Source organism: Homo sapiens, chromosome Y (assembly GCF_000001405.40).
Source record: "Homo sapiens chromosome Y, GRCh38.p14 Primary Assembly".
Lineage (NCBI taxonomy): Eukaryota > Metazoa > Chordata > Mammalia > Primates > Hominidae > Homo > Homo sapiens.
Window position 1 is genome coordinate 11,700,248 of NC_000024.10, and position 72,089 is coordinate 11,772,336.

At 37.9% G+C, this 72,089-nt stretch overlaps 12 annotated features.

Annotated features, from left to right (window-relative positions):
- Positions 21,259-21,788: an enhancer, noted in NCBI's record as "OCT4-NANOG-H3K27ac-H3K4me1 hESC enhancer chrY:13842212-13842741 (GRCh37/hg19 assembly coordinates)". NCBI's record gives its function as "activates a minimal SCP1, AML or CMV promoter by ChIP-STARR-seq in naive and primed H9 embryonic stem cells {active_cell/tissue: H9 hESC(naive and primed)}" and the evidence as "EXISTENCE:reporter gene assay evidence [ECO:0000049][PMID:30033119]".
- Positions 21,789-22,317: an enhancer, noted in NCBI's record as "OCT4-NANOG-H3K27ac-H3K4me1 hESC enhancer chrY:13842742-13843270 (GRCh37/hg19 assembly coordinates)". NCBI's record gives its function as "activates a minimal SCP1, AML or CMV promoter by ChIP-STARR-seq in naive and primed H9 embryonic stem cells {active_cell/tissue: H9 hESC(naive and primed)}" and the evidence as "EXISTENCE:reporter gene assay evidence [ECO:0000049][PMID:30033119]".
- Positions 22,337-23,305: an enhancer, noted in NCBI's record as "OCT4-NANOG hESC enhancer chrY:13843290-13844258 (GRCh37/hg19 assembly coordinates)". NCBI's record gives its function as "activates a minimal SCP1, AML or CMV promoter by ChIP-STARR-seq in primed H9 embryonic stem cells {active_cell/tissue: H9 hESC(primed)}" and the evidence as "EXISTENCE:reporter gene assay evidence [ECO:0000049][PMID:30033119]".
- Positions 29,720-30,365: an enhancer, noted in NCBI's record as "OCT4-NANOG hESC enhancer chrY:13850673-13851318 (GRCh37/hg19 assembly coordinates)". NCBI's record gives its function as "activates a minimal SCP1, AML or CMV promoter by ChIP-STARR-seq in primed H9 embryonic stem cells {active_cell/tissue: H9 hESC(primed)}" and the evidence as "EXISTENCE:reporter gene assay evidence [ECO:0000049][PMID:30033119]".
- Positions 30,366-31,011: an enhancer, noted in NCBI's record as "OCT4-NANOG-H3K27ac-H3K4me1 hESC enhancer chrY:13851319-13851964 (GRCh37/hg19 assembly coordinates)". NCBI's record gives its function as "activates a minimal SCP1, AML or CMV promoter by ChIP-STARR-seq in primed H9 embryonic stem cells {active_cell/tissue: H9 hESC(primed)}" and the evidence as "EXISTENCE:reporter gene assay evidence [ECO:0000049][PMID:30033119]".
- Positions 31,012-31,656: an enhancer, noted in NCBI's record as "OCT4-NANOG-H3K27ac-H3K4me1 hESC enhancer chrY:13851965-13852609 (GRCh37/hg19 assembly coordinates)". NCBI's record gives its function as "activates a minimal SCP1, AML or CMV promoter by ChIP-STARR-seq in primed H9 embryonic stem cells {active_cell/tissue: H9 hESC(primed)}" and the evidence as "EXISTENCE:reporter gene assay evidence [ECO:0000049][PMID:30033119]".
- Positions 35,089-36,047: an enhancer, noted in NCBI's record as "OCT4-NANOG hESC enhancer chrY:13856042-13857000 (GRCh37/hg19 assembly coordinates)". NCBI's record gives its function as "activates a minimal SCP1, AML or CMV promoter by ChIP-STARR-seq in naive H9 embryonic stem cells {active_cell/tissue: H9 hESC(naive)}" and the evidence as "EXISTENCE:reporter gene assay evidence [ECO:0000049][PMID:30033119]".
- Positions 36,254-36,789: an enhancer, noted in NCBI's record as "OCT4-NANOG hESC enhancer chrY:13857207-13857742 (GRCh37/hg19 assembly coordinates)". NCBI's record gives its function as "activates a minimal SCP1, AML or CMV promoter by ChIP-STARR-seq in naive H9 embryonic stem cells {active_cell/tissue: H9 hESC(naive)}" and the evidence as "EXISTENCE:reporter gene assay evidence [ECO:0000049][PMID:30033119]".
- Positions 36,790-37,325: an enhancer, noted in NCBI's record as "OCT4-NANOG hESC enhancer chrY:13857743-13858278 (GRCh37/hg19 assembly coordinates)". NCBI's record gives its function as "activates a minimal SCP1, AML or CMV promoter by ChIP-STARR-seq in naive H9 embryonic stem cells {active_cell/tissue: H9 hESC(naive)}" and the evidence as "EXISTENCE:reporter gene assay evidence [ECO:0000049][PMID:30033119]".
- Positions 45,410-46,393: an enhancer, noted in NCBI's record as "OCT4-NANOG-H3K27ac hESC enhancer chrY:13866363-13867346 (GRCh37/hg19 assembly coordinates)". NCBI's record gives its function as "activates a minimal SCP1, AML or CMV promoter by ChIP-STARR-seq in naive and primed H9 embryonic stem cells {active_cell/tissue: H9 hESC(naive and primed)}" and the evidence as "EXISTENCE:reporter gene assay evidence [ECO:0000049][PMID:30033119]".
- Positions 46,394-47,377: an enhancer, noted in NCBI's record as "OCT4-NANOG-H3K27ac hESC enhancer chrY:13867347-13868330 (GRCh37/hg19 assembly coordinates)". NCBI's record gives its function as "activates a minimal SCP1, AML or CMV promoter by ChIP-STARR-seq in naive and primed H9 embryonic stem cells {active_cell/tissue: H9 hESC(naive and primed)}" and the evidence as "EXISTENCE:reporter gene assay evidence [ECO:0000049][PMID:30033119]".
- Positions 47,378-48,361: an enhancer, noted in NCBI's record as "OCT4-NANOG-H3K27ac hESC enhancer chrY:13868331-13869314 (GRCh37/hg19 assembly coordinates)". NCBI's record gives its function as "activates a minimal SCP1, AML or CMV promoter by ChIP-STARR-seq in naive and primed H9 embryonic stem cells {active_cell/tissue: H9 hESC(naive and primed)}" and the evidence as "EXISTENCE:reporter gene assay evidence [ECO:0000049][PMID:30033119]".

Consider the following 72,089-nt stretch of genomic DNA (forward strand, 5'->3'; position numbering starts at 1 on the left):
GAATGGAATGAAATGGACTCGAATGGAATGGATTGGAATGGAATGCACTTGAATGGAGTGGACTGGAGAAGAATGGACTCAAATGGAAAACAAACGAATGGAATGGCATGGAATGGAATCGAATGGAATGCAATAGAACGGAATGGAATTGGATGGAATGGAAAGGAATGGAATGGAGTCGAATGGAATATAATCGAAAGGAATGGCAAAGAATGGAAAGGAAAGGAATGGAATGGAATGGAATGGAATGGAATGGAATGGAATGGAATGGAATGGACTCGAACGGAATGGACTAGAAAGGAATAGAATCGAATAGAATGGCAGCGAGTGGAATGGAACGGAATTGAACGGAATGGAAAGGAAGCAAACTTAATGGAATCCAAAGGAATGGACTCAAATAGAATGGACAAGAAGGCAAGGGTCTATACTGGAATTTATTCGAATAGAATGGTATCATATGGAATGCAATAGTATGGAATGGAATTGAATCAAATGGAATAGAATCGGATGGACCGGAATAAAATGTATTGGAATAGAATGGACTCGAATGTAATTGATTACAATTAAATTGATTCGAATGGAATGGAATCGAGTTTAATATAATCAAATGGAATGGGGTGGAATGCAATGGAATAGAATAGAATGGAATGCAATGAAATGGAATAGAATAGAATGCAACGGAAAGGGACAGAGTGGAATCGAGTGGAAACGAATCGAATGGGAAGGAATTGAATGGAATGGAATCGAATGAAATGGACTGGAATGTAATGGAATCAAGTGGAATGGACTCGAACAAAATGGAATCAAATGGATTTGAATCAAAAGGAACGGAATGGAATGGAATGGAATGCAATGGACTCGAATGGAATTGAGTCCAATGAAACGGAATTGAATAGAATGGAATGAAATGGAATGTATTTGAATGGAATCACGAGGAATAGAATGGAATGGAGTGAAATGGAATGATATCGAATGTAATGTAATGGAATGTAATGGAATGGACTCGAATGGAATTGAATGGAAAGGAATGGACCCGAATGAAACTGATTGGTGTGGAATGGAATCGAATGGAATGGAAAGGAAAGGAATGGAATGGAAAGGAATAGGATGGAATGGAATGGATGGAATGGAATGGAATGGAATGGAATGGAGTCGAATGGAATAGAATCAAAAGGTTTGGCCTTCACTGGAATGGAATGGAATTTAATGGAATGGAATGGACTCGAATGGAATGGACTCTAATGGGTTAGAATCGAATGGAATGGCATGGAATGGAAAGGAAATGAATGGAATGGAATGGAAAGGAATGTAAAGGACCCAAATGTAATGGACTCGAATAGAATGGACTCAAATAGAATGGACAGAAAAGGAAAGGTATCGAATATAATTTATTCAAATAGAAAGGAATAGAAAGTAATTCAATATTATGTAATGGAATCGAATGGAATGGAATCGAATGGAATGTACCAGAATGGAATGGACTGGGATAGAACGGACTCAAATGTGATGGATAGAAATGTATTTGATTCAAATGCCTTGCAATCGAATGAAATGAAATCAAATGGAATGGAAGGGAATTAAATGGAATGGAAGATTATAGAAATCAATAGAATGGAAGGTAGTGGAATTGAGTGGAATGGCATCGAATGGAATGTAATCGAATGGAATGGACTGGAAAGGAATGGATTCGAATGGAATGGAATGGAACAAAATGTAATAGAACGGATTGAAGTCGAACGGAAAGGAATGAAATGGAATGGAAAGGAATGGAATGAAATGCACTATAATGGAATGGAGTCGAATGTAATGGAATCGAATGTAATGGAATCAAATGGAATGGAATCTAGTGGAATGAAATTGAACAGAATCGAAAGGAAAATAATGGAATGGAGTACAATGGAAAGATATCGAATGGAATGGAATAGAATGGAATGGACTTGAAAGGAATGGAGGGCAATGGAGTGGAGTTTAGTGGAATGCACTCGAATGGAATGGAAACAAATGGAATCGAATGGAATGGAATGAAATGGAAAGGAATGGAATGGGATGGACAGGAAGAGAATGGAATGGTATCACATGGAACGGAATTGAATGGACTGGAGATGAAATTAATAGAACACAATGGAATGGCATTGAATGGAATGGAATGCAAAGAAATGGAATAGACTCGAATGGAATGGACTCAAAAGGAATAGAATGGAATGGAATGGCATCCATAGGAATGGAATGCAATGGAATGGAATGGAATGGAATGGAATGGAATGGAATGGGATGGGATGGGATGGGATGGGATGGGATGGGATGGGATGGGATGGAATGGAATGGGATGGGGTGGTTTAAAATGTAATGGACACGAATGGATTGGACTCAAATACAATGGACTCGAAAGGAATGGTTTTTAATGGAATTTATTCGAATGGAATGGAATTGAAAGGAAAGCAATAGTATGGAATGGAATCGAATGGAATGCACCGGAATGGAATGAAAGCTATAGAACGGATTCGAATGTAGTGGATTGCAACATAGTTGATTCTAATAAACAGGAATTGAATGGAATAGAATCAAATGGAATGGAATGGAATGGAATGGAATGGAACAGAGTGCAATTGAGTGGAATGAAATCGAATGGAGTGGAAAAGAATCGAATGAAATAATATGGAAAGGACCTTGATGGAATGGACTCGAATGGAATGGAATGGAAAAAAATAGAATCAAACGGATTGGAATCGAGCAGAAAGGAATGGAATGGAATAGACTGGAATAGAACAGACTCGAATGTAATATACTGCAATTTAATTGATTTGAATGGAAAGGAATTGTATGGAATGTATTCAAATGGATTGGAATCGAAAGCAGTGGAATGGAAGAGAGGGGAGTGCAATGGAATGAAACGGAGTAGAACTCAGTGGAATGGAATTGAATGGAATGCAATCGAATGGAATAGAATCAAATGGAATGGAATCGATTGGAAAGGACTGGTGTGGAATGGACTCGAAAGGAATGGAAACAATTGTAATGGAATGGAATGGAATGAAAAGGAATGAAATGGTGTGGAATCAGATGGAACAGAATGGAATGGAATGGATTCGAATGGAATAATATCCATTGGAATGACGTCGAATGGAATGGAATGGAATGGAGAGGAATGGAATGAAATGGTATATACTCGAATTGAATGAACTCCAATGGAATAGAATCGAATGGAATGGCATCGAATTGAATGGAATGGAATGGAATGGACCCAAAAATAGTGGACACAAAAGGAATGGACTCAAATAGAATGTATTCGAATGGAATGGTCTTGAATGGAATTTATTCGAATACAATGGAATCGAAAGGAATTCAGTGGATTGGAATGGAATCGAATGCAATGGAATCGAATGGAATGAATCGGAATGGAATGGAAGGGAATACAATGGAATCGAACATAATGGAGTTCAATGTAATTGATTAGAATGGAATGGTATCGAATGGAATGTAATCAAATGGAATGGAAAGGAATGCAATGGAATGGAAAAGAATGGAATGCAATGGAATAGAATGGAGTCAAATTGAGTGGAATGGAATCATATGGAATTGATTCAAATGGAATGGATTCGTTTGGAATGCACTGGAATGGAATGGATTAGAATGGAATGGACTGGAAAAAATTTGAATCAAAAGGTTTGGAATCGAATGGCACGGAATAAAATGGAATGGAATGGAATGGACACAAACGAAATGGAGTCGAATGGAATGGACTGGATTGGAATTGAATGGAATGGAAACGAGTGGTTTGGAATGGATTGGAATGGAATGGAATGCAGAATGGAATGGAATGGAATGGAATGGAAATTAAAAGAATGGAATGCAATCGGATGGAATGGAAAGGAATGGAATGGAGTCGAATGGAATAGAATAGAATGCAATGTCATCAAATGGAATGGAAAGGAATGGAATGGAATGGAATGGACTCGAATGGAATGGGTTCGAAGGGTATAGAGTCGAATGGAATGGCAATGAATGGAAAGGAGTGGAATGGAATAGAATGGACTCAAATGTAATGGACTCAAATGGAATGGACTCAAGTAGAATGGACTCAAAACAATGGTCTCGAATGGTATTTCTTCGAATGCAATGGAATCGAATGGAATGCAATAGTATGCAATGGAATCTAATGGAATGGAATCGAAGGGAATGGACCGGAATGCAATGAACTGGAATGGAACTGACTCAAATGTAATGGATTGCAAAGTAATTGATTCGAATGGAATGGAATCGAATGACATGGAATGGAAACGAATGGAATGGAAAGGAATGGAATGGAATGGAAAAGAATAGAATGGAATGGAATCAGAAGGAACAAAATGGAATGGAATGAGGTTGAATGGAATAGAAACGAAAGGAATGCCAACAAATGGAATGGACTCAAATGGAATGGACTCGAATGTAATGGAAGAGAATGGAATGTCATTGAATGAAATGGAATAGAACAGAAGGAAATGGACCCAAATGTAATGGACTCGAATGGAATGGACTCAAACAGAATGGACTTGAAAAAAATGGTCTCCAATGAAATTTATTCGTATAGAATGGAACTGAATGGAATGCCATTGTATGGAATGGAATTGAATGGAATGGAACTGAATGGAACGGACCGGAATGGAATGGACTGGAATAGAACGGATTTGAAAGTAATTGTTTGCAATTTAATAGATTCGAATGGAATGAAATCGAAAGGAATGTAATCAAATGGAATGGAATGGAATGCAATGGAAAGGAATAGAATGGAATGCAAGGAAATGGAATAAAATGGAATTCAACGGAAAGAACGCATTGGAATGGGGTGGAATGGAAATGCATTGAATGGAATCGAATGCAATGGAATGGAATGGAATAGAATAGACTGGAATGGAAAGGAAACGAATGGAATGGGCTGGAAGAATATTGAATAGAACTGATTGAAATCGAACCAAAAGGAATGGAATGGAATGGAGTTGAATGGAATGGAGTGGAATGGAATGCAACTGAAAGGAATGGAATTGAATGGAATCAAAAGGATTAGAACAGAATGGAGTGTAATGGAAAAATATCGAATGAAATAGAATGGACTCGATTGGAATGGACTATAATGGAAAGAACTCCAATGGAATGAACTGGAGTGGAATGGACTCGAATGGAATGGAAACGAAAGGAATGGAATGGAATGGAAAGGAATGGAATGGAATGGAATGGAATGGAATGGAATGGAATGGAATGGAATAAAATGGAACGGATTCAGGCGGAACAGAATGGAATGGAATGGAATCGAATGGAATAAAATCGAAGGCAATGGCATCAAATGGATGGAATGGAATAGAATGGAACGGACTTCAATGGAATAGAATCGAATGGAAGGGCATCAAATGGAATGGATTGGAATTGAAAGGAATGTAATGGAATGGACCCAAATGTAATGGACTCGAATAGAATGGATTCAAATAGAATGTACTCGAAAAGAATGATCTCGAATGGAATTTATTCCAAAAGATTGCAATCAAAAGGAATGCAATAGTATGGAATGGAATCGAATGAATTGAATTGAATGGAATGGACAGGAATGGAATGGACTGTAATAGAGTGGACATGAATGTAATGGATTGCAATGTAATTGATTCGAAAGGAATGCAATCAATTGGAATGGAATGGAATGCAATGGAATGGAATAGAATGGAATGGAAGGGAATATAATGAAATGGAATGGAAGGGAATATAATGAAATGCAATGGAATGGAATCGAATGAAATGGAATCCAATGGAATGGAATCGAACGGAATGGACTGAAATGGAAAGGAGTCGAAAATAATGGACTGGAAAAAAATGGAATCAAACGGATTGTAATCGAACGGAGCAGAATGGAATGGCACGGAAGAGAATGGAATCGAACAGAATGGAGTCGAATGGAATGGAATCCAATGGAATGGAATTGAATGGAGTTGAAAGGAATAGAATGGAATGGAGTGTCATGGAAAGGTATCAAATGGAATGGAAGAAATGGAATGGACAGAAATACAATGGACTGGAATGGACTGGACTTAAATGGAATGGGCTGTAGTGGAATGGACTCGAATGAAATGGTAACAAATGGAATGGAATGGAATGGAATGGAAAGTAATAGAATGGAATGGAATCAGATGGAAAGGAATGGAAAGGAATGGACTCGAAGGGAATAGAATAGAATGGAATGGCATCAAATGGAATGGAATGGAATAGAATGGAATGGAATGGACTCGATGGGAATGTAGTCGAATGGAATGGAATCGAATTGATTGGAATTGAATAGAATGGATTTGAATGGAATTGTAAGGAATAAAATGGAATGAAGTGTAATGGAAAGATATCGTATGGGACGGAATAGAATGGATTCCAAAGGAATGGACCGAAATGGAATGGACTCATATGGAATGGACTGCAGTGAAATGGACTCACATGGAATGGAAACAAATGGTATGGAATGGAATGGATTGGAATGGAATGGAATGGAATGGAATGGAATGGAATGGAATGGAATGGAATAGAACAGAATAGAATGGATTGGAATAGAATGGAATGGAGTCAGATGGAATGGAATGGATTGGAATGGAGACGAATTGAAGATAATCCAATGGAATTGCATCAAATGGAATGGAATGGACTCGAATTGAATAATCGAATGGAATAGAATTAACTGCAATGGCATGGCATCAAATGGAAAGGCATGGAATTGATTGGGATGTACCCGAATGAAATGGACTAGAAAGGAATGGACTCAAATAGAATGAAGTCAAAAGGAAGGGTCTCGAATGGAATTTATTCGAATAGACTGGAATTGAATGTAATGCAATAATATGGAATGGAATTGAATGATATGGAATCTAATGGAATGGACCCGAATGGAATGGACTGGAATACAATGGACTCGAATGTAATGGATTGCAATGAAATTGATTCGAATGGAATGGATTCGAAAGGAAAGTAATCAAATGGAATGGAATGGAATGCAATTTAATTGAATAGAATGGAATTCAATGGAATGGAATGGAGTGGAATCGAGTTGAATGGAATTGAATGGAATGGGATTGAATCGTATAGAATCGAATGGAATGGACTGGAATGGAATGGACTCTAATGGAATGGACTGGAACAAAATGGAATTGAACTGAATGGAACAGAATGGAATGAAATGGAATGGAATCGAATGGAATGGAATTGAAAGGAATTGAAAGGAATAGAATAGAAAGGAGTCTAACGAAAAGATATTGAATGGAATGGAAAGGAATGGAATGGTCTGGAATGGAATGGACTGGAGGGGAATGGACGTGAATCGAACGAAAATGAATGGAATGGGAAGAACAGGAAAGGAATGGAATGGAAAGGAATATAATGGAATGCTATTGTACAGAACAGAATGGAATGGAGTCGAATGGAATAGAATCAAAGGGAATGGCAGTGAATGGAATGGAATGAAATGGAATAGAATGTAATTAAATGAAATGGACTAGAATGGAAAGGATTTGAATGGAATCGAATGGAATGGAATCGCTTCAAATGGAACCGAGTGGAATGATATGGAATGGAATGGAAAGGAATAGGATGGAATGCAGTGGAATGGAATAGAGTTGAATGGAATAGAATCCATTGGAATGACATCGAATGGAATGGAATGGACTTGAATGGATGGACTCAAATGGAATAGAAACGAATGTAATGGCATCGAATGGAATGGAATGGAATGGATTGAAATGGAACGGACTTCAATGCAACACAATCGAATGGAATAGATTCGAATGGAATGGCATCGAATGGAATGGATATGAATGTTCTGGAATGGACCCAAAAGTAATTGACTCGAATGGAGTGGATTCAAACAGAATGGATTCGAATGGAATGGCCTCGATTGGAATTTATTCAAATAGAATGGAATCGAATGGAATGCAATACTACGAAATGGAATAGAATGAAATGGAATCGAATGGAATGGACCTGAATAGAATGGAATGGAATAGAACGGGCTCGAATATAATGGATTGCAATGTAACTGATTATAATGGAAAGGAATCGAATGGAAAGTAATCAAAGGGAATGGAAAGGAATGCAATGGAATGGAGTAGAATGGAATGCAATGGAATGGAACGGAATGGAATCGAGTGGAAAGGAATCGAATGGAACGGAATTGAATGGAATGAAATCTGCTGGAAAGAACTGGAATGCAATGGACTCGAATGGAATGAACTGGAACAAATGGAATCGAAGGGATTGGAATCAAACTAAATGGAATGTAATGGAATGGAATGTCCTCGAATGGAATGGAGTCGAATGGAATGCAAATGAGTGGAATCGAAAGCAATAGAATGAAATGGAGTGTAATGGAAAGATATCAAAAGTAATGGAATGAAACGGAATCGAACGGAATGGAGTGGAAAGGAATGGACTCAAATGTAATGAACAGGAGTGCAATGGACTCGAATGGATTGGAAAATAATGGAATGGAATGGAATGGAATGGAATGGAATGGAATGGAATGGAATGAAATGGAAAGGAATAGAATGGAACAGAAATGGATGGAACAGAATGGAAGGGAATGGAGTCGAATGGAATAGAATCGAATGGAATGACATCAAATGGAATGGAATGGGATGGACTAGAAAGGAATGGACTTGTAGGGAATTGAATACAATGGAACGGAATGGAATGGAATGGAAAGGAAGAGAATGGAATGGATTAGAATGGAATGGAATGGACCCAAATGTAATGGACTGGAATGAAATAGATTCAAATAGAATGTCCTCGAAAGTAAAGGTCTCGAATTTTATTCCACTTAAATGGAATCGAATGTAATGCAATAATAGGGTATGGAATTGAATGGAATGGAATTCAATACAATGGACAGAAATGGAATGGACTGCAATACAACAGACTCCAAGGTAATGGAATGATATGTAATTAATTCAAGTGGAATGGATCCAATGGAATGTAATCAAATGGAATTGAATTTCATGCAATGGAAAGGAATAGATTGGAAAGCAATGACATGGAACAGAATGGATTCGAGAGAAATGGAATCGAACGGAATGGAATTGAAAGGAATGGAATCAAATGGAATGGAATGGAATGGAATGGAATGGATTCGAATGAAATGGACTGGAATGAAATAGAATTGAACGGATTGGAATGGAATGGAATGCAATGGAATGGAATCGAATGGAATGGAGTCAAATGGAGTGGAATCGATTGGAATGGAATTGAATGGAATCAAAATGAATAGAATGGAATGGAAGGGAATGGAAAGATATCGAATGAAATGGAATGGAATGGACTCGAAAGGAATGGACTGGAATGGAATGGACTTGAATGGAATTTAATGGAGTGGAATGGCACTCCAATGGATTGGAAACGAATGGAATAGAATGGAAACAATAGAATGAAATGAAATCGGATGTAACGGAATGGAATGGAATAGAGTAGAATGGAATAGATTCAAATAGAATGTCTTTGAATGGAATGGAATGGAATCAAACGGAATGGAATCAAATGGAATGCAAAGGAATGAAATGAGAAGGAATACAATGAAATGGAATGGCATGGAATGGTATGGAATGGAATGGTGTCGAAAGAAATAGAATCGAATGGAATGACATCGTTTCGAAAGGAAAGGAATGGAATGGAATGGAATAGAATGGAATTGACGCAAGTGGAATAGAATAGAATGGAATGGTTTAGAATGGAATGGAATGGAATGGAATGGAAAGGAATGGACCCAAATGTAATGGACCCGAATGGAATGAAATCAAATACAATGCCCTAGAAAGGAATGGTCTCGAATGGAATTTATTTGAATAGAATGGAATCGAATTTAATATAATTTTATGGTATGGAATCGAATGGAATGGAATCGAACGGAATGGATCGGAATGAAATGGAATGAAATAGAACAGACTCGAATGTAATGGTCTGCAATGTAATTTATTCGAATGGAATGGAATCAAATGGAATGTAATCAAATGGAGTTGAACGGAATGCAACAGAATGGAATAGAATGGAATGCAGTATAAAGGAACGGAGTTCAATAGAGTGAAATGGAATCGAATGAAATGGAGTCGAATGGAATGAAATTGAATGGAATGTACAGGAATGGAATGGACTCGAATGGAACGGACTGGAACAAAATGGAATCGAATGGATTGATATAGAACTGTACAGAATGGAATGGAATGGAAGACAATGGATCCGAAAGGAATGGAGTTGAATCGAATGGAACTGAATCTAATGGAATTGAATGCTGTCGAAAGGAATAGAATGGAATGGAGTGTAATGGAAACGTATCGAATGGAATGGAATGGAATGGACTCGAATGGAATGGGCTGGAGTGGATAGGGCTGGAATAGAATGGACCTGAGAGGTATGGACTCGAATAGAATGGAAACAAACGGAATTTAATAGAAAGGAATAGAATGGAATGCAAACGGATGGAACGGAACGGAATGGAATATATCCCAATGGAATAAAATTGAATGGAATTGCATCGAATTTAATGCAATGGAATGGAATGGACTTGAAAGGGATTGACTAGAATGGAATAGATAGACTGGAATGGCACTCAATGGAATGGAATGGAATGGACAAAATGTAATGGACTAGAATGGAATTGACTCAAATAGAATGGACTCGAAAGAATGGTCTGGAATTGAATATATTCAAATGGAATGGAATTGAATATGAAGCAATAGTATGGAATGGAATCGAATGGAATGGAATCAAACGGAATGGACCAGAATGCAATGGATTGCAATAGAATGGACTCGAATGTAATGGATTGCACTGTAATAGATTCAAAGAGAATGGAACCGAATGAAATGCAATCAAAGGTAATAGAATGGAAGGACATGGAATAGAATAGGATGTGACACAATGGAATGGAATAGAATGGAATGCATTGGAATGGAACGGAGAGGAATCGAGCAGAATGGAATCCAACGGAAAGGAATTGAAGGGAATGGAATCGAATGGAATGGACTGGAATGGAATGGACTGAAATGCAAATGACTGGAACAAACTAGAATCGAACGGAATGGAATCAAACGGCATGGAATGGAATGGATTGGAGTGGAATGGAACGGAATGGAAGGAAAGGACTCGACTGAAATGGAACCGAATGGAATGGAATTGAAAAGAATGGAATTGAAGGAATTTAAAAAAAGAGAATAGAATGGAATGGAATGGAAAGAAATCGAATCTAATGGAATGGTCTCGAATGGAATGGACTAGAATGTAATGGACCTGAATGGAAGGGACTGGAGTGGAATGGACACAAATGGAATGGAATGGTATGGAATAGATTGGAATGGAACAGAATGGAATGGAATTGGAAAGAATGAATGGAATGGAATGGAGTCAAATGGAGTAGAATCGAGTGGAATGGCATCGAAAGGAATGGAATAGAAATGATTCAAGTGGAAGGGACTCGAATGCAATGGACTTGAATGGAATAGAATGGAATTGAATGACTTGGAATGGAATGGACTCGAATGGAATGATCATGAATGGAAAAGATTGGAAGGAATGGAATGGAATGGAATGGAATGGAATGGAATGGAATGGAATGGAATGGAATGGAATGGAGTGGAGTGGAGTGGAGTGGAATAGAATGGACCTAAATTTTCTGGAATCGAATGGAATGGACTCAAACAGAATGGACTCGAAAAAATGGTTTCGCTTTGAATTTATTTGTATTGAAGGTAATCGAATGGAAGGTAACAGAATGGAATGGATTTGAATGCAATGAAGTCAAATGGAATGGACTCGAATGGAATTGACAGGAATGGAATGTACTTCAAAGGAATGGACTGGAGTGGATTGGACTCGCATGCAATGGAAACGATTGGAATGGAATGGAATGCAATGGAATGGAATTGAAAGTAATAGAATGTAATGGAATTGGATGAAAAGAAAGGGAAGAGAATGGAATCGAATGCAATATAATCGAATTGAATGGCATCGAATGTTATGAAATCGAAAGGACTCGAATGGCATGGACTCAATTGGAATGGCATCGAATTGAATGGAATGGAATGGAATGGACCCAAATGTAATGGACTTGAAACGAATGGACTGAAATAGAATAGACTCAAAAGCAATGGTCTTGAATGGCATTTATTCGAATAGAACGGATTCGAATGGAATGCAAAAGTATGAAATGGAATCGAGTGGAATCGAAAGGAATTGAATGGAATGGATTAGTATGAACTCGAATGTAATGGATTGCATTGTAATTGATTTGACTGGAATGGAATCACATGGAATGTAATCAAATGGAATGGAATTGAATGCAATAGAATGGAGTAGAATGGAATGCAATGGAATGGAATGGAGTGGAATCGAGTGGAATGGAATCGAATGGAATGAACTGGAATGGAATGGACACTAATGGAATGGACTGGAAGAAAATGGAATCGAATTGATTAGAATCGAACGGAATGGAATGGAATGGATTGGATTGGACTCGAATGCAGTGGAGTCGAATGGAATGGAACTGAAAGGAATGGAATCTAATGGAATGTAATTGAATGGAATGGAAAGGAATAGAATGGAAAAGACTGTAATGGAAAGATATGGAATGGAATGGAATGGAATGGAATGGAATAGAATGGAATGGACTGGAAAGGAATAGACTGGAAAGGAATGGACTGGAGTGGAATGGACTCGAATCAAAAGGAATGGAATGGAAAGGAATAGAACAGAATGGAATTGGATGGAACGGAATGGAATGGAGTGGAGTCGAATGGAATAGAATCCAATGGAATGGCATTGAATGAAATGGAATGCAATTGAATGGAGTTGAATGGACTCGAATGGAATGGACTCAAGTGGAATAGAACAGAAGGGAATGTCATCGAAAGGAATGGAATGGAATGGAATGGAATGCAATGGAATGCAATGGAATGCAATGGAATGGAATGGATTGGAATGGACACAAATGTAATGTACTCGAATGGAATTTACTCAAATAGAAAGGACTTGAAAGGAATGGTGTTGATTGCAGTTTATTCGAATAGAATGTATTTGAATGGAATGCAATAGTATGGAATGGAATGGAATGGAATGGAATGGAATGGAATGAAATGGAAATTACTGGAATGGAATGGAGTGGAATAGAATGGACTCGAATATAATGGTTTACAATGTAACTGTTTTGAACGTATTGGATTCAAAAGTAATGAAATCAAATGGAAAAGAATGGTAGGAAATGTAATGTAATAGAATGGAATGCAATACAATGGAACGGAATGGAATCGAGTGGAATGTAATCAAATGCAATGGAATCGAAAGGAATGTAATCCTATGGAATGGACTGAAATGGAATGGACTCGAATAGACAGGACTGGAAAAAAATATAATCAAACAGATTCGAATCTAACGGAATATAATGGAATGGAATTGAATAGAAGGGACTCAAAAGGAATGGAGTCAAATGGAATGGAACCGAATGTAATGCAATCGAATGAAATTGGATTGAAGGGAATCAAAAGGAATAGAATGCTATGCAGTGTAATGGAAAGATATTGAATAGAATGGAATGGAATGGACTCGAATGTAATGGAGTCGAATGGAATGGAATACAAGTAAATGGAATCGAATGGAATGGAATTGAATAGAATGGAAAGGAATAGAATAGAATAGAGTAGAATGGAAAGATATTGAATGGAAAGGAATGCAATGCAATGGACTCGAATGGAATGGAATGGAGTGGAATGGACCTGAATGGAATGAAACGAATGGAATGGAATGGAATGGAATACAATAGAATAGAGTAGAATGGAATGGAATCAGATGGAATGGAATGGAATGGAATGAACGGGGAGGAATGGCATAGAATCGAATGGAATGGCATTATATGGAAAGGAATAGAATGGAATGGTTTCGAATGGAATGGACTCGAATGGAATAGAATCGAATAGAATGGCATCGAATGGCATGGAATGAAATGGAGCGGAATGGATTATAATGGACCAAAATGTAACGGACTCGAAAGGAATGGACTCCAAAGAAGTGGTCTGAAATGTAATCTATTCGTATGGAATGGAATCGAATGGAATGCAATAGTATGGAATGTAATCGAATGGAATGGAATAGAGTCGAATGGACTGGCATGGAATTTAATGGAATAGAACGGACTCGAATGTTGTGGATTGCAATGTAATTGATTCAAATGGAATGGAATCAAATAGAATGGAATCGAAGGTAATGGACTGGAGTGGGATGGACTCGAAAGGAATGGAATGGAGTGGAATGGAATCGAATGTAATGTATTGGAATGGAATGGAATGGAAAGGAATAGAATGGAATGGAATTGGATGGAATGGAATGGAGTCGAATGGAATAGAATCGAATGGAAAGGAATCAAACGGAAGGGAATGGACTCGAATGGAATAGAATAGAATGGAATCGCATCGAATGGAATGAAATGGAACCCAATGGAATGGAATGGACCCAAATCTGATGGACTGGAATGGAATGGACTCAAATAGAATGGGCTCAAAACCAATGGTCTGAAAGGGTACCTATTCGAATAGAAAGGAGTTGAATGGAATTTAATATTATGCAAAGGAATCGAATTGAATGGAAACGATTGGAATGCACCGGAATGGAATGGAGTGGAATAGAACGGACTCGAATGTAGTGAATTACAAAGTAGTTGACTCCAATGGAATGGAATAGAATAGAATGTAATCGAATGGACTGGAGGGGATGGAATGGACTTAAATAGAACGGAATCAAAGGTAATGTATGGCAGTGTAATTGATTTGAATTGAGTTGATTCAAATGGAACTTAATCAAGTAGAATGGAATGGGATGCAATGGACTGGAATAGAATGGAATGCAAAGGAATTAAACGGAGTGGATTCAAGTGGAATGGAATCGAATGAAATGGAAGCGATTGGAAGGGATTCGAATGGAATGGGCTGGAATGGAATGTACTGGAAAGGAATGGACTAGAACAAAATGGAATCGAATGGATTGGAAACGAACTGAACGAAATGGAATGGAATCGAACGGAATTGAATGGAATGGAGTCTAATGGAATTGAATAGAATGCAATGGAATCAAATGGAATGGAGTTGAATGGAAACCAAAGGAATAGTATGGAATGGAGTGTAATGAAAAGATATCATGAGGAATGGAATGTAATGGACTCGTATGGAATTGGCTGGAATGGAACGGTCTCGAATGGAATGGACAGGAGTAAAATGGACTCCAATGGAATATAAACGAATGAAATGGAATGGAATAGAAAGGAATGGAAAGGAACGGAATGGAAAGGAATAGAATGGAATGGAATCGGACAGAATGTTATGGAATGGAAAGGAGTCAAACGGAATAGAATCGAATGGAATGGCATCAAATGGAATGGAATGGAATGGACTCCAATGGAATGGAAACGAATGGAATACAATCGAATGGAATGGCATTGAAAGGAATAGAATGGAAAGGAATGGCATGGACTAAAATGAAATGGACTCAAATGGAATGGACTCAATAGATAGGACCCGAAAGAAATGGTCTTGAATGGTATTTATTCAAATAGAATTGAATCGAATGTAATGAAATAGTATGGAATGTAATAGAATGTAATGGAATTGAACGGAAAGAACCGGAATGGAATGGAAAGGAATAGAACTGACTCGAATGTAAGGGATTGCAATGTAATTCATTCGAACGGAATGGAATTGAATGGAATGTTAACCAATGGAATGGAATGCAATTGAATGGAATGGAATGGAATGTGATGGAATGGAATGGATTGGAATCGAGTGGAATGGAATCGAATGGAACGGAATCAAATGGAATGGTATCAAACAGAACGGACTGATATTTAATGCACTCGAATGGAATGGACTGGAAAAAAATGGAATCAAACAGTTTGGAATCGAATGGAAAGGAATGGAATGGAAGGACTCAAATGGAAAGGAGTCGAGTGTAATGGAATCAAATGGAATGGAATCAAATGTAATGGAATTGAAGGGAATCGAAAGGTATAGAAAGGAATGGAGTGTAATTGAAAGATAACGAATGGAATGCAGTTAAATGGAATGGAGTGGAATGGAATGGAATGGAATGTACTCAAATCGAATGGACTGGACTGGAAAGGATTCAAATGGAATGGAAACGAATGTAAAGCAATGAATTGGAATGGAATGGAATGGATGAGAAGGGAAAGGAACCGGTAGGAACGGAATGTTATTGAATGGAATCAAAAGGAATAAAATCGAATGGAATGGCATCGAATGCAATGCAATGGAGTGGAATGGACTCTAAAGGAATGGACTCGAACGGAATAGAATAGAATGGAATGGAATTGAATGTAATGTAGTGGAACGGTACGCAATGGAATGGAATGGACCCAAATGTAATGGATTCAAATGAAATGGACCCAAATAGAATGGACTCGAAAGAAATGGCCTTGAATGGAATCTATTCGAATAGAATGTAATCAAATGGAATGCAATAGTATGGAATGGAAACAAATGGAATGGAATCAAATGGAATGGACAAGAATGGAAATAATTGGAATAGAACGGACTCGAATGCAGTGGATTGCAATTTAATTGATTCAAATGGAAAGGAATTGAATGGAATTTAATTAAATGGAATGGAATGGAATGCAATGGAAATGAATAGAATGGAATTCAATGGAATGGAAAGGAGTGGAATGGAATAGAATGGAATGGAATCTAATGGAATGGACTGGAATGGAATGGACTCAAATGGATTGGACTCGAATGAAATAGAATCGAATGAAATGGAGTCAAGTGGAATTTAATAGAATCGAAACGAACTGAATAGATTGGAATGCAGAGAAATGAAAAGATATCAAATTTAATGGAAAGGAAGGAACTCGAATGGAATGGACTGGAATGAAGTGAACTCCAACAGAATGGACTTGAGTGGAATATATTCGAATTGAATGGAAATGAATGGAATGGAATGGAATGCAAAGGAATGGAATGGAAAGGAATAGAAGAGAATGGAATCAGATGGAAGGGAATGGAAGGGAATGGAGTCGAATGGAATAGAACTGAATGGAATGGCATCGAATGGAATGGAATGGAATGGACTCAAATGGAATGGCATCACATGGAATAGACTGGAGTGAAATGGACACGAATGGCATTGACCAGAGTGTAGTGGACTCGAATTGAATGGAAAAGAATGGAATGGAATGGAATGGAATGGAATGGAATGGAATGGAATGGAATGGAATGGAGTGGAATGGAATCAGATGGAATGGAGTGGGATGGAATGGAATCGAATGGCATAGAATCAAATGGAATGGCATCAAATGGAGTGGATTGGAATGGAAAGGACTCGAATGGAATGGAATCAAATGGAATGGCATCAGATGGAATGGACTGGAGTGAAATTGACTCGAAGGGAATGGACTGGAGTGTAGTGGATTCTAATTGAATGGAAAAGAATGGAATGGAATGGAATGGAATGGAATGGAATGGAATGGAATGGATTGGAATGGAATGGAAAGGAATGGAATGGAATGGAATGGAATGGAATGGAATGGAATGGAATAGAATGAAATGGAATCACATGGAACGGAATGGGATGGAATGGAGTTGAGTGGAACAGAAGCGAATGGAATGGCATCAAATGGAATGGATGGGAATGGAATGGATCCGAATGGAGTAGAAAAGAAAGGAATTTCATTGAATGGAATGGACTGGACAGGAATGGAATGGACTCGTATGGAATGTACTGGATTAGAATGGACTCAAATGAGTGGAAAAGAATGGAATGGAATGGAAAGGAATAGAATGGAATGGAATCACATGGAACGGAAATGAATGGAATTGAATGGAGTCAAAAGCAATAGAATCAAATGGAATGGCATCGAATGGAATGGAATGGAATGGAAACTAATGGAATAGAATCGAAAGGAATGGCATCGAATGGAGTGGAATGGAATGGAATGGACTCGAATGGAATGGAATCTAATGGAATAGAATCGAATGGAATGGCAACAAATGGAATGGAATGGAATGGAATGGACTCGAATGGAGTGGAGTCTAATGGAATAGAATCGAATGGAATGGCATCGAATGGAGTGGAATGGAATGGAGTGGAAGGGATCCAAATGTTATGGACACGAATGTAAAGGAGTCAAATATAATGGACTTGAAATGAATGGTCTCGAATGGAATTTATTTGAATAGAATGGAATCAAATGGAATGCAACAGAATGGAATGGAATCAAATGGAATGGACTGGAATGGAATGGACTGGAAAAGAACGGACTCCAATATAATGGATTGCAATGCAATTGATTTCAATCTAATGGAATTGAATGGAATGTAATCAAATGGAATGGAATGGAATGCAATAGAATGTAATAGAATGGGATGCAATGGAATGGAACAGAGTGGAATGGAGTGGAATGGAATCAAGAGGAATGGACTGGGATGGAGTGGAGTCCAATGGAATGGACTGCAACAAAATGGAATTGAAAAGTTTTGAATCGAACGGAATATAATTGAATGGAATATAATTGAATGGAATGGAATGGAATGGACTCGAATGAAATGGAATCAAATGGAATAGAATTGAAAGAAATCGAAACGAATAGAATGGAATGGAGTGTAATGGAAAGATATCGAATGGAAAGGAATGGAATGCATTGGAATGGAATGGATTCGACGGGAATGGACTGGAGTGGAATGGACTCGAATGGAATGTACTGGAGTGGAAAGAAGTCGAATGGAATGCAGTGGAGTGGAATGGTCTCAAATGAAATGGAAACTAATGGAATGGAATGGAATGGAATGGAATGGAATGGAATGGAATGGAATGGAATGGAATGAAATGGAATGGAATGGAATCGGGTGGAACGTAATGGAATAGAATGGAGCCGAATGGAATAGAATCGAATGGAATGGCACCAAACGGAATGGAATAGAATAGAATGCAATGGAATGGACTTGAAAGGAATGGACTCGAATTGAATACAATCAAATGGAATGGCATCGAATGGAATGGAATGGAATGAACCCAAATGTAAGGGATTAGAATTGAATGGACTCAAATAGAATGGACTGGGAAGAAATGGTCTTGAATGGAATCTCTTCGAGTAGAACGGAATCGAATGGAATGCAATAGCATGGAATAGAATCGAATGTGTTGTAATCGATTGGAATGGACCAGATTGGAATGGGCTGGAATAGAACGGACTCGAATGTAATGGATTGAAATGCAATTGATTCGAAAGAAATAGAATCAAATGAAATTCAATCGAATGGAATGGACCGAAATGGAATGGACTTAAACAGAAAGGAGTAGATTGTAATGGATTTCAATATAACTGATTCGAATGGAATGGAAACGAATGGAATGTATTCAAATGGAATGGATTGGAATGCAATGGACTGGAATATCAAGTAATGCAATGGAATGCAACTGAGTGGAATCGAATGGATTAGAATCGAATGGAATGGAAGCGAATTGAATGAAATCGAATGGAATAGACTGGAATGGAAAAGATTCGAATGGAATGGAATAGAACAAAATGGAATCGATCGGATTGGAATCGAACAGAATGGAATGGAATGGACACGAATGGAATGAAGTTGAAAGGAATTGAGAAGAATGTAATAGAATCAAATGGAATGGAAATGAATGGAAACCAAAGGAATAGAATGGACTCGAGTGAAATGGAAATATACCAAATGGAGTGGAATGGAATGCAATGGACTCGAATGGAATAGACTCGAATGTAATGGAGTAGAATGGAACGCAACCGAATGGAAAGGAATGGAATGGAATCAAAAGTAGTAGAATGGAATGAAGGGAAATGGAAACACATCGAATGGAATGGAATGGAATGGAATGGAATGGAATGGAATGGAATGGACTCGAATTTAATGGACACGAATGGAATGGATTTGAAGGGAATGGAACCGAATGTAATGGAATCAAATAGAATGGAATGGAATGGAATCACAAGGATTAGAATGGAATAGAGTGTATTGGAAACATATCGAATAGAATGGAATGGAATGGACTCAAATGGACTGGACCGGAATGGTAAGGACTCGAATAGGATGGAAAGTAGTAGAATGGACTCGAATGTAATGGAAACGAATGGAATGGAATGGAATGGAAAGGAAGAGAATGGAATGGAATCTGATGGAATGGAATGCAAGGGAATGGAGTCGAATGAAATAGAATCGAATGGAATGGCATCAAATGGAATGGAATGCAAGGGAATGGAATGGGATGGACTCGAATGGAATGGACTCGAATGGGATAGAATCGAATGGAATGGCAACGAATGGAATGGAATGGATCAAACGTAATGGAGATGAATGGAATGGACTAAAATAGAATAGACTCGAAAGTAATGATCTCGAATGTAATTAATTCAAATACAATGGAATCAAATGGAATGCAGTAGTATGGAATGGAATCAAACGGAATGGAATTGAATGGAATGGACCGGAATGGAATGGAATGGAATAGAACGGACTCGAATGTAAAGAAATGTAATGTAATTGATTCGAGTGGAATGGAATGGAATGGAATTCAATGGATTGGAATATAACGGAATGCAATGGAATGCAACGCAGTGAAATCGAGTGGAATGGAATCGAATGGATTGGAATCGAATGGAATGCAATCGAATGTAATTAACTGTAATGGAATGGACTCGAATGGAATGGAGTGGAGCAAAATTGAATCGTACGGATTGGAATTCAATACAACAGATTGGAACGGAATGGATTGGACTCTTGGAATGGAGTCGAATGGATTGGAATCCAATGTAATGGAAACCAATGGAATGGAATTGTTTTGAATCAAAATGAATATGATGGAATGGAGGGTAAAGGAATATAGTCGAATGGAATGGAATGGAATGGAATGGAATGGAATAGAATGGAAGGCAATGGAATGGAAAAGAATAGAATGGAATGGAATCAGAACGAACGGAGTGGAATGGAATGGATTTGATTGGAATAGAATCGAATGGAATGGCATCAAATTAAATGGAATGGAATGGAATGGAGTGGAATGGACTCCAATGGAATGGAAACGAAAGGAATGGAATGGAAAGGAATATAATGGAAAGCAATCGGTTGGAACGGAACAGAATGGAATGGAGTCGAGTGGTATAAAATCTAATGGGATCTCATCGAATGCAATGGAATGGAATGGACTCGAATGGAATAGAATCGAATGGAATGGCATCGAATGGAAGGGAATGGAATGGAATAGACGAGAATGGAATAGAAACAAACTTCTTGGACTCGAATGGAAAGGATTCAAATAGAATGGACTCGAAAGGAATGGTCTTGAAAGGCATTTATTTGAATAGAATGGCATCGAATGGAATGCAAGAGTACCGAATGGAATAGAATACAATGGAATCGAATGGAAAGGACCAGAATGGAATGGACTGGAATAGAAAAGACTCGAATGTAAAGTATTGCAATGTAATTGACTCAAAAGGAAGGGAATTGAATAGAATGTAATCAAATGGAATGGAATGGACTGCAGTGGATTGGAATAGAATGGAATTCAATGAAATGGAAGAGAATGGAATGCCATGGAATGCAACAGAGTGGAATTGAGTGGAATGGAATCGAATGGAATGGACTGGAACAAAATGGAAAGGAATGGACCGGAATGGAAAGGAACGGAATGGAATGGAATGGAATGGAATGGAATGGAATGGAATGGAATGGAATGGAATGGAATCAACCCGAGTGGAATGGAATGGAGTGGAATGGAATGGAATGGAATGGAATGGAATGGAATGGAATGGAATGGAATGGAATGGAATCAACCTGAGTGGAATGGAATGGAATGCAATGGAATGGAATGGAATGGAATGGGATAAAATGGAACGGAATGCAGTGGACTTGAATGGAACAGACACGAATGGAATGGACTGGAGAGGATTGGAGACAAATCAAAGGAAAAGAATGCAACGGAATGGTATGTAATAGGAAGGAATGTAATAGGGTGAATCAAAATGGAACGAAATGGAATGGAATGGAGTCAAATGGAATAGAATCAAATGGAATGGCATCGAATGAGTGGAATGGAATGGAATGGATACAAATGTTATGGACTGGAATGGAATGGACTCAAATATAATGGACTCAAAAGGAATGGTCTCGAATGGAATTTATTCGAATTGAATGGAATCGAATGGAATGGAATCCAATGGAATGGACTGTAATGGAGTGGTATCGAATGAATGCACTGCAATAAAATGGAATTGAACAGATAGGAATCGAATTGAACGGAATGGAATGGAATGGACTCGAACAGAATGGAGTCAAATGAAATGTAATCAAGTGGAATGGAATCAAATGGAATGGAAATGAAAGGAATAGACTGGAATGAAGGGTAATGGAAAGATATGGAATAGAATGGAATGGAATGGATTGGACTCGAAAGGAATGGACTGGAAAGTAATGGACTCGAATGGAATGGACTGGAGTGGAATTGAATAGAATGAAATGGTAAAGAACTGAATGGAATGGAATGGAATGGAATGGAATGGAATGGAATGGAATGGAATGGAATGGAATCAGATGTAACGGAATGGAAGGGAATGGAGTTGAATGGAATAGAACCAACAGTAATGGCTTCGAATGGAATTGAATGGAATGGAATCGAATGGAATGAAATCTACTGGAATGGCAACTAATGGAATGAAAAGGAATGGAATAGAAAGGAATGGAATGGAATGGAAAGGAATGGAATGGAATGGAATGGAATGGAATGGAATGGAATGGAATGGAATGGAGTGGAAAGGAATGGAATGGAATGGAATCAGATGTAACGGAATGGAAGGGAATGGAGTTGAATGGAATAGAACCAACAGTAATGACTTCGAATGGAATTGAATGGAATGGAATCGAATGGAATGAAATCTACTGGAATGGCAACTAATGGAATGAAAAGGAATGGAATGGAATGGAATGGAATGGAATGGAATGGAATGGAATGGAATGGAATGGAATGGAATGGAATAGACTGGAATGGAATGGAATGGAAAGGAATGGAATGGAATGGAATGGAATGGAATGGAATGGAATGGAATGGAATGGAATGGAAAGGTATGGAATGGAATAGAAAGGAAAGGAATGGAATGCAATGGAATCAGATGGAACTGAATGGAAGGGAAAGGAGTTGAATGGAATAGAATCAACAGTAATGGCTTCGAATGGAATTGAATGGAATGGAATCGAATGGAATGCAATCTACTGGAATGGCAACGAATGGAATGGAATGGTCCCAAATATAATTGAGTCGAGTGTAATGGACTTTAATGGAATGGACTCTAATGCAATTATATCGAATGAAATTCATTCTAATGGAATGGAATCTAATATAACACAATAGTATTTAATGGAACTGAATGCAACTAAATCGAATGGAATGGACTGGAATGGAATGGACTGGAATGGAAGGGACTCGAATGCAATGGATTTCAATGTAATTGACTCAAACGGAATGGAATCGGATGAGAGGTAATCAAATGGAATGGAAGGCATTTCAATGGAATGGAATAGGTTGGAATGCAATGAAATGGAACAGAGTGGAATCGAGTGGAACGGAATAGAATGGAATGGAATCGAATGGAATGGAATCAAACGGAATGGACAGGAATGGAATGGAATCGAAGGGAATGGATTGGAACAAAATTAAATGCAATAGATTGGAATCCGATGGAACGGAATGTAATGGAAGGGAATTTAATGGACTCGAAAGGAATGTAGGCAAACGGAATGGAATCGAATGGAATGGAATAGAATGGCATGGCATTGAATGGAATCGCAAGGAATAGAATGGAATGGAGTGTAATGGAAAGATACTGAATGGCATGGAATGGTATGGAAAGTAATGGACTAGAATGGAATGGAATGGAAAGGAATGGAATCGAAAGGAATGGACTAAAATTGAGTGGAAAGGAACGAAATTGAATGGAAGGAAATGCAAAGGAATAGAAAGGAATGGAAGGGAATGGAGTTGGATAGAACGGAATGGAATGGAATTGAGTCGAGTGGAATAGAATCAAATGGAATAGATACGAATGGTATGGCATCGAAAGGAATGGAATGGAATGGCCCCAAATGCAATGGACTCGAATGGCTTGGAGTCAAATAGAATGGACTAGAAAGGAATGATCTAGAATGGAATTGACTCGAATAGAATGGAATCGAATGTAATGCAATAGTATGGAATGGAATCAAATGAAATGGAATTGAATGGAATGGACTCGAATGTAATGGATTGTAATGTAATTGAGTTGAATGGAATAGAATCGCATGGATTGTAATAAATTGAATGGAATGGAATGGAATGGAATGCAATGGAATGGAATAGATTGGAATGCAATAGAACGGAATGGAGTGGAATCGAGTTAAATGGAATCGAATGGAATGGAATCGAATGTAATGAACTGGAAGGAAATGGACTCGAATGGAATGGACTGGAAAAAAAAATGGAATTGAACGGGTTGGAATGGAATGGAACGGAATGGAATGGAATGCAATGCTCTCGATTGGAATGGAGTCAAATGGAATGGAATGGAATGGAATGGAATGGAATGGAATGGAATCAAATGGAATAGAATAGAATGGAGTGTAATGGAAAGATATCGAATGGAATGGAATAGACTCGAATGGAATGAACACAAATGGAATGTACTCAAATGGAATGTACTGGAGTGGAATGGACTCGAATGTCATGGAAACAAATGGAGTGCAATGGAAAGAAATGGAATGGAAAGGTATAGAATGGAAGGGAATCAGATGAAATGGAATGGAATGGAATTGATTTTAATGGAATAATGTCGAATGGAATGGCATCAAAAGGAAAGGAAAGGAACAAAACGGAATGGACACAAATGTAATGGACTCGAATGGAATGGACTCAAATATAATGGATTCATTAAATATGGTCTCGAATGGAATTTATTCGAACAGAATGGAATTGAATGATATGGACTGGAATGGAATGTATTGTAATGGAATGGACAGGAGAGGAATGGAATAAAATTGAATGGAAAACAATAGAATGGAATGGAATGGAATGGAAATAAATAAAATGGAATGGAATTGGATGGAACGGAATGGAATGGAATGGAATAGAATCGAATGGAATGGAATCAAAAGGAATGGAATGCAATGGAATTGGATTGAACAGAATGGTGTGGAAAAGAATCGAATGGAATATATTTGAATAAAAGTGAATGGAATGAATGGAATGGAATGGAATGGAATGGAATGGAATGGAATGGAATGGAATGGAATGGACTCGAATGGAATGGATTAAAATGGAATAGAACAGAATGGAATGGCATCGAATGGAATGGAATGAAATGGAATGGAATGGAATGGACCCAAAAGTAATGGAATCGAATATAAATGAATCAAATAGAATGGACTCGAAAGGAATGTTCTCGAATGGAATTTGTTCGAATAGAATGGAATCGAATGGAATGCAATAGTATGGAATGGAATCGAATGGAATGGAATCGAATGGAATGGACCAGAATGGATTCCAATGGAATAGAACGGACTCGAATGTAATGGATTGCAATGCAGTTGATTTGAATGGAATGGAATTGAATGGAATGTAATCAAATGGAATGGAACGATATGCAATTGAATGGAATAGAATGGAAGGCAATGGAATGGAACGGAGTGGAATTGAGTGGAATCAAATCGAATGGAATGGAATGGAAGGGAATGGACCCAAATGTAATAGACTAGAATGGAATGGAGTCAAATGGAATGGAATCGAAAGGAATGTTCTCGAATGGAATTTGTTCGAACAGAATGGAATCGACTGAAATGTAATAGTATGGAATTCAACCGAATGAAATGTAAACGAATGGAATGGACTGGAATAGAACGGACGCCAATGTAATGGATTGCAATGTTATTTATTCGAATGGAATGGATTCGAATGTATTATAGTCTAATGGAATGGAATGGAATGCAATGGAATGGAATAGAATGGAATGGACTGGAATAAAATGCAATAGAACAGATTGGAATCGAAAAGAACGGGATAGAATGGAATGGAATGAACTCGAATTGAATACAGTCGAATGGAATGGAATTGATTGGAATGGAATCATTTGGAAAGGATTTGAATGGAATCAAAAGAATAGAATGGAATGGAGTATAATGGAAAGATATCAAATGGAATGGAATGGAATGGAATGGAATGGACTCAAATGGAATGGAATGGAATGGACTCAAATGGAATGGAATGGAATGGCAAGGACTCGAATGGAATGTACTAGAGAGGAGTGTAATGGAAAAGAATGGCATGGAATGGAATGGAATGGATTAGAATGGAATGGAATCGGATGGAACAGAATGGAATGGAATGGATTGGAATGGAATCGAATGAAATGGACTCAAATGGAAGAGAATCAAATGTAATGGCAACCAGTGGAATGGAATGGAATGGACCCAAATGTAATGGACTCGAATGGAATAGACTCAAATAGCATTGATTCTAAAGGAATGGTCTCCAATGGAATGTATTCGAATAGAATGGAATCGAATAGAATGCAATATTATGGAATGGAATCGAATAGAACGGAATCGAATGGAATGGATTGGAATAGATGGACTCGAACGTAATGGATAGCAATGCTATTGATTTGTAAGGAATGGAATCAAATGGAGTGGTATGCTATTTAATGGAATCGAATGGAATGCAATGGAATGGAATGGAGTGGAATCGAGTTGAATGGAATCGAATGTAAGGGAATTGAATGGATTGGAATGGAATGGCCTGGAACAAAAGGGAATTGAACGGATTGGAGTCGAACTGAACGTAATGGAATTTAATGGAGTGGAATGGAATGGACTCGAATGGAATGGAGTCAAAGGGAATGGAACCGAATGGAATCAAATGGAATGTAAACAAATGGAAAGTAATGGAAGGCAATGGAATGGAATAGAATGGAATGCAATGGAAAGGAACGGAGTGGAATCGAGTGGAATTGAATCGAAAGGAATAGAATTGAATGTAATGGCCAAGAATGGAATGGACTTGGGACAAAATGGAATTCAACGGATTGGAATCAAACAGAACGGAATGAAATGGAATGGAACGGAAAGGACTCGAATAGAATGGAATCAAATGGAAAGCAATTGAATGGTATGGAATCAAATGCAATGGAACTGAGTGGAATAGAATTGAAAGCAATGGAAGGCAATGGAAAGATATCGAATGGAATGTAATGGAATGGACTCGAATACAATGGACTGGAATGGAATGGACTCGAATTGAATTGACTGGAGTGGAATGGACTCAAATGGAATGAAATGGACAGGAATATAATGGAATGGATCGGATGGAAGGGATTGGAATATAATGGAGTCAAATGGAATAGAATCGAATGGAATGGCATGAAATGGAACGGAACGGAATGGAATGGAATGGACTTGAAAGGAATGGATTCTCATGGAATACAGTCGAATGGAATGGCATCGAATGGAATGGATTGTAATTTCTTGAAATGGAATGCACCTAAATGTAGTGGACACAAATGGAATGGACTCAAATAGAATGGATTCGCAAGGAATGGGCTCGAATGGAATTCGTTCGAGTAGAATCAAATCGAAGGCAATGCAATAGTATTGAATGGAATCGAATGGAATTCAATAGAATGGAATGGACAGGAATGGAATGGATTGGAATAGAGTGGATACGAATGTAATTAATTGCAATATAATAGATTCGAATGGAATGCAATAGAATGGATTCTAATCAAATAGAATGGAATATAATGCAATGGAATAGAATAGAATTGAATGCAAAGGAATGTAACAGTGCAGAATCAAGAGGATTGGAATCCTATGGAATAGAATCAATTAGAATGGAATAGAATTGAATGGACTGGAATGGAATGGACTGGAAAAAATGGAATTGAATGGATTGGAATAGAAAGGAACGGAATGGAATGGAATGGAATGGAATGGAATGGAATGGAATGGACTCGAAGGGAACGGATTGCAATCGAGTGGAATGGAATCCAATGGAATAGAATCCAATGGAATGGAATCCAATGGAATGGACTGGAATGGCATAGACTCGAATGGAACGGAAAGGAACAAAATGGAATTGAATGGATTGGAATAGAAAGGAATGGAATGGAATGCAAAGGAATGGAATGGAATGGAGCAGAATGGAATGAAATGGAATGGAATGGAATGGAATGGAATGGAATGGAATGGAATGGAATGGATCCAAATGTAATGGAGTCGAATGGAATGGACTCAAATAGAATGGACTCAAAAGAATTGGTCTCCAATGCAATTTATTTGAATACAACGGAATCGAATTCAATGCAATAGTATGGAAAGGAATCAAATGTAATGGAATCAAATGGAATGGATCTGAATGAAATGGACTGGAATCAAACGGTCATGAATGTAATGGATTGCAAAGTAATTGTTACGAATGGAATGGAACCTTATGTTATGGACTAGAATAGAATAGACTGGAATAGAACGGACTCGAATATAATGGATTGTAATGTAATTGATTCAAAAGTAATGTAATAAAATGGAATGAAATGGAAATCAATGGAATGGAAAAGAATGGAATGAAATGGAATGGAATGGATTGGAATTCAGTGGAATGGAATCGAATGGAATGGAATTGAATGGATTTCACTGGAATGGAATGGACTCGAATAGAATTTACGGGAACAAAAAGGAATCGAACGGATTGGAATCAAATGGAACGGAATAGAATGGAATGGGATGGAATCTAATGGAATGGAGTCGAATAGAATGGAAAGAAATGGAAGGGAATAAAATGGAATCTAATTGAATGGAATCAAAAAGAATAGAATGGAATGGAGTGTGAAGGAGAGATATTGAATGGAATGAAACGTAACAAAATGGAATCGAATTGAATGGAATCAAATGGAATGAAGTCGAATGAAATGGACTGGAAAGGAATGTATTCGAATGGAATGGAATGGAAAAAAATGAAATCGAACGAATTGGTGTCGAACTGAATGGAATGGAAAGGAAAGGGGTGGAATGGAATGGATTCGCATTGAATGGATTCAAATGGAATGGATTCAAATGGAATGGAATTGAATAGAATTGAATTGAAAGAAATAGAGTGGAATGGAGTGGAATGGAAAGATATCAAATGGAAATGGATGGAAGAGAATGGACTCAAATGGAATGGATTGGAATGGAATGGACCATAATGTCATGGACTGGAGTGGAATGGACTCGAATGGAATGGAAACGAAAGGAATGGAATGGAATGGAATGGAATGGAATGGAATGGAATGGAATGGAATGGAATGGAATGGAATGGAATGGAATTGGATGGAATGGTGTTGCACGGAATGGAATCGAATGGAATGCCATCGAATGGAATGGAAAGGAATGGACTCGAATGCAATGGAAATGAATTGAATGGAATGGAATGGAAAGGAATGGAATGGAAAGGAAAGAATAGAATGGAATGGAATGGAATCGGATGGAATGGAATGGAATGGAGTCAAAAGGAATAAAATCGCATGGAATGGCATGGAATGGAATGGAATGGAATGGAATGGAATGGAATAGAAATGACTCAAATGGAATGGACTCGAATGGAATAGAATCAAATGGAATGGACTGGCATGGAATGGACTGAAAAAATAATGGAATTGAATGCAATGGATTGCAAAGTAATTGATTCAAATGGAATGGAATCAAATGGAATGTAATCAACTGGAATGGAATGCAATGCAATGGAATGGAATGGAATGCAATGTAATGGAATTGAATGGAATAGAATTTAATGGAATGGTTTTGAATGGAATGGAGTGGAATGAAATGGAATAGAATGCACACAAATGTAATGGACTCTAATGAAATTGAATCAAATACAATGAACTGGAAAGGAATGGTATCGAATGGAATTTATTTGAATAGAAAGCAATCAAAAGGAAGGCAATAGTATGGAATGGAATAGAATGGAATGGAATGGAATGGAATGTACCTGAATGGAATGGACTGGAATAGAATGGACTCGAATGTAATGGGTTGCAATGTAATTGATTCGAATGGAATGGAATCAAATGGAATGTAAACAAATGGAATTGAATGGAATCCAGTGGAATGGAATAGAATGAAATTCAATGGAATGGAACAGAGAGGAATCGAGTGGAATGGATTCGAATGGAATGGAATCAAATGGAATGGACTTCAATGTAATGCAGACGAATGGAATGGAATCAAATGGAATGCAATCCAATAGAATGGAATTGAATGTAATCAAAAGGAATAGAATGGAATAGAGTGTAATGGAAAGATATCGAATGGAATGTAATGGAATGGAATCAAATGGAATGGACTGGAATGGAATGGACAAGAATGGAATGGACTGGAATGGAATGGACGGAAATGGAATCGAAACGAATGGTGTGGAATGGAACTGAAAGTAATAGAATATAATGGAATCGGATGTAACAGAATGGAATTGAATGGAGTCGAATGGAATACAATATAATGGAATGGCTTTGAATGGAATGGAAAGGAATGGAATGGAAGGGACTCAAATGGAATGGACTCGAATGGATTAGAATAGACTGGAATGGTATTGAATGGAATCGAATGGAATGGAATTGACCCAAATGTAATAGACTTGAAAGGAATGGAATCAAATAGAATGGACTCAAAAGCAATGGTCACAAATGGAATTTATTTGAATAGAATGGAATCGAATGGAATGCAAGAGTTTTTAATGGAAACGAATGGAATATACTGCAATGGAATGCACTGGAATATAAAGGACTAGAATGTAATGGACTGCAATGTATTTGATTCGAAAGGAATGGAATAGAAAGGAATGTAATCAAATGGAATTTAATGGAATGCAATTGAATGGAATAGAGAGGAATGTAATGGAATGGAACAGCATGGAATCGAGTTTAAGGGAATCGAATGGAATGGAATCGAATGGAATGGAATCAAATGGAATGGAATGGAATGGAATGGAATCAATTCGAATGGAATGGAATGGAATGGAATGGAATGGAATGGAATGGAATGGAATGGAATGGAATCAACTGGAATGGAATAGAATGGAATGGAACGGAAAGGACCCAAACGTAATGGACTCGAATGGAATAGACGTAAATATAATTGACTCGAAATGAATGTTCTCCAAAGTAATTTATTCAAATAGTATGGAATCGAATGGAATGCAATAGTATGGAATGGAATCAAATGGAATGGACAGGAATGGAATGGATTGGAATAGAATGGACTCGAAAGTAATGGATTGCAATGGTGTTGAATTGAATGGAATGGAATCAAATGGAATGGTATGCAATTTAATGTAATAGAATGGGATTCAATGGAATGAAGTGGAATCGAGTTGAATGGAATCCAGTAGAAGGGAATCGAATGGATTGGACTGGAATGGAATGGTCTCGAATGAAATGTACTGGAACAAAACGGAATCGAACGGATTGGGGTCGAACTGAATGGAATGGAATTTAATAGAATGGAATGGAATGGACTGGAATAGAATGGAATTACCTGGAATGGAACCGAATGGAATCGAATGGAATGTAATGAAATGGAAAATAGTGAAAGGCAATGGAATGGAAAGGAATAGAATGGAATGCAATGGAATGAAATGGAGTGGAATCGAGTGGAATAGAATCGAATGGAATGGAATCGAATGTATTGGAATCGAATGGAATGGACTTGGGAAAAAATGGAAGCGAACGGATTAGAATCAAACAGAATGGAATGAAATTGAATGGAATGGAAAGGACTCGAATGGAATGGAGTCAAATGTAATGAAAATGAATGGTATGGAATTGATTGCAATGGAATTGAGTGGAATGGATTTGAATGCAATGGAGTTTAATGGAAAGATATCAAATGGAATGAAATGGAATGGACTCTCATTTAATTGACTGGAGTGGAATGGAATCGAATGGAATGGACTGGGGAGGAATGGACTCCAATGGAATGGAAATGAATGGAATGGAATGGACAGGAATATAGTGGAATAGAATCGGATGGAACAGAATGGAATGTAAGGGAGTCGAATGCAATAGAATCGAATACAATGGCATCAAATGGAATGGAATGGAATGGAATGGAATGAAATGGAATGGAATGGAATGGAATGGAATGGAATGGTTTGGACTTGAAAGGAATGCATTCTCATGGAATATATTCGAATGGAATGGCCTCGAACGGAATGGAATGGCATGGAATGGAATGGACCCAAATGTAGTGGAAACAAAAGGAATGGACTCAAATAGAATGGACTCGAAAGGAATGGGCTGGAATGGAATTCATTCGAGTAGAATGGAATCGAAGGGAATGCAATAGTATTGAATGGAATCGAATGGAATGGACCGGAATGGAATGGACTGGAATAGATCGGATAAGAATGTAATGGATTGCAATGTAATAGATTTGAATGGAATGGAAAAGAATGGATTCTAATCAAAAGGAATGGAATATGATGAACTGGAATGGAATAGAGTGGAATGCAATGGAATGGAACAGAGTAGAATCGAGAGGATTGGAATCCAATGGAATGAAATCAAATGGAATGGAATCGAATGGAATGGACTGGAACAAAATGGAATTGAATTGACTGGAATTGAAAGGAACGGAATGGAATGCAATGGAATTTAATGGATTGCACTCGAATGGAATGAAGTGGAATCGAGTGGAATGGAATCCAATGGAATGGAATTGAATGGAATGGACTGGAATGGAATAGACTCGAATGGAATGGAATGGAACAAAATCGAATTGAAAGGATTGGAATTGAAAGGAATGGAATGCAATGGAATGGAATGGACTCCAATCGAATGGAGTCAAATAGAATGGAATCGAATGGAAAGGAATTGAATAGAATGGAATTGAATGGAATCAAAAGGTATAGAATGGAATGGAGCGTAATGGAAAGAGATCGTCTGGATTGGAATGGAATAGAACGGACATGAGAGGAATGGACTGGAATGGAATGGACTCGAATGGAATGCACTGGAGTGGAATGGACACGAATGTAACGGAAACGAATAGAATGTAATTTAATGGAAAGTAACAGAATGGAAACAAATCAGATGGAACGAAATGGAATGGAATGGAGTAGAATGGAATACAATCGATTGGAATGGCTTCGAATGAGATGTAATCTAATGGAATGGACTCGAATGGTGTGTACTCAAATGGAATAGAATGGAATGGAATGACATTGAATGGAATGGAATGGACCCAAATGTAATGGAAATGAATGGAATGGAATAAAATAGAATGGACTCAAAAGAATTGGTCTCCAATGGAATTTATTTGAATAGAATGTAATCGAATGGAATGCAATAGTATGGAATGGAATCGAATGTAATGGAATCAAATGGAATTGACTGGAATGTAATGGACTGGAATAAAACTCACTCGAATTTAATGGATTGCAAAGTAATTGCTACAAATGGAATAGAATCGAATGGAATGGACGAAAATAGAATGGACTGGAATACAACGGACTCGAATCTAATAGATTGTAATGTAAGTGATTCGAATGGAATGGAATAGAATGGAATGTAATCAAATGGAATGAAATGGAATTCAATGGAATGGAACAGAATGGAATGAAATGGAATGGAATGGAGTGCAATTGAGTGGAATGCAATAGAATGGAATGGAATCAAATGGATTTGACTGGAATGGAATGGAGTCGAATGGAGTGGACTGGAACAAAATGGAATCGAAAGGATTGTAAATCAATGGTATGGAATGGAATGGAAAGAATTGGACTCTAACGGAATGGAGTCAAATGGAATGAAATGAAATGGAAGGGAAAAAAATGAAATGGAATTGAATGGAATCGAAAAGAATAGTGGAATGGAGAGCAATGGAAAGATATCGAATGGAATGAAATGGAAAAAAAATGGAATCAAATGGAATGGAATCGAGAGGAATGGATTCGAATGAAATGGACTGGAAAGGGAGGTACTCGAATGGAATGGAATGGAACAAAATGGAATGGAACGAATTGGAGTTGAACTGAATTGAATGGAATGGAAAAGAGTGGAATGTAAGGGATTCGAATTGAATGGATTCGAATGGAATGGAATCAAAAGGAATGGAATCGAATAGAATGGAAATGAATGGAATCAAAAGAAATAGAATGGAATGGAGTGTAATGGAAAGATATCGAAAGGAATCATATAAAACGGAATGGACTCGAATGGAACAGATTGGAATGGAATGGATTCTAATGGCATGGATTGGAGCGGATTGGACTTGAATGGAATGGAAGGGAAAGGAATGGAATGGAATGGCATGAAATGGAATAGAATGGAATGGAATTGGATGGAACGGAATAGAATGGAATAGAGTTGAATTTAATACAATCGAATGGAAAGGCCTCGAATGGAATAGAATGGACTCGAATGCAATGGAAACAAATTGAATGGAATGGAATGGAATTGAAAGGAATGGAATGGAAAGGAAAGAGTAGAATGGAATGGAATGCAAACGGATGGAATGGAATGGAATGGAATGGAATGGAATGGAATGGAATGGAATGGAATGGAATGCAATGGAATGGAATCTAAAGGAAAGAACCGCCTAGAATGGCATGGAATGGAATGCAATGAAATCTAATAGAAATAACTCGAATGGAATAGAATTAAATGGAATGGAATGGAATGGAATGCATTGGAAAAGAATGGAATCAAATTTAATGGATTGAAATGTAATTGATTCGAATAGAATGGAATGTAACCAAAGGGAATGGAATAGAATGTAACCAAATGGAATGGAATGGAATGCAATGGAATGGAATAGAATGAAATGCAATGGAATGGAACGGAGTTGAATAGGGTGAAATGGAATTGAATGGAATGGAATCGAAGGGAAAGAAATTGAATTGAATGGAATGGAATCTAAAGGAAAGAAATTGAATGGAATGGACTGGAATGGAATGGACTCGAATGGAATGGCCTGGAACTAAATAAAATCGAACGGATTGGAATCGAATGGAATGCAATGGAATGGAATGGACTCTATTGGAATGGAGTCAAAAGGAATGGAAACCAATTGAATGGAATTGAATGGGATTAAAAGGGGTAGAATTGAATGGAGTGTAATCAAAGTTATTGATGGAATGGAATGGCATGGAATGGACTCGAATGGAATAGTTTGGAATGTAGTGGACTCAGATGGAATAGACTGAAGTGAAATGAACTCGAATGGAATGGAAACTAGCGGAAGGGAATGGAAGGGAATGGAAAGGAATAGAATGAAATGGAATCAAATGAAATGGAATGGAATGGAATGGAATGGAATGGAATGGAATGGAATGGAATGGAATGGAATGGAATGGAATGGAATGGACTCTAATGGAATGGACCCGAAATGAATAGTATAGAATCGAATGGCATCAAATCGAATGTAATGGAATGGAATGGAAGGGAATGGAATGGACCCTAATGTATTGCACTGGAATGGAGTGGACTCAAATATAATGGACTCAAAAGGAATGGTCTCGAATGGAATTTATTCAAATAGAATGGAATCAAACGGAATGCAATAGTATGGAATGGAATTGAATGCAATGGGATCGAATGTAATGGACTGGAATTAAATGGACTCGAATAAAATGGAATCGAACGGATTGGAATGGAATGGAATGGAATGGAATGCACTCGATTGGAATGGAGTCAAATGGAATGGAATGGAATGGAATGGAATCGAAAGGAATAGAATGGAATGGAGTGTAAGGAATGATATCAAATGGAAAGGAATGGAATAGACTCGAATGGAATGAACTGGAACGGAATGGACTCGAAAGGAATAGACTGGAGTGGAATGGACTCGAATGTCATGTAAGCGAATGGATTGCAATGGAACGGAAAGGTATAGAATGGAATGGAGTCGGATGGAATGGAATGAAATGGAATAGAGTCGAATGGAATGACATCGAATGGAAAGGAAAGGAACGGAATGGAATAGACCCAAATGTAATGGAATCGAATGGAATGGACTCAAATACAGTGGACTCGTTAGGAATGGTCTCGAATTGAATTAATTTGAATAGAATGGAATTGAATGGAATGTACTGGAATGGAATGCACTTGAATGGAAAGGACTGGAGTGGAATGGAATAAAATGGGATGGAAAATAATCGAATGGAATGGAAGGGAAAGGAAATTAATAAAATGGAACGGAATCGGATGGAATGGAAAGGAATGGAATGGAATAGAATCGAATGGAATGGCATCGGAAGGAATGGAATGCAATGGAATCTGATGGAACGGAATGGTGTGAAATACAAACGAATGGAATACCTTTTAATGAAATGGAATGGAATGAATGGAAAGGAATGGAATGGACTAGAATGGAATGGAATGGACTGCAACTGATTTGACTCGAATGGAAAGGAAATGAATGGAATGGAATGGAAGGGAATGGAATGGAATAGAATGGAATGGAATCGGATGGAACGGAATGGATTGGAATGGAGTCGACCGGAATAGAATCGAATGGAATGGAATCAGATGGAATGGAATGGAATGGAATGGAATGGAATGGAATGGAATGGAATGGGCTCGAATGGAATGGACTTGAATGGAGTAGAATCGAATGGAATGGCATCAAATGGATTGGAATGGAATTTCATGGAACCAAATGTATTGGACTCGAATGGAATGCACTCAAATAGAATAGACTCGAAAGGAATGGTCTCGAATGGAATTTATTTGAATCAAATGAAATGCAATAATATGGAATGGAATTGAAAGAACTGGAATGGAATGGAATGGACCAGAATGGATTGGAGTGGAATAGAATGGGCTCGAATGTAATAGAATTTAATGTAAACTAATTGAAAGGAATGGAATCGAATGTAATGTAATCAAATGGAATGGAATGGAATGCAATGGAATGGAATAGAATGGAATGCAATGGAATGGAATGGAGTGGAACCTAGTGGAAAGGAATTGAATGGAATGAAATCAAATGGAACGGAATCGAATGGAATGGATTGGAATGGAATGGAATCGAATGGATTGGACTGGAATAAAATGGAATTGATTGGATTGGAATCAAACGGAATGGAATGGAATGGAATGGAATCGATTTGAATGGAATATAATGGAACAAAACCGAATTGAACTGAATCGAAAGAAAGTAAGTGAATGAAATAGAAATGGATAGAATGGAATGGAGTGTAATGAAAAGATATCGAATAGAAAGGAATGGAATCGGATGGACGCGAATGGAAAAGAATGGATTGGAATGGATTGGAGTTAAATGGACTCGAATGGAATGGAAAGCAGTGCAATGGAATGGAATGAAATGGAATGGGAAGGAATAGAATGGAATGGAATCACATAGAACGGATTGGAATGGAATGGATTCGAATGGAATGGATTCGAATGGAATGGCATCAAATATAATGCAATGGAACGGAATTTAATCGAATGGAATGGACTCAAACGGAATAGAATTGAATAGTATGGCATCAAATGGAATGGAATGGAATGGAATGGAATGGAATGGAATGGAATGGAATGGAATGGAATGGAATGGAATGGAATGGAATGCAAGTGACCCTAATGTAATGGACTTGAACGGAATATACACAAATAGAATGGAGTAGAATGGAATGGTCTCGAATGGAATTTATTCGAATAGAATGGAATTGAATGGAATGCAATAGAATGGAATGGAATCGAATGGAATCGACTGGAATGGAATGGAATGGAATGGAATACAATGGACACGAATGTAATGGATTGCAATGCAATTGATTTGAATGGAATGGAATCCAATGGAATGTAATCAAATGGAATGGAAAGGTATATAGTGGAAGGGAATAGAATGGAATGGAATGGAACGTAGTGGAATCGAGTGGAATGGAATAGAATAAAATGGAATTGAATGGAGTGCAATGGAATGCAAAGAAGGGGAATAGAGTGGAATGGAATCGAATATAATGGAATCTAATGCAATGAAATCAAATGGAATCGACTGGAATGGAATGGACTCGAAACTAATGGACTGTAACAAAATGGAATCGAATGGATTGGACTCGAATGGAACATAATGGAATGGATTGGACTCGAATGGAATGCAGTGGAATGGAATGGACTCGAATGGAACAGAAACGATTATAAAGGAATGGAAGGGAAAGGAAAGGAATAGATTTTAATGGAATAGGATGGAACGGAACGGAACGGAATGCTGTCAAATGGAATAGAATCGAATGGATTGGCATCGATTGGAATGGAATGCAATGGACTCGAATGAAATGGACACTGATGGAATAGAATTGAACAGAATGGCATCCAAAGGAATGGAAAGGAATGGAATGGAGTGGAATGGAATGGAATGACATGGAGTGGAATGGAATGGAATGGAATGGAATGGAATGGAATGGAATGGAATGGAATGGAATGGACACAAAATTAATGGAATAGAATGGAATGGACTCGAAAGGAATGGTCTCGAATGGAATTTATTCAGAAAGAATGGAATAGAAAGCAATGCAATACTATGGAATGGAATCGAATGGAATGGACCAGAATGAAATGGACAGGAATAGAACAGATTCGAATGTAATGGATTGCAATGTAATTGATTCGAGTGACTTGGAATCGAATGGAATGTAATCAAATGGAATGGAAAGGAATGCAATTGAATGGAATAGAATGGAATGCGATGGAATGGAAAGGAATGGAATGGAATCGAGTGGAATGGAATTGAATGGAAGGTTATCGAATGAAATATATTCAAATGGAATGGATTCGAATGGAATAGACTGGAGCAAAATGGAATCGAACGGATTAGAATCGAAAGGAATGGAATGGAATGGAATGGAATGGAGTCGAATGGAATGGAATCGAATGGAATGGAGTCGAATGGAATGGAATGGAATGGAATAGAATGGAATGGAATGGAATGGAATCGAAAGGAATAGAATGGAATGGAGTGTAATAGAAAGATATTGAATGGGATGGAATGGAATGGACTAGAATGGAATGGACTGGAATGGAATGGACTCGAATGGAATGGACTGGAGTGGAATGGACTAGAATGGAACGGAAATGAATGCAATGGAATGGAAAGGAATTAAATGGAATGGAATTCGTTGGAACTTAATGGAATGGAATGGAGTCGAATGGAATAGAATCGAATGGAATGGCATCGAATGGAATTGAATGGAATGGGAAGGACTCGAACAGAATGCACTCGAATGGAATAGAATCTAATGGAATGGCATCAAATGGAATAGAATGGAATGGAATGGAATGGACTCGAATGGATTGGAAAGGAATGGAATGGAATGAAATGGAATTGAAAGGAATAGAATGGAATAGATTTGGATGGAATGGAATGGAATGGAATGGAATGGAATGGAATGGCATCGAAAGGAATGGAATGGCATCGAAAGGAATGGCATCGAATGGAGTGGAATGGAATGGAATCGAATCGAATGGAATGGATTTGAATGGAATAGAATAGAATGGAAAGGGATCGAAACGAATGGAATGGAATGCAATGGAATCGAATAGAATGGAATGGTCCCAAATGTAATGGACTCGAACGGAAAGGACTCAAATAGAATGGATTCGAAAGTAATGGTCTCGAATGGAATTTACTCGAGTAGAATGGAATCGAAAGGAATGCAATAGCATGTAATGGAATCAAACGGATTGGAATGGAATGGAATGGACGGGAATGTAATGGACTGGAATAGAATGGACTCAAATGTAATGGATTGCAATGTGACTGATTTGAATGGAATGGAATCAAATGGAATGTAATCAAATGTAATCAAATTGAATTCAATTGAATGGAAAAGAATGGAATGCAATATAATGGAATGGAGTGGAATTGAATGGAATGGAATGGAATCGAATAGATTGGACTGGAATGGAATGGACTCGAATATAATGGCCTGGAATAAAATGGAAACAAACGGATTGGAATCAATCGGAATGGAATGGAGTGGAATGGAAGAGAATGGATTCGAATGGAATGCAGTCAAAAGGAATGGAAACTAATGGAATGGAATTGAATGGAATCAAAAAGAATAGAATGGAATGGAGTGACTCGGGAATACATCAAATGGAATGGAATGGACTAGAAATGAATGTACTGGAATGGATTCGACTCAAGTGGAATGAATTGGAGTGGAATGGACTCAAACGGAATGGAAACGAATGGAATGGAATGGAAAGGAATAAAATGGAATGGAATGGGATGGAATGGAATGGCATGGAATGGAGTCGAATGATATACAATCGAATGGAATGGCATATAATTGAATGAAATTAAATGGACTCGAATGGAACAGAATAGAATGGAAAGGCATCGGAGGGAATGGAACGGAATGGAATGGAATGGAATTTAATGGAATGGAATGGAAAGAAACAAATGTAATTGACTAAAAAGGAATGGACTCAAATAGAATGGACTCGAAAGAAATGGTCTCAAGTGGAATTTATTCGAATAGAATGGAATCCAATGGAATGCAATAGTATGGAATGCAATAGTATGGAATGGAATCGAATGGAATGTACCAGAATGGATTGGAGTGGAATAGAACAGACTCGAATGTAATGGATTGCAATGTAATTGATTTGAAAGGAATGGAGTCAAAAGGAATGTAATCAAATGGATGCAATGGAATGCAAAGAATCCAATAGAATGGAATGCAATGGAATTCAATGGACTGGAATCGAGTGCAATGGAATTGAATGGAAGGGAATCGAATGGAATGGAACTGAATGAAATGGACTGGATTGGAATGTACTTGAATGGAATTGACTGAAAAATATTTAATTGATCGGACTGAAATCAAATGGAACAGAATGGAATGGAATGGAATGGACACTATTTGAATAGAGTAGAATGGAATGTAACCAAATGGAATGGAATCAAATGGAATGGAATTGAATGGAATCGAAAGGAATAGTATGGAATGAACTCTAATGGAAAGTTATCGAATGGAAAATAATGGAATACAATGGACTCATATGGAATGCACTGGAATGGAATGTACTGGATTGGAATGGACTCAAATGGAATGGAATGGAATGGAATGGAATGGAATGGAATGGAATGGAATGGAATGGAGTGGAATGGAATGGAATAGAATGGAATGGAATCAGATGGAACTTAATGGAATGGAATGGAGTCGAATGGAATAGAATCGAATGGAATAACATCAAATGGAATGGAATAGAATGGAATGGAATGGAATAGAATGGAGTGGAATGGAAAACACTCAAATGGATTGGACTCAAATGGAATAGAATCGAATGGAATGGCTCGAATGGAAGAGAATGGAATGGAATGGAATGGACTTGAATGGAATGGAAGTGAATGCATTAGAATGAAATGGAATGGAAAGGAATAGAATGGAATGGAATCGGATGACACGGAAAGGATTGGAATGGATTCGAATGAAATAGAAATAAATGGAATGGCATCGAATGGAATGGAATGTAATATACTCGAATGGAATGGACTCAAATGGAGTAGAATACAATAGAATGGCATCAAAAGGAAAGGAATGGAATGGAATGAAATAGAATGGAACCAAATGTAATGGAATCAAATGGAATGGACTCAAATAGAATTGACTCGAAAGGTATGGTTTAGAATGGAATTTATTTGAATAGAATGGAATCGAATGGAATGCAACAGTAAAGAATGGTATCAAATGGAATGGAATCAAATGGAATGGACTGGAATGGAACGGACTGAAATAGAACAGACTCGAACATAATGGATGGCAATTTAATTGATTTGAATGGAATGGAATTGAATGGAATGTAACCAAATTGAATGGAATGGAATGCATTTGAATGGAATAGAATGGAATGGATCGGAGTGGAATCGAATGGAATGGAATCGAATGAAACGTAATTGAATGGAATGGAATTGAATCGAATGGACTGGAATGGAATGAACTCGAATGTAATGAACTGGATAAAGTGGAAACGAACGGATTGGAATCGTACAGAATGGAATGGAATGGAATGGAAGAGACTGTTCTCGAATGGAATGGAGTCGAAAGGAATGGAACTGAATGGAATGTAATTGAATGGAATCGAAAAGAATAGAATGGAATGGAACGTTATGGAAAGATATTGAATGGAATGGCATGGACGCGAATGGAATGGACTGGAATGGAGTGAACTCGAATGGAATGGACTGGAATGGATTAGACTCGAATGGAATGGAAACGAATGAAATGGAATGGAAAGGAGTAGAATAGAATGGAATTGGATGGAATGGAATGGAATGGAATAGAGTCAAATGGAATAGAATCGAATGGAATGGCATCGAATGGAATGGAACGGAATGTAACGGACTCGAGTGGAATGGACTCTAATGGAATAGAGTAGAATGAAATGGCATTGAATGGAATGCAAAGGAATGCAATGGATTGCAATGGAATGGACCCAAATGTATAGGAATCCAATGGAATGGACTCAAATATAATGGATTCAAAAGGAATGGTCCCAAATATAATTTATTCAAATAGAATGGAATCAAAAGGAATGCAATAGTATGGTATGGAATCAAATGGAAAGGAATCGAATGGAATTGACCAGAATGGAATGGACTGAAATAGAAAGGACTCGAATGTAATGGATTGAAATGTAATTGATTCGAACTCCTTGGAATCGAATGGAATATAATCAAATGGAATGGAATGGAATGCAATGGGAAGGAATAGAATGGAATGCAATGGAATGGAACTGTGTACAATTGAGTGGAATGCAATCGAATGGAATGGAATCGATGGAATGAACTGGCATGGAAAGAACTCGAAAGGAAAGGACTGAAAAAAATGGAATCGAACAGATTGGAATTGAATGGAACAGAATGGAAAAAATGGAACGGAATGGAATGGAATGGATTCTAATGGAATGCAGTCAAATTGAATGAAATCAAATGGAATGGAATCGTACAGAATGGAATTGAATGGAATCAAAAGGAAAACAATGGAATGGAGTATAACAGAAAGATATTGAATGTAATGGAATGGAATAGAATGGAGTCGAATGGAATGGCACGGAGTGGAATTCACTCGAATGGAATGGACTGGAATGGAATCGAATCCAATGGAATGAACTGGAGAGGAATGAAATCTAATGGAAAGGAAATGAATGGAATGGAATGGAATGGAAAGGAATGGAGTGGAAAGGATTATAATGGAAACGAATCGGATGGAACAGAATCGAATGGAGTCGAATTTAATAGAATCAATTGGAATGACATCGAATATAATGGAATGGAATGGAATGGAATTCATTGGAGTGGAGTTGACTCTAATGTAATGGAAACGAATGGAATGGAATGGAATGGAATGGAAGGGAAAAGAATACAATGGAATGGAATCGGATGGAAGATAATGGAAAGGCGTCAAATTAAATAGAATCAATTGGAATGGCATCGAATGGAATGGAATGGAATGGAATGGAATGGAATGGAATGGAATGGAATTAAATGGACTCGCATGGAATAGAATTGAATGGTATGTCATTGAATGGAATGGAACGGAATGGAATGGAATGGAATGGAATGGAATGGAATGGAATGGAATGGAATGGAATGGAATAGAATGGAATGGAATGGTACCAAAAGTAATGGACTCAAATGGAATGGACTCAAATAGAAAGGACGCGAAAGCAATGGTCTCGAATGGAATATATTCAAATAGAATGGAATTGAACGAAATGCAATAGTGTGGTATGGAATCTAATGGAATGGACAAACATGGAATGGACGGGAATAGAACGGACTCAAATGCCATGGATAGCATGGTAATTGATTCGAATGGAATGGAATTGAATGGAATGGAATCAAATGGAAAGGAATGGAATACAATGGAATGGAATAGAATGGAATGCAATGGAATGGAACGAGGTGAAATTGATTGGAATGGAATCGAAAGGAATGGAATCGAATGGATTGGGATTGATTGGAATAGACAGGAATGGAATGGACTCGAATGTAATTTAATGGAACAAAATGAAATCAAACGGATTGGAACCGAACAAAACGGAATGGAAGGTAATGCAATGTCCTCGAATGGAATGGAGTCGAATGGAAGGGAATCAAATGGAATGGAATTGAATGGAATGGTACTGAATGGAATCGAACGGAATTTAATTTAATGGAGTGTAAAGCAAAGATATCGAATCCAATGGAACAGAATGGAATTGACTTGAATGGAATGGAATGGAAAGGAATGGAAAGGAATGGAATGGAGTCGAATGGAATGGACTGCAGTGCAATGGACTCGAATGGAATGGAAACGAATGGAATGGAATGTAACGGAATGGAATTGAATACAATGGAAACGAATAGATAGAATGGAAAGTAAAGGAAATATATCGAATCTAATAGAAAGGAATGGAATGGACTCGAATGGAAAGGAATGGAATAGAATGGAATCGAATGTCATGGACTGGAGTGGAACGGTCTCGATTGGAATGGAAAATAATGGAATGGAATGGATTGGAATGGAAAGGAATAGAATGGAATGGAATCGTATTGAATGGAATGGAAAGGAATGGAGTCAAATGAAATAGAATCTAATGGAATGCAATCAAATGTAATGGAATGCAATGGATTCTAATGGAATGGACTCAAGTGCAATACAATAGAATCGAATGGCATGGAATGGGATGAAATAGAATGGAATACAATAAAATGGAAAGGAGTGGAACCGAGGGGAATGGAATCGAACAGAATGGAATGGAATGGAATCGAATGGAATGGAATGGAATGGAATGGAATGGAATGGAATGGAATGGAATGGGTTAGAATGCAATGGAATCGGATCGAATGGAATGGAATGGAATGGAGTTGAATGGAATAGATTCGAATGAAATGCCAACGAATGGTATGGAATGGAATGGATTGGACTCAAATGGAATAGAATTGAACTGAGTGGCATCGAATGGAATGGAATGGAATGGAATGGAATGGAATGGAATGGAATGGAATGGAATGGAATGGACCAAAACGTAATGGACTCTAATGCAATGGACTCAAATAGAATGGACACAAAAGGAAGGGTCTCGAATGGAATTTATTGAAAAAGAATGGAATCAAATTGCATGCGATAGTATGGAATGGAATCAAATGGAATGGAATTAATTGGAATGGACCAGAATGGAATGGACTGGAATATAACGGACTCGAATGTAATGGATTGCAGTGTATTTGATTCAAAAGGAATGGAATTGAACGGTATGTAATTAAATGGAAAGAAATGGAATGCAATCGAATGGAATAGAATGGAATGCAATGGAATGGAACCTAGTGTAATCGAGTTGAATGGAATTGAATGGAATGGAATCAAATGGAATGGAGTGGAATTCAATGGACTCGATTGGAATGGACTGGAACAAAATAGAATCGAACGCATTGGAATCGAACTGAATGGAATGGAATGGAAAAGAATGGACGTCAATGCAATGGAGTCGAATGGAATGGAACCGAATGCAATGGAATTGAAGGGAATTGAAAGGAATAGAATAGAATGGAGTGTAATGGAAAGATATCGAATGGAATGGAAAGAAGTGGAATCGACTCAAATGAAATCGTGTGGAACGAAATGGACTCGAATGGAATTGAATGGAACAAAGTGGACTCGAAGGGAATGGACTGGAATGGAATGGATTAGAAAGGAATGGAAACGAACGGAATGGAATGGAATAGAATGGAATGGAATCAGATGGAATGAAATGGAATGAAATGGAGTAGAATGGAATAGAATCGAATGCAATGGCATCGGATAGAATGGAATGGAATGGAATCTAATGTACTTAAATGGAATGGACTCGAATGAAATAGAATAGAATGGAATGGCATCGAATGGAATTTACTGGAAGAGAGATTAATGGAAAGATATTGAATAGAAAGGAATGGAATGAACTCAAATGGAATGGACTGGAATGGAATGGACTCGAATGGAATGGACTGGAATGGAATGGTCTGGAATGGAATGGACTGCAGAGGAATGGTCTCGAATGGAATGGAAACGAATGGAATGGAATTGAATGGAATGGACATTAAAGGAATAAAATGGAAGGTATCAATGGAACATAATGCAATGGAATAGATTTGAATGGAATACTTTCAAAAGGAATGGCATTGAATGGAATGGAATGGAAAGGACTCGAACGGAAAGGACTCGAATGGAATTGAATAGAATGGAATGGCATCGAATGGAATGGAATGGAAGAGAGTGTAATTGAAAGATATCGAATGGAATGGAATGGACTCGAATGGAATGGCCTGGAATGGAATGAACTCGAATGGAATGGACTGGAGTGGGATGGACTCGAATGGAAAGGAAACGAATTGAATAGAATGGAATGGAATGGAAACAATACAATGAAATTGAATCGAATGGAACTGAATGTAATGGAATGGAGTCGAATAGAATAGAATCGAATTGAATGACATCGAATGGAATGGAATGAAATGGAATGGAATGGAATGGAATGGAATGGAATGGAATGGAATGGAATGGAAAGGACTTCAAAGGTGTGGACTCTAATGGAATAGAATATAATGGAATGGCATCGAATGCAAGGGAATGGAATGGAACCCAATGTATTGGACTCGAATGGAATGGACTCCAATAGAATGGATTCGAATGGAGTGGTCTCAAATTGAATTTATTCAAATAGAATGGAATCGAATGGAATTCAATAGAATGGAACGGAATCGAACGGATTTGATTCAAACGGAATGGAATGCAATGGAATGGAGTCGAATGGAATGGAATTGAATTGAATGGAATCGAATAGAATGGAACTCAATGGAATCGAAAGGAATACAATGGAATGGAGTGTAATGGAAAGATATCAAATGGAATTGAATGGACTCGGTGGAATGGACTGGAACAGAACTGACTCGAATGGAATGGAGTGGAGTGGAATGGACTCTAATGTAATGGAAACTAATGGAATGGAATGGAATGGAATGGAATGGAATGGAATGGAATGGAATGGAAAAGAATAGAATGGAATGGAATCGGATGGAACAGAATGGAATGGAGTTGAATTTAATAGAATCAATTGGAATGACATCGAATATAATGGAATGGAATGGAATGGAATGGACTTGACTGGAGTGGAATGGACTCTAATGTAATGGAAACGAATGGAATGGAATGGAATGGAAGGGAAAAGAATAGAATGGAATGGAATCGGATGGAATGGAATGGAATGGAGTCGAATTGAATAGAATCAATAGGAATGGCATCGAATGGAATGGAATGGAATGAAATTAAATGGACACGAATGCAATGGCCTCAAATGGAATAGAATCGAATTGTATGGCATCGAATGGAATGGAATGGAATGGAACGGAACGGAACGGAACGGAATGGAATGGAATGGAATGGAATGGAATGGAATGGAATGGAATGGAATCGACCCAAAAGTAATGGACTCAAATGGAATGGACTCAAATAGAAAGGACTCGAAAGCAATGGTCTCGAATGGAATTTATTCGAATAGAATGGAATCGAATGGAATGCAATAGTATGGAATGGAATGAAATGGAATGGACACGAATGGAATTGACTGGAATAGAACGGACTTGAATGCCATGGATAGCAATGTAATCGATTCGAATTGAATGGAATCAAATGGAATGTAATCAAATGGAATGGAATGGAATGCAATGGAATGGAATAGAATGGAATGCAATGGAATGGAACGGAGTGAAATCGAGTGGAACAGAATTGAATGGAATAGAATCGAATGGATTGGAATTGATTGGAATAGACAGGAATGCAATGGACTTGAATGGAATTTACTGGAACAAAATGGAATCAAACGGATTGGAACTGAACGAAACAGAATGGAATGTAATGGAATGGCCTCGAATGGAATGGAGTTGAATGGAAGGGAATCGATGGAATGGAATCGAATGGAATGGAATGGAATGGAATCGAAAGGAATTGAATTTAATGGAGTGTAAAGCAAATATATCGAATCCAATGGAATGGAATGGAATGGACTCGAATGGAATGGAATGGAATGGACTCGAATGGAATGGAATGGAATGGACTTGAATGGAATGGACTGGAGTGGAATGGACTCGAATGGAATGGAAAAGAATGGAATGGAATGGAATGGAATGGAATGGAATGGAATGGAATGGAATGGAATGGAATGGAAATGAATGGAATGGAATGGAATAGGATGGAACTAAATGGAATGGAATGGAGTCGAATGGAGAGGAGTTGAATGGAATGGCATTGAATGGAGTGGAATGGAATGGACTCAAAAGGAATGAACTCGAATGGAATAGAATAGAATGGAATGGCATCAAATGGAATGGAACAGAAGGGAGTGTAAAGGCAAGATATCGAATGGAATGGAATGGAATGGAATGGAATGGAATGGAATGGAATGGAATTGACTCGAATGGAATGGACTGGAATGGAATGGACTATAATGGAATGGCCCGGAGTGGAATGGACTCGAGTGGAATTGACTGGAATGGAATTGACTTGAATGGTATGGACTGGAGTGGAATGGTCTCGAATGGAATGGAAACAAATGGAACGAAATGGATTGGAATGGAAAGGAAAGGAATCGGAAGGAACAGAATGGAGTGGAATGGAGTCGAAAGAAATAGAATTGAATGGAATGCAATCGAATGGAATGGAATGCAATGGACTCGAATGGAATGGACTCGCATGGAATAGAATTGAATGGAATGGCATGGAATGGAATGGAATAGAATGGAATGCAATAAATGCAAAGGAGTGGAATCAAGTGGAATGGAATGGAATGGAATGGAATGGAATGGAATGGAATGGAATGGAAGGGAATGGACCCAAATGGAATGGATTCGAGTGGAATGTAACCGACGAATGGAATGGAATTGAATGCAATCGAAACGAATAGATAGAATGGAAAGTAATGGAAATATATCGAATCTAATAGAATGGAATGGAATGGACTCGAATGGAATGGACTGGAGTGGAACGGTCTCGAATGGAATGGAATGGATTGGAATGGAAAGGAATAGAATGGAATGGAATCATATGGAATGGAATGGAACAGAATGAGTCAAAACGGAATAGAATCAAGTGGAATGCAATCGAATGGAATGGAATACAATGGACTCGAATGGAATGGATTCTAATGGAATAGAATATAATGGAATGGCATGGAATGGAATGAAATAGCCAGCTCCCTGTGCAGGTGAAAATCCATGTATAACTTTTGACTCCCCAAAAGCTTAGTTACTTATCACCTACTGTTGACTAGAAGCCTGACTCGTAACATAGTCAAGTAATACACATTTTATATGTTATGTGTATTATATACTGTACTCTAACAAAAAGTAAGCTGAAGAAAGGAATATGTTATTAAGAAAATCGGAGGGAAGTGAAAATATATTTACTGGTTATTAAGAGGAAGTGGATCATCATAAAATTCTTCATCTTCATTATCTTCACGTTGAGTAGGCTGAAGAGAAAGAGATAGGGTTGGTCTTGCTGTCTCAGGGATGGCAGAGGCAGAACAAAATCTACGTGCTAGTGGACCCACACAGTTCTAGTCCACGTTGTTCAAGGATCAACTGTAATTACAAGAGTAGACCTTTGAGTTACATGCTCATTTCATCTGTCTGCATCAGCTAGGTTTTGCCGTGGTGACTAACAACCCCAAACCTCAGTGGCTTAAAGCAACAAAGATTTCCCATTCATTTTGCATGGCTCATGCGGGTGGATAAGGGAGCTCTGTTTATCAGAGTCACTCTGGGACTCAGTCTGATGAAGGCTTTATCTTAAAAAGTGTTTTCATGATGGCTGGAAAGTCGTGGACCAATGATTTCCACCGAAACCCATTTGCTAGAACCAATTCCGTGACTATGACTCACTTCAAAGAGACATGAAAAACTATCCTAATGCACTGAAAGGAAAGGGAAGCTGGATAGCAGTGAAGCGGTCATGTCTACCACATTCCACCCCACGGGTCACTACATACTCAATTCTTTTTTCCCCGTGCAGAGCCCACTTGCCCTGTCAAGTCTCTGCTCCAGCACTGCACAGTGGGTAAATGTGTGTTGGTGGTAGGGGAGGGAGTGAGAGCCTATCTTTTCAGCTCATACGTTTCTAGTTCAAGACGAATTACATCTGACCTGACGTAGAAATAAATGTTTATTACCCACTTGTGTTAGTTTCTTAAGGCTGCTGTGACAAATCACCACAAACTGAGTGGCTCCAAACAACAGATATGTATTGTCTCACTGTTCTGGACACCAGACAGCTGAAATCAAAGGTCAGCAGGGCCACATGCTCTCTGAAGCTTAGAGGGAGAATCCTCCTTTCTCCCTCGCTGGCTCTGATGGTTTTCCAGTGAGCCTCAGCATTCCTTGGCTTGCAGCCCCAGCACTTTAATCTCTGCTTTTATTGTCACATGACATTCTTCCCTTGCATCTATCTCTTCTACTCTTCTTATAAGGACACCAGTCATTGGAGTAAGACCACCCGAATTCAGTATGGCCTCATCACAACTTAATTACATCTGCACAGACCTTATTTCCAAACAAGGTCACATTCACAGGCACCAGGGATTAGGATTTCAACATATCTTTTTACGGGACACAATTCAACTGATAACACCTTCCACCTTCCACTCCCTAATATAACCCTTCATATAGGCACTGTTGCCTCTCACCCAGAAATCATGAATTTTGAGCTCTGTGCCATGACCGGACAAGACTTTTGTGTTGATTCCCTTAGGAAGGATATTTATGTATTCTGTATGACTGAAGGAGATTGAGCCAAATATTTGGTGTCTAGAATGGTGGGCTACAGTAGATATTAGAGATCCCCACCAATATTTCCAGTTGTCTTCCATCCAGTCAAACAATAAGAATAGAACTCCCTGCTCCCATGAAACTAGATGTGACTATGAAACTTGCTTTAAGCCAATGTAATGTGAACAGAAGTGATACATTTTATTTCTGGATACTAAAATTTAAGAAGCAAGGTATAATTTTCCACTTTTTCTTTATCTTCCATGTTGGCAAGTAACTTTCCAGATTGTGAAAATTATGTAATAAAAGTCCTTATGTGAAGACAGCATTAAGAATCCTGCCAAACTGACTTGTACTGAATATGTAGCATGAGTAATAAATGAATCCTGATAACAGTAAGACATTGAGTTGTACATGTATACACCCTATAACACAGCAGTTTCATGCATACATCAGAAAGATTCTTTCACATGTTCATTAAGGAAACATGCACAAGTATTTTAGTTAATAATATTATTTGCAGCAATAAATGGCAATCAGCTCAAATGCTCACCAATTGTAGGTTGAAATAAATAAATAACTTTTATATACATGAACTGAACAACATACAGCAATGAAAATGAATGGATTATAAACACAAATATCAATATGGATAATTTTTAAAACATCATATTAAGCAGTTATAGAAAAACTACACACGTTTGATTGAAATTTTATAATTCAGTCTGAATTAATGGACATATTGCATAAGGATATAAAAATCTATAGTAATAACAGTGGAAAACACCAGGGAACAAAATTCAGCTAATTACTACCTCTGGTGGATATGAAGTATAATGCAATTGAAGAATGCACACAGAGAGCTCCTACAGTATGATAATTCATTTTCTAACATTGTTTGCAGGCACATGATATTTGTTTTATTATTGGTCTTCAAACCCCACATATATGCTTTTATGTACTTTTTGCAATCTATACTTCACAACTGTTAAAAATAAAGCAAATCTTAGGTAAAATATGTTTTATATATATATAAATATATATTATATATATTTTTATATATAAATATATATTATATATATTTTTATATATAATATATATTATATATATTTTTATATATAATTATATAATATATATTTAAGTATAAATATATAATAAATATAAATATATTTTTATATAATATATTTTATGTATTTATATATAATATATTCTATATAATATATATTTTATATTATATTCTATATAATATATATTTTATATTATATTCTATATAATATATATTTTATATTATATTATATACTATATATTTTATATTATATTATATAAGATATATTTTATATTATATAATATAATATATATTTAATATTATATTATATAAGATATATTTTATATTATATTATATATAATATATATTTTATATTATGTTATATGTAATATATATTTTATAATATATTATATGTAAGATATATTTTATATTATATATTATATATATTTTTATATTATATTATATATATTATATTATATATATTTTATATATTATATATAAATTTTATATATAATATATAAAGCACATTATAGAATGCCCTTGTAGAAGTTGATCTATAGAAGTTAATTTATACAAGTTAACTTCTAGCAATGTTAATTCGTGGTTAAGAAAGTAATTCCAAGGCTATTTTTTCTGTAAAATGAAGTATAAATTTTTTGCATAAGTAATTATTTTCTCACATCTAACTCTCTGCATCTCTTAGCTTTATTAAAGCAGGGCTGGCCTTTCACTTTTTAAATTTTTGTCCCTTTCCCTTTATGGGATTAAAGAGGAAAAATAGAAAATCACAAATATATGAAGGCCTCTTTTGGGAAAGGGGGATTTTCTTCCCATGCTAGTGAAGCAGCTACTCGATCAGTATATTTCCATTTTGTATCTTTATATGTTTTTACTATTTTAATGGTTTTTCCTTAAAATGTTTACCATAAATACTTCCTTGTAGCAAGATAAAAATTAATATCTAACCACCTTCCACAATGTTTTAGAACTTTTTAACTCTCATATCTTTCTTGTTGAATTTTAATTATCATATCCTCCCCTGCTCGTTTTAAGAATATTGGTTCATTCCATTTTTAAACTCTATAAATTATATTAACAATACTAGTATAAATTTACTTACAGGTTTGACAATTCCTTTGCACCCATACTCCTTGGATCTCATAAAATTCTTCCTCAGATGCTTTGATTTCTTCCTAAAGCATCATTTGGAATTTCCTTTAGTGAGAATCTGTCGGTGGTAAACTCATATTTTTCTATTTTTGAAAATGTTTTCATTTTGCACTAGGTCCTAAAAGAGATTTCCCGGGCGTGTAATTCGAGATTAGTAGTTATTTTCACTTAGCACACTGAAGATATTAATCCATTCTTTTCAAGATTCCATTGTTACTGTGCAGAACACCTCTAGCAATCTATTTCCATCATCTGTCTTGTCTCCCCATCTGCTTTTATGCTCTTCCGTTTGTCTTTGGTGTTTCATTATAAATCATGAGTTTTTCTTTATTTATTCTCCTGTGAGCATATTGTTGTGGAAATTTTTCAGCTATTGACGTTTAAGATTTTGCCCTTCTATCATTCTCCCTATGTCCTCCTTTGATGAGAGGCCTGTTAGATATTCCCACTCTGTCCTCCATAGCTCTTAACCTCTTTTTTTAGACAGTGCCTCCCTCTGTTGCTTAGGCTGGAGTGCACTGACATGATCTCAGCTCACTGCAGCCTCCACCTCCTAGGTTCAAGTGATTCCTGTGCCTCGGCCTCCTGAGGAGTTGGGACTACAGGCACGTGCCACCATGCCTGGCTAATTTGTGTATGTGTGTGTATTTTTAGTAGAGACGGGGTTTCACCATATTGGCCAGGCTGGTCTCAAAATCCTGACCTCAAGTGATCCACCAGCCTTGGCCTCCCAAAGTGCTGGAATTACAGGCATGAGCCATGTACTTGGCCAACCTCTGTTTCATATTTGTATTTCTTTTTCTCTCCCTGCTGCATTCTGGGTAAGTCCTTCAGAGCTGTCTTTTATTTCACTGATCCTTTTTTGGCTGTATCTAATCTAATAATTGAATGTCTTACTTCAACAATTGTATTTTTATTTAAAAACTTTTACATTTTATTTTTCCAATCCACCTCCTCATTTTGTAAAGCCTTTTGTTTCTTGCTTATTTTCATAATGCAATCTTGTATTTCTTTAGATATTTTATACATAATTAACTTATATTCTGTATTTGTTAGTCCAATATCCAAAGTCTTTGAGACCTAAATGTTTTATGTTTTTTCTTACACTGTTTCCCTGTTTGTTTGTTGATGAATGACTGTGAGGTAGTATTTGGTTGATTTTGTCCATGGAAACCTTAGAGGCCTTATCTCCAAAAGGATCTGTGTTTTCTTCTGCCCAGGCTCTAGGAGAGCATCACTGAGTTATACTCATTTCAGCTTCCTTCTAAGGTTTCAGGGTTAATGTGGAATTCTCTATCTTAGCTCCCCTGTTTTGCTGCTGGCCCAAAGATTAGACTCCTAGTCACAGGGATAACATTGAAATTATCCCTAAAATAATTCATCATTTAAGCCGGGCATGGTGACATGCACCTGTGATCTCAGCTACCCCAGAGGCGGAGGCAGGAGGACCACTTGAGCTCAGGAGCTTGAAGCTTATAATATGCTATGATTCTTCCTGTGAATAGTGACTGTATTCCAGCCTGGGCAATATAGTGAGATCCCATATCTTTCTAAAAAAATTCATTTTTGTTTATTGTTTATATCTTCTTTCTTTTTTTTTTGTTTTTTTTGTTTTTTTTAAATTATACTTTAAGTTTTAGGGTACATGTGCACATTGTGCAGGTTAGTTATATATGTATACATGTGCCATGCTGGTGCGCTGCACCCACTAACGTGTCATCTAGCATTAGGTATATCTCACAATGCTATCCCTCCCCGCTCCCCCGACCCCACCACAGTCCCCAGAGTGTGATATTCCCCTTCCTGTGTCCATGTGATCTCATTGTTCAATTCCCACCTATTAGTGAGAATATGCGGTGTTTGGTTTTTTGTTCTTGCGATAGTTTACTGAGAATGATGGTTTCCAATTTCATCCATGTCCCTACAAAGGACATGAACTCATCATTTTTTATGGCTGCATAGTATTCCATGGTGTACATGTGCCACATTTTCTTAATCCAGTCTATCATTGTTGGACATTTGGGTTGGTTCCAAGTCTTTGCTATTGTGAATAGTGCCGCAATAAACATACGTGTGCATGTGTCTTTATAGCAGCATGATTTATAGTCATTTGGGTATATACCCAGTATTGGGATGGCTGGGTCAAATGGTATTTCTAGTTCTAGATCCCTGAGGAATCGCCACACTGACTTCCACAATGGTTGAACAGTTTACAGTCCCACCAACAGTGTAAAAGTGTTCCTATTTCTCCACATCCTCTCCAGCACCTGTTGTTTCCTGACTTTTTAATGATTGCCATTCTAACTGGTGTGAGATGATATCTCATAGTGGTTTTGATTTGCATTTCTCTGATGGCCAGTGATGATAAGCATTTTTTCATGTGTTTTTTGGCTGCATAAATGTCTTCTTTTGAGAAGTGTCTGTTCATGTCCTTCGCCCACTTTTTGATGGGGTTGTTTGTTTTTTTCTTCTAAATTTGTTTGAGTTCATTGTAGATTCTGGATATTAGCCCTTTGTCAGATGAGTAGGTTGCGAAAATTTTCTCCCATGTTGTAAGTTGCCTGTTCACTCTGATGGTAGTTTCTTTTGCTGTGCAGAAGCTCTTTAGTTTAATTAGATCCCATTTGTCAATTTTGGCTTTTGTTGCCATTGCTTTTGGTGTTTTGGACATGAAGTCCTTGCCCACGCCTATGTCCTCAATGGTAATGCCTAGGTTTTCTTCTAGGGTTTTTATGGTTTTAGGTCTAACATTTAAATCTTTAATCCATCTTGAATTGATTTTTGTATAAGTTGTAAGGAAGGGATCCAGTTTCAGCTTTCTACATATGGCTAGCCAGTTTTCCCAGCACCATTTATTAAATAGGGAATCCTTTCCCCATTGCTTGTTTTTCTCAGGTTTCTCAAAGATCAGATAGTTGTAGATATGCGACATTATTTCTGAGGGCTCTGTTCTGTTCCATTGATCTATATCTCTGTTTTGGTACCAGTACCATGCTGTTTTGGTTACTGTAGCCTTGTAGTATAGTTTGAAGTCAGGTAGTGTGATGCCTCCAGCTTTGTTCTTTTGGCTTAGGATTGACTTGGCGATGCGGGCTCTTTTTTGGTTCCATATGAACTTTAAAGTAGTTTTTTCCAATTCTGTGAAGAAAGTCATTGGTAGCTTGATGGGGATGGCATTGAATCTGTAAATTACCTTGGGCAGTATGGCCATTTTCACGATATTGATTCTTCCTACCCCTGAGCATGGAATGTTCTTCCATTTGTTTGTGTCCTCTTTTATTTCCTTGAGCAGTGGTTTGTAGTTCTCCTTGAAGAGGTCCTTCACATCCCTTGTAAGTTGGATTCCCAGGTATTTTATTCTCTTTGAAGCAATTGTGAATGGGAGTTCACTCATGATTTGGCTCTCTGTTTGTCTGTTGTTGGTGTATAAGAATGCTTGTGATTTTTGTACATTGATTTTGTATCCTGAGACTTTGCTGAAGTTGCTTATCAGCTTAAGGAGATTTTGGGCTGAGACGATGGGGTTTTCTAGATAAACAATCATGTCGTCTGCAAACAGGGACAATTTGACTTCCTCTTTTCCTAATTGAATACCCTTTATTTCCTTCTCCTGCCTGATTGCCCTGGCCAGAACTTCCAACACTATGTTGAATAGGAGTGGTGAGAGAGGGCACAAGAAAAAAACAAACAACCCCATCAAAAAGTGGGCGAAGGACATGAACAGACACTTCTCAAAAGAAGACATTTATGCAGCCAAAAAACACACGAAGAAATGCTCATCATCACTGGCCATCAGAGAAATGCAAATCAAAACCACTATGAGATATCATCTCACACCAGTTAGAATGACAATCATTAAAAAGTCAGGAAACAACAGGTGCTGGAGAGGATGTGGAGAAATAGGAACACTTTTACACTGTTGGTGGGACTGTAAACTGTTCAACCATTGTGGAAGTCAGTGTGGCGATTCCTCAGGGATCTAGAACTAGAAATACCATTTGACCCAGCCATCCCATTACTGGGTATATACCCAAAGGACTATAAATCATGCTGCTATAAAGACACATGCACAAGTATGTTTATTGCGGCATTATTCACAATAACAAAGACTTGGAACCAACCCAAATGTCCAACAATGATAGACTGGATTAAGAAAATGTGGCACATATACACCATGGAATACTATGCAGCCATAAAAAATGATGAGTTCATGTCCTTTGTAGGGACATGGATGAAATTGGAAACCATCATTCTTAGTAAACTATCGCAAGAACAAAAAACCAAACACCGCATATTCTCACTCATAGGTGGGAATTGAACAATGAGATCACATGGACACAGGAAGGGGAATATCACACTCTGGGGACTGTGGTGGGGTCGGGGGAGGGGGGAGGGATAGCATTGGGAGATATACCTAATGCTAGATGACACGTTAGTGGTTGCAGTGCACCAGCATGGCACATGTATACATATGTAACTAACCTGCACAATGTGCACATGTACCCTAAAACTTAGAGTATAATAAAAAATAAATAAATAAATAAATAAAAAATAAAATGTAAAAGAAAAAAAAAAAGAAATGTCCCAATTCTTTAGTGACAGCAAGCTATTCAAATTTCTTTTTTAATAATATGATATAACTCAACAAAATGCATCTTAGGGACAGCTAGGCCCTATACGCCATGAATTCACAACAACCTCTACTTGGTTTTGTGCTCTTTCATCAAAGAACTTGATATGTCTCTCTGGGTTAAAATTTGAATAATCTCTCCAAAGTAAATCCAGATGAGCTCCCAGGACTTTGGGCTCCCAGATAGTTTCCAGAGGCAACAGATAAATGCTGTTACCTCCTCCTCATTTCAAAGTGTGAGATGCACACACGTACAGTTCTTTGCTTGTTGACAAGAGCCTGCATAATCCAGACATCTCACTGACCTTGACTTTTCACACTTTCCCTATTTACACTTCACCTTCCAGCAAAGAAGCCATTCTCAGCTCATGGTCTTTGGAAAAAATCATCTTCTGCCTGGAATATTTCCTCTCCCCTGAACCTGATTAAGCCCTACCCATGCCTTAGATCACAGCTCAAATATCTATTCTTTAAGAAAGGCTGATCACAGCTCAAATGTCTATTCTTTATGAAAGCTTTTCCCAGCTCCCCAGGATAGATGATGTTGCCCTATAACACAAACCCTGGTAGCAGGGTATAGGGTTCAAGGGATTTCCTGACTGATCAAGGAGAAGGATATGAGAGCAATGCATGACAAGCTTTATTGGGCAGAATTGAATGAGAGTGAAAGTCTCCTACGGCATAAGACTGTCCTGAGGCTCACAGCAAAGGGGCCACCAATCAAGAAGGAGGGCAAGTGAATTCCCAGGGGAAAGGGAATGGGAGAGGGGACTTACTAGATGATGTTGCTCAGCAGTGCAGCAGGGTGTCTCTGAGTCAGAGAGCTCGTAAGGGCAGTAGCAGCTTGGGATCTTATGGCCTAGGCCCTAGTTTATCAATGGCAAGCAGAAGATAGGTTTCACGGGGTATGCAAAAGAGGCAAAGTGTACCTGGCTAAAAATCTGCTTGTTGTGTGCTATGTTTAAAACAATTTGATGTATTAAAATTTGAGTTTGGCACCAGAAAGATTTTGAGGTAATTGGTCTCAACCTCCAGTGAAGAAACAAACAACCTAGGGGCCGATTCGCAGAAGGCATCCTTGGCTCATTGATTAACAGTGGGTAGGGCCATTCATCCACTGATAGGCGAGGTAATGCTTGTGGCTAAAGGGTTTAAGTGTATTTCTATATAAATGATACTCAGAGAGTCCAGATTCCTGGAAGTCTCTATGTTGAATCACTCATTCTGTGACAACCTAAGGCAGTCGCATGGATAGGATCATGGAATGACATGAAACTCCAAAGTCAAAGGCCTTTCAGAAGTTCAGACAGGGTGACAACTTCACAAAATAGTTTGTCTCCTCTAGTCCAGACTCGTCATTGCACAGCTGATTCCAGGCAGATAACCATAGAAGAGAAGTCTCTACTAAACACAGAAAGTTGCTCCAGAGAGAAGGGCTGTACTTCTGTCTGTTCCAGACAGTCATTTTACATAGATCAGGGAGGAGAGAGCTACTCTTCTTAGGTCTTAAGATGAAGCAGACTAGAACAATTCTAGTCCTAAGGCTACAGAGAGAAAGTGAAGAGAATCATAAAACACTGATTTTTTACGTAATTCCAGACTTCCATGTATAAACATATACAATTTAAGATTTAAGCTGCCTTAAAATCTAAAGCTAACCCGAACAGCTTGGTTTTCAGAGTTATGAGGAAAAGACAGCTATCTATCTAAAAATATTAGAAAGGCATACATAGATGATTGATTGATAGATAATAGATCGATAGGTGATAGATGATATAACAATAGATTGATTAATTTATCTGAATCTATACACTGATACATACCAAAGACTTTTTTTCCTTTTGTGGTTTTGTTGTTTACATACTGTTTTAGTCAGCTCAGTCTGCTATAACAGAATACCATAGACTGATGGCTTAAACAGCAGAAATTTATTTCTCACAGGTCTGGAGGACGCAAGTCTGAGATCAGGGTGCCAGAATGATCAGATTCTAGCAAGGGCCCTCTTCCTGGTTTACAGAGGCTGTCTTCCCATAGTGTCTTCATGTGACAGTGAAAGTGATCATCTCTCTCATGTCTCTTCTAATAAGTGCACTAATCCCATCCATGAGGGTCCACCCTCTGACCTAATTGCCTCCCAAAGGTTCCACCTACACATACTATCCTATTGCGGATTAGAGCTTCAACATACAAATTTTGGGGGGATACAAACATTCAGGCCATAGAACTTGCCAAATATCCAAGCCCCAAAAACCGCACCTGCTGCAATCCCCAAAAGAATAGCATGGGATCATCAGGAGGCAGTGACCAGAATCCAGAGTCCATCAGATGAACAGCTAATGCCCATAAGTTTCATACATCCTCGGTGGGGGTAGCCATCTCTCCTGGGCCATTGATGATCTCTGACTATTCACTTTATTCCTGAAGCAACGCTTCTCAAAATTTAACGTGCATTAGGGTCCAATGGGGAGCTTTTTAGACTTGCCATTCTCAAAGTTCTGTGGACTCTGAGGCAGGAGGTTTGAGAACCCTACCTTGGAGATATTGTCCTAAAACATAACTAGGTCAACCCTTGCCCCTCACTGTCACATGATTAGACTCAGGAGTTTGTCTGGGTTAATCTCTAAATTAAGAGTCTCTTAGAAGAGAAACCAAGGTTCCAACCTCAAGTGTAGCCATGAGAGAATGTTGCACCAAACCCAAAAGCCATGTGGCAGCAGGCGCAAAAACCTGGTGCTGTTTTACTCTATGGCACCAGAGTGCCATTAAGTGGCCTTATCACTGGCTATATATCATATAGGCAGGCCAAAGGCTAAGCTTCTCTATTCAGTCATAATCTGTGTTGCTATGGGATGCTTATGAATAATTGCTGATCCAGAGGAGTCTAAATTCTCTCTTTCAGGATGAGATATAAGGGTTGCAAAAACTATTTTACTTTTTTGTTTGTTTGTTTTGTTTTGTTTGTTTGTTTGAGACAGAGTCTCGTTCTGTAGCCCAAGCTGGAGTTGCAGTGGCATGATCTTGGCTCACTGCAACCTCTGCCACCCAGGTTCAAGACGTTCTCTTGCCTCGGCCTCCCAAGTAGCTGAGATTACAGGCACCTGCCACCGTGCCTGGCTAATTTTTGTATTTTTAGTAGAGACGGGGTTTCACCATATTGGTCAGGCTGATCTTCAACTCCTGACCTCATGATCCACCCGCCTCGGCCTTCCGGAGTGCTGGGATTACAGGTGTGAGCCACCGCGTCCGGCCAGGACTATTTTACTTTTTACCTTATAAGCTTTATCTTCAAACACTTTAAATTGAGGAATGAAAAATAATCCAGTAAAAGATAAGTCAGGAGGTTATGGCCACACTTTACCCAATATATCCCACACATGAAAGTATTGATTTTTTCCTGTCTTATTACACTGTCCGAGGTGATAGAGAATAAGATCATTTTAGGGCAATTATAATAAGAAGAATGCATTACTAATCATGAAGCATCATATCTCTTATTCATCAAATTAAGTAATGCATTCAGCCACTTCATTTCCTAGACATTTACATAAACAGTAAAGGAGGAAGGTGCTTTTCATGCAGCCAAGGCATACCTCAATTCATAACAATATTTTTGAACTCTTCTTGTGTTTTTCTGCCTGAGCTAGGCCTATAGACTCATGACCTCAAGAAGCTATGTCTTTGTTTTAAAACTATAAATGTGGCATTTATTTCTCTCCACTGTCAAAAACAAAGAAGATGCACAGGCTCTAAAAATGGTAACATTGAATAATTGATTTCTTGCTTAATTGATGAAAACATTTTCTTTAAACTTGGAGAAGAAATTAAATGGTTGTAGTAGATAAGAGAAACTAGGCATACACTTAATAAATGTGCTAATGAACGCTTTAGATACAGGGATAAAGGCCCAAATTCAGAGTTGGTTAGACAATCATAAAAACAGAAATAAGAATAGAGTTGGTTCTTTAATTACCTAACATTGGCTTTTGCATTTCACTACAAGTTTTCATTCAGCATTTCTTTTCTAAGGTGCAATTCGCTAAATAATGTGATATTAATTAGTCACAGTGATAGCCCAGGGAGTGAATTTCCATTTCCTCATTATCAAGCTAGTGCTATCTCCTATGGGCAGTAAGTCATCAACCCCAACATATCATTAGCTTCATCATTTTAGCAAATCAGTTCTGGCTAATAGCTTAAAATTGGTTAAATGGGATGTTCTTTGACATGCAGCCCTGGGAGTGATGAGAAAATAATGGGTCTCTTCTTTAGGCAGAAGAATAATTAGTAATAAGGAGGTGCCCAAGTTCAATTAATTAATGATTTTCCAACACAGTGAATGATGCTTTAGAATAGAGAGTCTAGTTCAGGATTGATCTGTAGCAAAATGAATAAGCAAACCAAAGCAGAAGGATACTCATTAGCTGTTTGTTTTTTTCTGTTTAGTCCAACCCCAAGGCATTTGTCAATCAAAAATCTTCCCTACCAGAGAAAGCAAGAATTAAAATGCTCTCTGGCTAAAGAGATGGGTCTTTAGACCTTTATAGAGTTTGCAAATTACACAGATTTATTACTACAAATATTTTATCAATAAAATCCACCCTATAAATACTGTATCAAGAGGCATCCTAACCAATTTGAAACACTTGGTTGGGGATTTTTGTGTGTGGGTTAGCTGGCAAAGAAGTTGACTTCCATATATACTTCCCCAGTTAAGGGTATTCCCATCACCAAGACCATGACAGCTGACTTAGTAAAAGGCAAGAGTTGACCATAGAAACCGGATCACTCTTCATCTGAGCATCTCAGCGTCACCAGTTTCTTTGTGTGTGTGTAGATATGGCCTCCTTATTTTCTACAAAGGAGAAAAGTAGGCAGAAGGAGCTGTTTTGAAGATAAAGATTAATGGTATTTATGGCAAATATTGGGACTTCTTGGAAGAAAGATGCTATGGGCCAGTTGTCCTGAAGCCTGGCTCATTGTTAAGAGCATCTGAGAGCTTCTTACAAATAAATTCTCTAGCCCATAGCTTCTCAGACTTTAATGTGTATAACAACCCCAGGGGACTTTTATTAAGCTTCAGATTCTGCTTATTTAGGTTTCGGTTGGAGCTTTTGATTCTGCATTTCTGACAAGCTCCCAAGTGATGCTGATGCACTGGCCCCATGGTTTAGGAATCACTATGGTAAGCCTTGTTTTGAAATACAATCATTCTTGTGAAAGTGCTTTGTAAATGGTAATGCATTACCTTAATTGAAGTATTATAATAAACAGGGATTGTGTTACTAAGATAACCATATTACAGTTCATTTTAGATATGATGTAATATGCGTAATATGGCCCTCAAAATGTTTTCTGTTTTCTCTTAATTTGTTAGTTTTTTAAAATCCAATCTATTAGCAAATTCTGTCAAGGTTACTTTCTGTGACCTACTCCTTTGATTCAGCATCAACTTTGTAAGATTCATTCCTGTTGTGCAGAGCTACAGTTCATTCACAGAAAAATTACATTTTGATATAAAAACATTAATTTAAATCTCATAATATCACACCCTACACAAACATAAACTCTAGATTGATTTTTTGAAACAAAACGTGGGGCCAGGCGCGGTGGCTCACGCCTGTAATCCCAGCACTTTGGGAGGCTGAGGCAAGCGGATCACAAGGTCAGGAGTTCAAGACTAGCTTGGCCAAGATAGTGAAACCCCGTCTCTACTTAAAATACAAAAAATTAGCTGGGCATGGTGGTGGGTGCCTGTAATCCCAGCTACTCAGGAGGCTGAGGCAGGAGAATCGCTTGAATCCGGGAGGTGGAGGTTGCAGTGAGCCGAGATCATGCCACTGCACTCCAGCCTGAACAACAGTGCAAGACTCCAACTCAAAAAAAAAAAAAAAAAGGAAAAGAAACAAAACATGGAAAAAAATTGTCAGTCAAAAATATAGAAGAATGTATTTATAGCTCCAAAATAGGGAAGGATTTCTTAACAAGCCCAGAAAGCACAAATTACAAGGATACCACTGTTGGAATTGATCGTACAGCAATTTAAATTGTCAGCTATGATTTAAGAAAAATAAAGTTGAGACAAGTGACAATAGTTGCAGTATATATGGCAAAGATTAGTAACTAAAATTCACAAAGAACTCTTAAAACTTATAAGAAAATGATGAATGATACAATAGAAAAATGGTTTTGAAGAACAGGTAAGTCACATAGGAAAAAAAAAAACAAATTGCTAATCAACAGCCAAAGGAGCTCAACCACACTTGGGTAATCAGGAAAAAAAAAAGTGAGAACATTAAGCTACCATTTCATACTCATTTGATTGGCAACAATTTTAGTCTAATGATACAAAGTGTTGGTAACAACATCCTTGTTAATGGTGTGGCTGTAAATTAGGAATATTATTTTGGAGATCAATCTTGCAATGTCTAGTAAAGTTATGTTACTTTCTACTCCGCTGTTCTACTTCTAGATAGGAAGACTTGTAAATGATTGTTCATTGCAATATTATTTGTATTTAAAAAAAAGGTAAGGACCACTATAGTGACCAAAAAAGAACTTATTTACTTGCAAAATAAGAGAAGACAGGTAAATCAAGAAACTGAGTATTTCTCTGGTGGGGGTAGGGAGGCTAATTACAAACTGAAGCTTGCACCCTGGATAAGGTACAATGACTACATATCTATGCAGAGTTGATTAAAATAAATTAGTAGTAAATGTTGAAAGAGAAAAACATCGTTCAGTATCTGAAACCAAGAAGCAGACAGCTAGGCTGGTCAAATAGCTCATTAAACAAACTTCTCATCTCATAGGGAAAGTTCTTTGGGAAGAGTTCACGTTGAGTAGTAATGGTTACAGAAGCAGGACTGGGTTGGTGGTAGTCTAAGAAGCATGGATTGTGTTGGCTACAGAAGCATGCCTTTTGTTAGTTACAGATATGGGAGTATACGTCGGCCTTAGCAGCATATTAACTGGAGTGAATCTGATGCCGATTCGTAGACTTTCAAAGCATGAGGCTGTCACTGATTGGCAGCTTTCAGAGGCTGTATTCACTGAAGTGAGTTGCCATTGATTTAATAAAGATATTTAAAAACAATGCTGCTGTTTATTTAATATCATAGCTACAGACCTATCACTGATTAAATAGATTTAAAACCAGTGCCAATGTTTATTTATTACTTCTTTTCTTTTCTTTTCTTTTCTTTTCTTTTTTTTTTTTTTTTTTTGAGATGGAGTCTTGCTCAGGCTGGAGTGCAGTGGCACAATCTCGGCTCACTACAACCTCCGCCTCCCAGGTTCAAGCGATTCTCCTGCCTCAGCCTCTAGAGTAGCTAGGGCTACAGGCTGGTGCCATCATACCTGGCTAATTTTCGTATTTTTAGTAGAGGTGGGGTTTCACCATGTTGGCCAGGCTGGTCTCAAACTCCTGACCCCAAATGATCCACCCACCTTGGCCTCCCAAAGTACTGGGATTACAGGCGTGAGCCACCATGCACAGCCAGTGAAACAGCATTTGGTTTGAGATAACCTAAGAAAGGATTGCTGCAGGTACAAATTTCTTCTTTTATACTTGCAATGGGAAAAAATTGGAGATCAAATATATGCTCATCAACAGAAGAATAAACTGTAATACATGCATATGCAGTATTCTATAGTTGCTAAACAAAACTGGATCCAAATATGTCAACAGAAACAAATATCTAAAACAGAATCTTTAGTGAGGAATGAAAACTGGAGAATATAAAATGTGGTATAATATTTGTGTAATTTTTTAAAAAACATTAATGTGTTTATGTGTGTGTGTTTCTAGATCATCAAATGAGAAAAACATGGACCAGATACAAACTAAATTCACAATTATGTCTAACTTGGTCAGGTGTGAAATATACAGAATCAGGAAAAGAAAAAGAACTTTGAGGCAAATATTAATTTTGGGGTGATTCATTTTTCTGTGTTTCTGTATGTTGCACATTTCTCTAAAATAAAATAAACCCTAAGCTTTGAGTAATTGTTATACTTTTTTCATTAACAACTAATTATCTTTTAAAAAACCTTTCTAAAACCGTGGATTGTCCTGCCCGTAACACAAACATAAAACAGATTAAGTCTGTACTACTGATCTAAAGCCACAGATAAAGGATTTTTGTTTGTTTGTTTTTTTGAGAAGGAGTCTCGCTCTGTCGCCCAGGCTGGAGGGCAGTGGCGGGATCTCGGCTCACTGCAACCTCCGCCTCCCGGGTTCACGCCATTCTCCTGCCTCAGCCTCCTGAGTAGCTGGGACTACAGGCGCCCGCCACCACGCCCGGCTAATTTTTTGTATTTTTAGTAGAGATGGGTTTTCACCGTGTTAGCCAGGATGGTCTCAATCTCCTGACCTCGTGATCTGCCCATTTCGGCCTCCCAAAGTGCTAGAATTACAGGCGTGAGCAACAGCACCCGGCCGGATAAAGGATGTTTTAACAAGAAAGATGACCTCACTCCCTTAGTACTGTATTTTAGTTCAGTCAAATTTTGACTGGTGCCATTCTCCTCAGCTGCCGTGATTTCCAATTTAGTTGTGATAAACAGTCTTCTCTGAAAGTTTCCTTGACAGGATTTCTCTTTGAAAAAACAGAAGTTGCTGAAGGGAAAAGACCAGGAGTATAAATAAGCCCCTGCCTTCTTGACTGAAATTTTTACTGAGATAATTATAGAATAGATCTGCATACAGTTAGAAGAAATAATACATAGAGATCCCATATGCACTTTATTTATTTATTTAAAGGGTTTTTTTTTTCTTTTGAGACAGAGTCTCACTCTGTCACCCAGGCTGGAGTGCAGTGGTGGGATCTCGGCTCACTGCAACCTCCGCCTCCTGGGTTCAAGCTATTCTTATGCTTCAGCCTCCAGAGTAGCTGGGATTACAGGTGCCTGCCACCACGCCTGGCTAATTTTTGTATTTTTAGTAGAGATGGGGTTTCACCATGTTGGCCAGGCTAATCTCAAACTCCTGACCTCAAGTGATCCACCCACTTCGGCCTCCCAAAATGCTGGGATTACAGGCATGAGCCACCGCACCTGGCCCCAATATACACTTTAACCAGTTTCCCCCAAGGGTAAAATTTTGCAGAGCTATAGTATAACATCACAACCATATTGGCATTGATACAACCCACAGACCTTCTTCCAGCTTTCCCAGTTTTACTTGTACAATAATTCCTCGCTTAACGTGGCATATAGTTTCTTGAAAACTGCAACTTTAAGTGAAACCAAGTATAATAAAACCAATTTTACCATAGGCTAATTGATACAAGCAGGAGTTAAATTCCTAGGTACATTTCTGGTCCCAAAAATATGACCAAACTTCTAAATAAAGACGTAAAACACTCCTGATTAGTATTAAGCCCTGGAATAAATGTGAACTATACACACATTTAGGACAGATTAATAAAAACAGGTAAGATAATTGTTTACTCAATTTTGGGTGAATTTGTGAATGGTGGTGGTTGTCTGGTGGTGAGTTCAAAGAATAAATGTAAAGCAAACATTGTCTGGGGCACCTCCCACCACCTTGCAGGCCAAAAACAATTACCAACATGGCGGCTTTTGTCAGGCATCATTTATTGTCATGCATTTGGATGATTATCATAGACTTTGTGAAATTTTATTTTATGATCATTTGTATGCATTCATTCATTTTCCAACCTGCTTATTTCAGTTAAGGGTTATTGGTGGCTGGAGCCCATCCAGGCAGCTCAGGTCACAAGGCAGAAACCAACCCTGGATGGGATGCCCTCTTATCCCAGGGTGCATTCACATACACCCACGCTGACTCACACCACTGGAACCATGTAGACATACCAATGAACCTAAAAGGCACAGCTTTGGAATGTAGGAGGAAACCAAGGCACACAGAGAAAACCCACACAGTCATGCAGAGAACCCACAAACTCAACACAGACAGGCCCTGGCCAGGACTCTTTTTTTTCATCAGTGTTGTAACAAAATGACATTGAATGAAATGATGTTACTGGAGAACCTGCTGTACTCATGACTCTGTGTTTGTGTGTGTGTGTGTGTGAATCAGGTACTATCTACTTTTATCACATGTATGCTCAGACATCCACCAGCACAGTCAAGATACTGAGAAGTTCCAACATGACAAGTATCCCTTGTGCTGCACTTTTATAACACAACCCAAGTCCCTCCTAACTCCCCTCCCCACCCCTAACCTCTGGCAACCACTTATCTGTTCTCCATTTCTAAGGTTTGTTATTTCAGGACTGCTTTACGTAAATGTAATTACACAGTATGAAACATTTGCAGAATCACTTTTTTCATTCAGCATAATTCTCTGAAGATTCATCCATCAGTGTGTGTATCAAAAATTTGTTCCTTTTTATTACTGGGTTATTCCATGTATATACCACAGTTTGTTTAACCATTTACCCATAGAAGGACCTCTGAGCTATTTCCAGCTTTTAGATATTATGAATAAAGCTGCTATGAACATTTGTGTACAGGTTTTTGTATGAACATAAATTTTTATTTCTCTGAGTTAAATGCTTAAGAATACAATTGCTGGGCCATATGGTAATTGCATCTTTAGCCGGATAAGAGCTGTGAAACTATTTTCCAAAGTGGCTGTATCATTCCTCCCAGGAATGTAAAAGCTCCATTTTTTTTCTGCATCCCTGCTAGGTTTGGTTTCGTCACTATTTTTTATCTTAGCCATTCCAATAGCTGTGTATTGACAATTCATTGTGGTTTCATTTGCATTATCATGATGTCCAATGAGGTTGAACTTCTTTTTATGTGCTTATTTTCTAACTGTATAGTCTCCTTGGTGAAATAGCTGTTTATGTGTTTTGCCCACTTTCTAACTGGATTTTTTTTAATGTTGAGTTTTCAGAGTCCTTTATATATTCTAAATACTAGTCTTTTGATGGATATGTGATTTGCAAGTATTTTCTCTTGGTCTGCAACCTGTCTTTTCATCTTTTTCACATATGTTCCACAGATAACAAGCTTTCAGTTTTAATGAGACCCGATTTATCTACTTTTCCTTTTATGGATTGTGCTTTTGTTGTCAAGTCTAAGATCTCTTTGCTTAGCCCTAGATCCTGACGATTTTTCTCCTTTTTTCAAAAAGTTTCATAGTTTTACATTTAAGTCCATGATCCATTTTGAGTAAATGTAAAAGTGTTTAGATTGAGATTCCATTTTTTTTTTTGAAACAGTATTTCCTCTACATACATACACCCTAAATCCATAAATCTAAATAGAGGCTATAACTCAATCAAAGAAGCAAAGAGTCAAATAGTTTCTTTTCATTGTAGAGATTAAATTATCAGATGATGAATACTATTTTTTACCTTTCCTCTAGTTCTGACATCTTTTCTTTTTCTTTTGTTTTTGATGGAATCTTGCTCTGTCACCCAGGCTGGAGTGCAGTGGTGCAATATCGGCTCACTACAAGCTCTGCCTCCTGGGTTCATGCCATTCTCCTGCCTCAGCCTTCTGAGTAGCTGGGACTACAGGCGCCTACCACCAAGCCCGGCTAATTTTTTTGTATTTTTAGAAGAGATGGGGTTTCACCATGTTACCCAGGATGGTCTCGATCTCCTGACCTGGTGATCCACCTGCCTTGGCCTCCCAAAATGCTGGGATTACAGGCGTGAGCCACCGTGACTGGCCTAGTTCTGACATCTTAAAAATCCTCCAAAGGGTGAAACAGGAAATATAATAGCAGCCCTCTTGCTTTCAATTTCCATTTTATACTGAATTAGGACCTGAACACTCCTTGCATTAGGCACTATACATCTACACTCTAGAGAAAGCCCAGTGGCCATTTATTCCTTCCATAGACACCTTGTAGTCTCTGACAGGGAACAGTCAGGGCCCTCACATGATTAAAATACAGGGAGCTCCCTGACAAAAGAGAAGTTGAGAAATCTTCAAGACAGGAGTGCCCAGCTCTTTGGTGGGGAGCAGGAGAAGTTTCCCCAGCAGGGAGGAGGGGATGAGATGAAAGATTAAATCAGCTTGAATGTGGAATGAAAGGCAACGGGAAAAAAGGCAAAAATTCAAAATATCTGGAAAAACTTGGCATGGCTGGAAGAATGGCTGCAAAATGGAAAGAAATGGTGTCGCAGAGGCTCTGGGTGGGGAGTGATATCCATGGGGGTAGGTTGGAGCAGATGATTCTGAGTCTCTGTCTCTCCCTCTGTCTCTCATTAACAGAAAGTTTCAGTTCCACTTTTTTTTTTTAAAGGTGTTAGGTCAGTGCAAAATTAACTGTGGTTTTAAAAGTAATGGCCAAAACTGCAATTACTTTTGCACCCACAGAAAACCTTAGTCATACTAATTATACTAAGGAACTTATTTGGATTTAATAGAAGAGAGCAAGGCTAATTGAGACTGTGTAATTGTATTCAGAGCACATCAGAAGCACTATACTGGAGTCAGGAAACCAGGGCTAGACTTCCAGGCTGGCTACTAATCTGAAGAAATCACTGTTTGATCACAGCTTCAGGGTTTACAGATGGGGTTAAAATGCCTCTATAGTGAGTCTTCATCCGTCATTAAAAATGGAGTGAGTGGATGGTACTCTTCTAGTCACCCAGTTATCGAAAATAAATACAATATCATTATCAATAATATGATCATTAAATTTATGTGATATTTACCATATAAAGTGTATATCAAACACGTAAAAATATTATTTTACTCTTTTTAATCCAATAAACAAATTTGCTTTCTTGGACTAAAAAATAAGTACAATAATTGGAGTCTAAAATTTTGCTGGTGGTTAGCCAATACTGCTTCACTCAGGTACACATTTCCTCTGATGATTTTTTAAAATTCTGATTAAATATTATGGAAGTTTGTTTACCTTGAACTTATACTGGTGCCTTTTTGAATTTATTGGTTGATTCTGTATAAAAGAAACAAACAAACAGTTTCCACCTCTGAGGAAAAAGACACATAGAAAGTGTGATTTGAGGCCAGGTAAGGTGGCTCACGCCCATAATCTCAGCACCTTTGGAAGCTGAGGCAAGTGGATGACTTGAGTTCAGGAGTTCAAGACCAGCCTGGCCAAAATGGTGAAACCCCACCTCTACTAAAAATACAAGAAAAAAAATCAACCAGACACGGTGGCATGCCCCTTTAATCCCAGCTACTCAGGAGGCTGAGGTAGGAGAATCGCTTGAACCTGGGAGGTGAAGGTTGCAGTGAGCCAAGATCACGCCACTGCACTCCAGCCTGAGGGATAGAGTGATACTCTGTCAAAAAAAAAAAGAAAAGAAAAGAAAAAGAAAGGAAAGTGTGATGTGAGTCTTTCTAGAAGGTTTCATCTCTCCCAAATCTTTTCACAAACCTTGCTTATACCCCTGTCTTCAACTTGCCCCAGCGTAAGGTATTGGATCCCAGGGCAACGTGCTTCCAGAGACCCCTCAGTCAGTGTTACACCCGATTTAAGCCAGAAAGCATGAGCACGTAAAAATTCACCAGTTCCCACTAAACCTGAAGTAATTATTCTCATATGAATTGAGGGGGTTGAGACATTGTAGGGAAATTAGAGTTCTGGGAAGAAGGCTAAATAACCCCAACATGTATTTTTTAAATTCCAAAATATATTTTCTTACTTCAGATTGAGTCTAACACCAAACCTGAGAATTAATTCAATTCACAAGCCAGAGTTAGCTAAACACTAATACTCATACACAAGCCCTGCCCTCCACAGACATCTGGATTCAAATCTCCACTCTGTCATTTACTAGTAGATGCAAATAACTTTATCTCTTGGTACTCTTTCCTCTTTAGTAAAATAAGGACAATATAAGAACCTGCCTCATAGGAGTTTGATGAGAACTAAAAAATTTAAATAAAATTTCTGATACACAGTGAGGGATCAATAATGGTCAGACACAGATTAGAAGAATCAGGAAAGACTCCCCAGAAGAAGTGATGCCTGAATCAAATCTTGAACTCTGAAGCAGATTATGCATATGAAGGTCAAAGAACAACGATGTTCAAGCATGAGCTTTGCTTTGGATCAGAGGGAAGCATGGGAAGCTGTGGGAAGTAAAGGAGAAGGAAAATGGGAGGCTAGACCAGGGGAAGGGAAAGCTGGAGATGGGAATGTTTAACACATTTGGAACAGAAAGCTCATCTCTGGTAGGACCATGAAGTTAGGGCTTTCTTACTAAATCTCTGTGGGGTGTCACTAAAGGATTTTAAGTAAGGATGAAAAATCATCTAATTTGCTTTTGGAACTGTAGTTGGGCAGCCAGATGGGGAATGAATAAGAAGAACAAGTGGAGTCCAAGTTCTTACTCAGGAGATTGATGGGGCACTTCAGGTGAAGGAACATGTTCCCAGCTAAAGCACTGAATGAGTAAGACTCGGG